Genomic DNA, 71,665 nt, shown 5'->3' with positions numbered 1-71,665 from the left:
AATCAGGAGATATGATCCCAGACCTGGTAGTTTTTGATTGGTTGAAAATAATAAGGCAACACCAAAATAAAAGAACAGAGAAAGGAGTAAAAAGAAAATAAATCATTATAAAGAAATAAGGTCTTTGGTGTTCTCTAATGGATTAAAAAAAAAAAAAACGCAGTTTCTCAGATGCCTCGTATGACACTTTCCTTTTGGTGAGCTCTAAAATCACGTGCACACTACAAATGAGCCAACATTTAAAAAAAAAATAATAATTACATGATGTTACTTCATCCACAGGTTTGAAGAAATCCTGCACAGTGCAAATAATAAATGCCCCAAATATTGATTACAAGTAAAGAGGAAAGATTTTTTTGTGCAATAGTATCATGCATTAGATCACTTAACATGAGACAATACAGGGAGGCAGCGGGGTCTTATCAACCTGGTTAAAGTCCAAAGAATTGGTCCTAGAATATGCATATTGTCAAATGATTCCTGAAGAAGTCTGTTCAACACTTTAATGTTTATTTTATAGGTCTTTTTTTCTTTTTCTTTTTTTTTTTAGAACATCTATGCAATATTAACCATTTTACACTCTGCTCTCAAGGGTCACAAAACATCCATCGACTGAAGGGGTGGGGGTGGGGTGGAGTCAGTGGGAAAACAGCGCATTTGTTTCCAGTTAGATGGTCTTCCAGGTTAAATGATGTTTACCTGCATCGCTGTGATATAGTGTGATAATAGCACCACTCCAACAGATAACACTGCCTTGCTACGAATACGAGGAATCACAGAGGGGAGGGAAGGAGGACAGCAAAGAGGGTTGGTACTAGTGTCGATGATTCCTCATACAGTAGGTGAATGACAAAGTTCTGATGGGGCCAATTATCCTATGACTGGATACTGATGGACAAGAAGGCGGGGCTTACGAATAAGGGAGTTTCCTTGTGACTGGATTTAAAGATGCAGGGCTGGAACCACGAACAGGAATTTCCACAGTGAGACGTGACGCTGCGAAAAGACATTAGCCCCCTTTGTTGGGACGCTGCTTCCTCGTTCCTAAATCTGGAAGTTTTGCTGATGCTTTATGTCAGTTGGTCTTTCTGCAGGGCTGAGATGTCTAGAGGAGGAGGGGCGCGCCCGCTCCATTCCTTCAGCTGCCCGTCCTTGAAGAGGAGGTTGAGGGCGGGCAGGGGGACACCGGACTCTGGCGGGGGCTGGCTGAGAGGGTTGGACACGCCGCTGTCCAGGTCAGAGGGCTGGCTGCCATCCTGCCAACACGGGGTCAAAGGTGACAGATCAGAACACCAGGCAGCGATATGAAGGGCAGGGATATATTTTTATAGGAGGAAAAGCCAGCAGAAGGGTTCCTGTGTGATTCATGAAACAGCCCACCATTTCAACCAGTAAATACTGCTGCCACGTCCTTTCGCTTAATCATGTTACCTTCGTGCTGCAACACCCTGATTCAGCTCTGATTACTTCACTTATTTTTTCCTTTGTCTCCAATTTCTGTCTTTTCTTTCTTTCTTGCACTAAATGTTCACCCAGCTCCACTTCCTGTTTTGCATTGTAATGTTCATGTCTTTAATTGATCACTAAAATTAAATAAACACCAACTTAAAGTGGACCCATTATGCAGTTCCTTATTTTCTGTCACATATGTACTATTACGATGTTGGATGCTCCTATTACACTTGGCAAAAGCTTCAACTAATGAGGACAGCGCATGTGTAAGTAATCGCAGAAGGCTGAAAGCCGAGCTTAGAGACTGCTTAAAACACTCTGATTGAGACCATTTTTTTCTACTTTTGTCTCTTTATGATTACAAAGAGAACAGATGCCATTAATATAGTCATCCAAGGGCAACCAATCAGAAGAAAGATGCCTTAATGAGACTAAGGGGCCATATCAAGGCCAAATAGAAATAAATAGAGATTGCTATTAAAATGTGAATGAAAATCAGCACAACAGGTCTGTTTGAAGGTTTTTCCCTAAACTAGCTGTGGGTCACAACAGTGTTCATGAAGAGTGTGAACGTGTGTTTAAAGTGGTGAATAAGAATCACTTTAAAGCACTGAGGTTAAAAGTAATAACAGTTGTTAATTATGCATAAAACTGAACCCTTCCTTAGTTGCACTGCAATCAGTCTGCATTCAGTTTCTTCTTCACTCCCTGTGCATTTGGATGCCATTTTTATATGTCATTAACTTTTATCTCCTCTTTTATCGTGTTTGTTTTGTCCTCCTCTCTAAGCTCTGTTCTTTCTCTTTTCTTTCCCCTCTGACCCTCCAACCAATCACAGAAGATGATTGCCACTCCCGGAGCTTGGTTATGCTGGAGGTCTCTTCCTGTTAAAGAGAGTACTTCCTTTCTACTGCTGCCAAGTGCTGCCCATCACCTGATTGTTTGGGGTTTAATGTTGTAGGGTCTTACCACACAATTTAAAGCAACTTGAGGAGGCTGTTCTGAATTGACGATATATAAATAAATTGAAAATGAACAATGCTTAAATAGTAACATTAATTATGCTAAAACAACATATTTATATTTTTACCACATTGTACTTTCCTGTTATTACTATGATATTTCTTTCTGTCTCATAAGGCCCACGTGGCTCGTGTCTTGACTGGACATTTGAATGGATTATCAGTCTGGGACGCTTTTTAGATACAAATTGTGGCGATCTGAATTAGTTTAAACAGTTTATCAAAATAAATGGATAAATTATTGTCAACCTGACATTTGCTCTTTTCACTGGCCAAGACTTTTACTTTTGAGCAGGATTTCTTAAGCGGACAGCTGAAGAAACTGCAAAGTGATTTTACCTGGAATGACTGAACGAAGCTCAACACCTTGAGTGACAGTTTTCGGCTCGAGTGGAGTAGCTCTTGAAGGCTGAAACAACAACAAATCTTTAGTCAAGCATCAACACACGTCAAAGCTCCTGTCACAGTTTTTATGTAAAAGTTAAGCTTTAGAGGATGCTGCCTGATTTTGGTTTTTACCTCTCGTTGCTGCAGAGCTTGTGTGAAGCAATCTTTCGACACACTTTGCGGTTGAGCTCAGAGCTGAAGAGGGGCATGCCAAAGCACAGTTCAAGAGGGACCCACTCGTTTTCAGATGAAAGGGCTGAGGGGGGGGAAAGAGATTGGCAAGGGAAAGATGGACACAAATTACAACATAAGACACTGACAAGAGCATTTTGGTGTTGAATTTAGCATGGAGCCTCTGTCACACTTTAGCTTTAGCTCTTAGATTCTTCCCAAACACTTTCAACTAACAAACATCTGATTAAATACTACTGGAGATATCCTAATTAAATTAAAACACACTTACTGTCTGTCTTTCCTTTGCCTTCACCGTTGTTCTCCTCTGTCACAAGCTCAAAGGACTCAGTGCTGCCATTAGTGTCCAAGCCTCCACCTAGATGGGTGTCTCCTGGAAGAGAAGTGACAAAATCTAAGTCACAGTTAAGGCTTTTGAGTGTTGTTTGTGGGTAAATGGTGAGAGCTAGAATAAAGCCTATAAGACCTTCAACTGAGAAGCTTTTTTAAAATAATTTCTTGCCATTTGCGGGATTTACATTGGAAATTCATCTGTTAAAAATCAGACCTGCAGTGTTGTATCTTTCACTTGGCGCGTTAAATGAGATTTGTGATCATTTACATCAAGATTCAATCAGCTGATCTGAAGGTAAAGGCTAAAAGTGTTCGATCCGTATGCATTAGCAAAGGCAATCACAATAAAAGAAACTATTCTGCAGACAAACGGCATAATTAACCTGGACTGTGAGCGATATTTATCCAATCTGCACCATTAGTGCTATTATGGCCATCGCAGGTAAATGCACCACTGCTAGTTCAACCCGGCATGCTTTCCATCCAGCACCCTCACATGCACAGCCGTAAAAAAAAAAGTGCACGTGCGAGCTCTTGTTACCTCTGCACTCAGTGCTGTCGCTGGGCCTGCGGCGGTGCCTGTTGTTGGAGTTGAGCATGGTGATGTAGCCACACTGGTGCTCCAGATCCACATGCTCCTTCAGCTTCTGCAGTGCCTTGTGCACGCACATGTTGGAGTAGGAGAACTCTGCACAGGAGGCACACAACACACACAGTGGGATCATGTTAAACACCAAACGGGGCAAAGCTAACACTCAAAATGACACGATGCAAAGATATGGCCACAATTTATCTGCTGCATGAGGCTGTTATGGACTGTGTTTATTCATTTGGCCTGTTACATTTGTTCAGTAAGCACATTAGGAAGATGAGACTTAAATGGTACTTTTAAGCAAATGCACAAAGAGAGGGATTTTACAGGATTCAAAATCTAACAGTGTTTGATGAGTTAAAACCCTCAAAGCTGAAAACAGTGAATGTTTGAGTCAGCAGAGAAAAGATCACAGTTTGAAGGTATGCTTGTAATTTATGCACACCCTGCCAGTGAAAGTATACCAATGCTGATATATCATTAGTGTATAATACAGTATAACAGTATTATCAGTTAGCAATTTAAGGCTGTAAACCAAGGACACATTGCTACACTTTACCTAATCTCTCTGTAATGTTAGGAAGTACGAACATGCAAATAGAAAGACGTGAATCCGTTTTATTTTTATATAATAATTTAATGTTCATTGACAGCCCTTTTAAGCTACATTCAGAGTCACCTTTAAAGAGGACATCAGTAGTAGAGAGACCATCCTTTACATTTAAGAGTAGCCTTTCAGGGTTGTTCTGATATCTGATTCAGATTCCCTCTATGCATCTTACACCACAGGTTTTCTGGCTATGAGTCACCGAGTCCACCAAAAGCAAACTGAAGACTTTGTACATTTCCTCTTCCTTTGGAACACATGAACCCAAGGTCAGATTAGGAGCACGAAAAATGAGCAGATGGAAAAAGCCATATTTCACAACATCAATAAAAACTTAAAATGGCCTGATATCTGAGGTTTTTATTGTGTTAAAATCTATTTTTGAAATGTTTATATCTTATTGAAATATGCTGAATTGTAGGACGGGGTTCTATTCTGCACCATGAATAGCCATAGGAAATCAAATAAAGAGTCTGCGAGGCCTCCTAATCTCCAATCTGTGGGTTTGAGTTTTCCGTTTCTGGAGAGAACAGTAGCGTGTCAAGAATACTATTGTGAAGCAAATTCATGGTTTCATATTTTCTTATGAGAAAAACCCCTTTCTCCTGTTATTTCACTATCACCTCTCATTCTTTGACAGCCACAGCTTTCTCTGCATAGGTACACTTATGGTTCGCCGATGTTTAGCAGTGTTTTTAAAACAGTTTGATTTATTCAAAAACTTTAAATCTTTAAATCAAAAATAGAAAAGAAAATGCTTTGATTTCTGTAAAATAAGACAACACAGATTCAGCATGTGAGACAGTCGCGCCTCTGTGCAAAGTCAGTCTCCAAAGGTCCATTTTGAGCCAAGAAAATGTCATTTTTTAACATTTTGTCTGACTCAGTAAAACAGGACTCTTCATTATGGTTAAATGCAGGTTGGCTATTTGAAAGCTGCTATATCAAAACAATAGTTTATGCACAGACAGGTTCTTACCTCCCTTCAGATCCTCCTCATCAAAAGGGAATGGGATGTGCACCGTTTCTCCATGCCCATGCATACCATGACCCTGTGGATTACATGCACATGTAGTTTAAATTACAATCAGTGCACATTTATACACAAACACAGCAAGAGTTGGTAGAAAACGTACAAAAATGTCATCAGACAGCATTAAATTAATATTACGTTAAATAATCTGGTATTAAAGGCAATATTTTATCCTCTCAACTTAAATGAGGTTTAAGACAATGACATAGAAAAATCAGCCTCATCTGAGTGAGTTTACCTGGATGAGAACAGCAGAGTGTGTAAGGGCATCGTTAAGCATTGTCAGCACGTTGGATGTAGGGACCACTCCAGGGTCGTGACCCCAGGAAGTTATCAATAACCTGTCATAGACCTGAAGAGAGAGAATAGGTTCAAGGGATTCAGAAATGAATAACTTCACTCATCATCAGATCTTTCCAAAGCAGCTTTCAACAAACTGGACAAAAAATAATAATATGAAGAAAAACACATTTTATTTAACATAAAGCTTTATAAATCATAATAAATTCTAATAAATGATAGTAGATGTGTAAAAGTGGAGATAGGTTTGCAATTTTACACTTCTTTTTGCCCCAAAATAGCTTTATTGTTTATGTAAATGTAAATACAGGTTTCTACATGTAGGACAGCATCTCAGTTGAACCATCTACCAGTTTTTGTTTAATTTAGAAGATCGAAAAACAAAAAAGAATAAGAGGAAACACGATTTTCTTCTAGTTCAACTGTCATGCCATCTTGTCAACCTCCCACTAGGTCAATATTAGCCGGTTAAATTAATCAAGGTTCCACCCTGCTGCTGATTTCACATGCCAAGGATTTTGTTTGGCTCTCTCAAACTGAGAGAGAGCTTTTAGATGAAATTAAGGTGTTATTCTCATGTCTCTGGTTAATTATTTTCAGTCCATAAGTGACTTATGGACAGGAAGTTACACATTTAAAATTGTTTAAATGTGTAACTTCCTGCACTGCCATGAGAAGGCAGAGCAAACAAACAACCAACTCAGTTCCTCCACCCTTCACTCTTCAGTGACAATCTCAAGCTGGCCCAGTCTCTCCTTTGATCAACAGACTCACACACAGGGCTCAACACCAAACGGCACTTCAGACTTTGCAGTCTGTGTCACTTCATCAGCTTCTCTTTTCATTACGGAGGAATTTTGCCCGACTCTTCTTTACAACGTTGTTTCAGTTCATTGAGATTTATGGATATTTATTTATGCACAGCTCTTTTAAGGTCCTAAATTTCAATCAGCTTGAGGTCTGGACTTTGACTGGGTCATTGCAGCACATTGGTTATTTTCTTTTTCAGTCATTTTGTTGTAGATTTCCTGCTGCACTTTGGAACATTGTCCTGTTACATGACCCAATTTCAGCCAAGCTTTAGCTGTCAGACAGATAGTCTCGCATCTGACTCTGGAATAGTTTGCTACAGAGGAGTTTAAATACTGTACTCTCCCCGAAGGGCTGTGGCACTGGAGGATTCAGGTTAACGCACTCCAGAATGCTTCAGACCAGCAAGCTGCCAAAACTTCAGCTTTTATGAATACACTCACACTTGCTGATGATCAGTTAATCAAGTGCATTTGATTAGAAGCACCTGGCTACAACTTACACTCTTATCACCTGTGAAAGCAGTAAGAGTGTACTCAGTTTTTCACAGGACTGTGAGATCGTTTTAAGGCAAAAATCCCTTAAAAAGTTTTCTTATTTACCCCCGCAAGCCTCTACTCCATATGTTATCCCAGCGTGAGATAACCTGGTTCTCCTATGGAAACTCTCTGTCCTTCCACAGTCAATTTGAAATTCCCAAAAAATCAAAAATTGCTTTCACATGATTCTTACTACATGTTAAGTGTTAGCCCTGCAACAGACTGTCAACCTGCTGGCTGGCTGGCTGGCTGGATGGATGAAGCTGCAGCATTTCTACTTTCTTACCTTTCCTAGTTAGCATTTGCCTTAAAACTAGGTCATTAGTGTTACAATGACCCATTAAAAATATTTTGCATGTTTTCTGAACCTATTGAAACACCAACAAAGTAAGAGACATGTAGATAAAAGGTGCAAAAATACATGCATGCAAGCTATGGTCTAATAGGTCCATTTGCATGACATTACACATCTTCCCCTGAGAATTTACTGTATCAAGTCATCATTAGGTCCTTGTCTCACAATCCCAGAGCTATTAAAACAAATCCCACAACCAGTAGGAAGCCTTTGAAGAGAAAAATGCAGGTTTACAGTGAGATATGACCAAGGTCCACGAGAGCCTTTGTTTAGAAAAGAGCTAGCCAGCGCTCTGATTACCTGTCCTTCCGACTCACTGAAGGTCAAAGATTTGAGAGGGTAGGTTTTAAAAGATGAGTGAAAATGTGACTCAGCCAACTGCTGGTCCAACACAGTACTGCTGTTTTTTAATCTGACTAGACCGTGTCTCTACGCCTCTGACTCACACAGCTGATTAATCATTAGTTTGGACAAACCTGGAAAATGTCCGGCAGCTTGCGGAGCCTGGAGCCTTTGGAGAGCAGCAAAGACGGCGGGCCTTGGCCAGTCACATGATACAGGTACAGCTTGAACCAGATGGAGCTCACCTCAGGGATGGCTGGGCCAATGTGCTACAAGGAGAAACAAAAACACACACGCACTCATACATAAGTTTACAGAAGCAGAACTAACGCATGCACACTGGGCAGTTTTCCCATCTCATTCCTTGTATAAACTCACACTTCACATCAACCTAAAAAAATAACACAGGCGCATGACAATAATTGCGTCCGTGTTGTTCTTCTGTCTGAGGGGAAACTGAAGCTGCTATTAGAGACGTGAGAAGAAAACAAAGACAAGAATTTGGTAAATTCCACTTCACTGAGTCGCAGCAGTGTTAGAATAAGCAGCAGCGTGAACGGCACAACAAGAGTTTAACTTCTTTCCCTCTGTCTCTCTGAGCTCAGCTAGAAAGCTGGAGTGTGGCCAGGCAGAGGAATTACTGGTGAGCCTCGCCTCCTTTCCTTCCCTTTTCTCTATGTGTAGCCTTGTTGTTGGGGCAACTGCAGGCTGAGCACTCGGAGCACACACACAATCACAAATCAATCCCGAGCGCATGAGTGTGTACACTACAAGAGAAGGCAAACACAACCAAACGGACAAACTCATTAACTGTCAGCTAGAACACAAACACACACACACATAAACGCACTCGACATGTACCCAAACATCCCAGCATGCCAAATAGCAGCCCTTCTGCTCTCCTTCCTTCCAGGCATCATACCTGAGGGGTGCAGCTGCTGATGGGTCTGATCTCGTTGCTGAGCGGTGCCATCGAGACCAGCAGCTTGTAGTTCTTGTTGAGGACGCGGCTGCAGGTGGCCTGGTCTAGACCCAGCAGGCTCTCACAGCGCAACATGTCCAAGGGGAAACCTAGTGAGAGGAAAAACATGAGAAAATCCTGACTTACTTCCTAAACAGGCTAATGCAAATGTTTATGCGCATTAAATTTGTAGTGTTGTCTCAGGATAGAGAGACTTAACGCCACAGCAAAAAATTTGCACTCCACCGGACTGTTATGATGAACTGGGAGCTTTGTTCCAACCATGCTCTGTCATCATGCACTGTGGGTAGTGACTAAAATAATGGGATTACAGATATAAATGAGCAAAATAAGAGTTGGCCTTGTAGGGTAGCTGGGCTCAGCTGTATAGATAGGGTGATGAGCTTGGAAAGCATGGAGCAGAGGCCATCTGATTAGGATGCCTCCTGACTGTTCTTCTTTGGAGATTTTCCAGGTGCATCCAGCTGGGCTGAGATCTGGAGTTTTTCAGAACTTCCTCGAGGGATTATATCTCTCATCTGGCCCAGGAATACCTTAGAAACCATAGGCTGAAGGATCTTTTTAGCTAATCTTCAGTGAAAAAACTGGTAATCATGTGTCCTAAAATGTTAACTATTCCTTTGAAGAAAAAAAAAAAAAAGGGGCTTGAATAGTTATTTCTAAGTGTGGATGCTTTAGGCAATAATGTGATGATTGAGCAGAGCAAAGTTTTTTTTCTTGCTTAAGTTTTCAAAGGATATTTTTGGCATCCTTGGATTTAAAATCCTTGTATCTTGCAGTGGAACCTATTGAATCTAAGAGATGTCTATGATATTAAAGGGTGAAAGACAGGAGGGCTGGTTTAGCTGACTAGGTGAGCAGACGATCCATGTGCCATAAGACCAATGCACAAGCCCAGGTTTGCATCCGTTCAAACACCATTTACTGCCGTGCCTTCCCCCTGGTCTTTATCCAAGCTTTACTGCATTCTCTCTACTGTCTGATCAAAAAAAAAGGCTAGAAATCCCCCAAAATAGATTTTAAAAAGGGGTGAAAGATAAATAATTTCAAAGATACATAAAGTGACTTATATTTAATTGACAAAACGGGGATTAATAATCTACAAGATTTGCAAATGTTCGTTCTGACAGTATCAATTGTTTCTGAGTGTTTTGTTGTAAAAAGTGATTTACCGCCATAATAACTCATCATTAACTACACCTGTAACATGGAAAATGGCACGCACACTTCAACTTTCTATTCTCTTCATTCTAATACAGTTATGAATGGCTGGTCCAATAATTAAAAAAAAAAAAAAATCTCCTCTGACTTTACCAAATGTGTTTTTTTTCTTTGCTTGACAAATTTCCTTCACTTCCCAAATTAACAATGATCATTAGACTCTTTGGGGGATTAGTTTAGCTTCAGCCAGCAGGCTCTTACTGCTCTCACTCCTCAGCTGAGCAGCAGCAGCATGAGGAGCACACAAAGATAAGACAATCAGAAAGGAGGCACACGGCCAAACCAAACAAACAGCATCTGGTGGCGCAATGGAAGCTACGCAGAAACTCAGAGGCTTGCTTTGTCGATGCTGGAGGACATACTCTCTTCTGCTCCCTCTAGAGACACAAGCTGAACAATAAAGGTTTACTCTGTGTACATAGTATGCCGTTGTCTTCAGTATTTTCTGTGAGCATATTTAAGAGACAGCAGTGAGGGCCAAAAGAGACAATAGTGAGAGATGCCAGCCAAAAGCAGCACAACCAGCACAACCAGCAAAAAAGTAATCATGTATTGATTTCCTGAGATCACAGAACAAGTTGCTGAATGGAAGACATTTACCATTTTCTATAACTGCAGTCAGAGCAGCTCAGAGTACTTTCTTAGGTAACAGAGTCAGGATAAAAACATGAACTCCTGATCAGCTGAAAACAGACCACCAGAACCACTGATGCACTTCAAAGTTACACTGTGTCACATTAAAAGGGAGCTTATTACTTCAAGCTCAGTGCTTTTGTTTTTAGACCCTATTATGACAGCGTAACTTTAATATTTGATATTAAAAATAATCATTGTTTATTTTATAACCGACTTCGGTGCAGCTCAGCTCATTTTATCTGAAAAAAGCTGCTTAGCTCTTCTTCCTGTAAACCATCTTTGTGGCTGACACTTGTAAACAGAAGGTTTGAGAGGATTAGCCAATTACAGCTGTGAGACCTGATCCCTGAGATGACCACATTAGGGCCATCTCGCCCTTCTATCCCATTATTATGATTTAAGAGTAAAGAAAAAAAACAAAAGCTGTGTGAAACCAAATATTTAAAGCAGGCTGAATCCTGAGATTCTGGCTCAAAATGATAATGAGCATCCACCACTATAATTATAACAGTAATTATATGGATGTAACTGTAGCTGTAGATAAGGTCATCTAATAATCAGAGTTTTGGTGTTTCAGTTCATGCATGCCAAAAGCAAAGATACTGAACAGGTTTCTCTCCATGATACTGAAACAACAAAATCAATATATTACAGTAGGGCTGGGCCATATCATACCGCTCACGGTAATACCGGTGTAATGTTGGGCAATGAGGAGAGCGAAAGTGGATCGTTGAATGAAACGGATGGACCAGAACTGGTTTGTAAAAATGCTGCAACTTCAGTGGTGTGGAACTGGTTTGGCTTTCGTCCGTCAGATACACAACAAAGCACTATTTTTGGTAGAGCATGCTAGCGGGCCGTCGTTACTACCGTGTTTTTTGGAAAATACGGCACACTTAAAATCAATCCTTTGATTTTTCTGAAAATCGGCAGTGCCCCTTATAATCCCGTGTGCCTTATGTATGAATTGTGGTTGTGTTTACTGACCTCGAAACGACTTTATGTGGTACACGGCGCTCGAAAATCTGTCAAATGTTTCAGTACGACTTTGCTAAGCTACGAAGCCGCACCGCTTGATGGATTGTCGGAGCTTTACAGCTATCGTAGGCAGGAGTCTCGCGGAGTGATACGTACTGTGCTTCAACATAATATTACCGTATTGTGTGTGTATAACCTCTTTTTAAGTTTTGTGGATATTATACATGGTTATGCTGAGGATATGTCGGCCAATTTCCACTGGAAATGCCTTTTGGTTAAACTGTCAGCGAGGAGTCAGTTAATTTTTTATATAACTTTAATGCACTTAAAAAACAGCGGCTTGTTTAAGTGAAAATACATTGATGGGGTTTTTTGCACTAATAAAGTTGAGGAGTTGTAAAGTAAAGCGTCAATTATATCGTCAGTTATATCGTTATCGCAAATTTTCAAATGTATATCGTGATAAATATTTTTGGTCATATCGCCCTGCTCTATATTATAGATAGTAACTCATTTAGCTCACAATCGACCACAGTTCATAGGTAATTGTCCTTAAAATAACAAAAGTGACCTTGCCTTTGAGCACACTTCTGGATGAAGACCCATTGGATGATCACTGTATACAATTTTTACTAAAATCTGACCAACACTGTAAGAAGGGTAGCCAGTCTTGTAAACTGGGGATGGACGGGTGACTGGTAACAGACCCCGTGTCCTCGTCAAAGTGCTCATTTGAAAATAAAGGCGGTGTAACTGCATAATTACCTATGTTTGGAATATCAGGTCCCTGGTCCTGAGTGAGTTCTTTGTTGTAGCGCAAGAAGAGAATGGTGTTTTTCAGGGTCAGAGCGTGGTCAAAGTAACGCTGAGCCTCGCCCTCTGCTGTGCTCTCCACCTGAGAGAAACAGAAACGAGTGGAGAAGTTCCAACTCAGAGTTTGTGTGACTGTATTCAGATGTCTGCATGTAGTGTTTGATGTCTGTACATACATGTGTATTTGTTGCACCTAGTTAGCATCCTCTCAATTTAAGCTAAGCTTTTGATGAGAGATTTTCTGCAAACAAGAAAGAAATTCTGATTTCTGGTCTCACCTTCTCCAGCTCAGCCAGGAAGCTGTCGAGAGTCTCATCCGACAGTTTGCCCACTTCAAACATGGTCACAGCATGACTCTTCAGGTTCTGATAGCATGACAACAGAAAACAATTAGATCAACAGTAAACATCCAATTTTTTACAAGATAAGTTTTGTTTTTTGTGTTTTTATATGATTAACAGCAGTGATAATGATACAAACATAGTTTGAGGTATCTAGTTGCTTCAGATTTTGCTACTCAGAAATTTAGACACAGAGATTTTACTTTTCCAAAATAAAAAAAAAAGTACACTCATATTATAGTTCAGACTGAGGCAAACATCCCTCTGCACCATTCAGCGAGCAGCAGAACTCACATGCATGAGCAACACTGCATTGATGAATATTTTCCCTCTGAGAGATCACAGCACAGCCACTATCTTTATCTTATGCTTGTTACCCCACCCTACCCCACTTTCACTGACGCGAAGCCTTCACGTCCACACTCTTTCACTTACCGGCGATAAGTTGCCCATCATCAGGAAGGCTGTAAGGGTCGAGTCAAAAAGGAAGGCGATCCTCTTGGTGGGTGCAGCTGGGATGCTCAGGCTGCTAACGCTACCTGTGTCTGCTACAGAGACATAAAAATATGCTGTACCACTCATGCATACTGCAGCAAGTCTAACAGCACAGCTACATGCGAGTTATTCTTTTAAAACTAGTGTTTTTATGATTAACTGCATTTAGAAGACGAAAACTAAAGCCTCTCTCTATCAAACAGGCCTGATTTACATGGAGATGTGATTGATCAACAGTCACTTATATGACAATATCCACTAACGCAAATTTAACAGTGCCACCTTAACATGTAAAACAAAGTTAAACTCAGTTTAAATATGAGAATGTTTTAGAGAAACACCTATTAATGTGAGAATGAGTTTCAGAAACATGACTGAGCTTTCTTAGGGATTAATTAACACTGCTGCTTCAAACTCAAATCATAAAGTGCTCCATGTGCGCACATCAGCATTTGCATACATTGCAGAATATGCCTGTGTGTGTGTGCATGTGTGTGTGTATACAGACCTTGGTCTTCCAGGCTAGTGGTGTCTGTATCTGTGGCTGAGGAGCCTCCTTCCATTACAGGACTGCCCTGCTCCCAGGACAGCAGCATCTTCTGGGGGTCCATAGTGCTCCTACAACAGTACATAACAGTACACAGTACATAAAGGACACTGTCACCACATCACACACTGTCACCACATCACACACTGTCACCACACCCTAGTAGTTCATCATGTCCTAAAGCTGGGGAAATTAAAACTCATTAAACATTGATGGCATGGAATTTTTATAAGAATAACGTTGGTGTGTGGCGGTTTCTGGAGTCTCAAACGCTCGAAGCTTCCATTAAAATGTTGGTTTTTTGTGTGCTCAACTGTGTAAATGTAAAAATGTATTTCAACAAATTGCTCTACACTGAGGTTTCAGATGGTGTTTCGCTGACTGACCGATGACAACACATACTTGAGCCTGTTAACAGATGGGGCGTTCTTCCAGGTGGTGTGGAGCTGGTCTGTGCTGAACACCTGACCTTTCTTCACGGCGAAGCCGAGGCGACAGTACATGGACACTGCGTTCTGATAAAACACAGGAGAAGCACACGCAAATGATGCTTGATCCCACAAATAACATATCTGAAACCATATGTACACTTATCAGCCACTTTATTAGGTACACCTGTTTAACTGCTCCCAGTCACATGGCAGACACGTAACGCATGTATGGAAAAACGTTTCCTGGTTTAATGAGCCTCGATTTCTGCTGTGACATTCAGATGGTAGGGTGAGAATTTGGTGTAAACAACATGAAAGCATGGATCCATCCTGCTTTGTAAGGGTTCAGGCTGGTGGCGATGATGTAATTGTGTAGGGGAGACTTTGTGGCTTACTTTGGATGCTTTAGACCCACTAAGCCTTATTTAAACACCACACATCTGATTATTGCTGCTAACCATGCAAAACCCTTTACTGCCATTAAGGCTGTTCTGAAAGCAAAAGAAGTCCAACCAAGTGCTGGGAAAGTGTATCTAAAGAAGTGGTTGTTGAGTGTGATAGTGATACAACAGAGAGATGCAATAATAAGGTAAGGAAAGAAGAAAAGTGGGTTACAGATTTTGCTCTAAAATGTCTTGAGACCGTCACCAGAAAATTTGGTATTTTTATCTCTCTCTTCTGGGAAACATTTCTTCCCGCATTGTGCGATGGTGCAATCTCTGATGACAACATCGCCCTTAGCTTTACCGCTGACATTTTTCTGACTAAATTTTCTTTTCTAGTACAGAAATCCACCCTGCAGTAGTAAGAGTAACTCAAAACTACGCTGTCTAGGTTCAGGCAGTTATATCCATACAAATTACAAACTTTTAAAGAGTTTATTAGCAAAATATTTTAATTCAGACCTCATTTAACATTTTAATCTAAATATCAACAGTAAATTAAAAATCCTGAAAAAAACAAATGTATTGTCAAAAAAAGTCAACCGTTTCAGTGCAAAGATGGACAAATGTCATACAAACGTGTAGCCCAAGAAAACCAACCCCCTCAGTTTGAATGGCTTTAAGAGGATTTGAAATTACATTGTCAAATTATACTGTAAACAGAGATACCTTGTGAGAGTCTCAAAGTGACTAAAAGCAATCTGAATAGTCTTTTGGATGATGCTCTTAGGGAGAAAAGAAAGCAATTACTGGCTGCTGACTCAACTGGTCTCAAAAACTGGAGAAAAAAGAAAGGTAGTACAGCTGTACTGTACAGCTGTCTGGCCTTTTCATTATTTCCTCCACTTCTACAGTCATCAACTCGCCATGCTGTTAAGTCTTTTACTCAGACATGAGCACAGTGAGCTTGACTGCTTTTCACACCTTTACACCCGAGAGGTGCAGGCTGAGGTCAACTAGTCATCCTCTTATCATATCAAAAGAGGCCCTGGGAGGAAGTTTCTTTCAAATGACTTAGGCCATGAAGTGGTTATTGCACAGGAGGAAAGTTCAAACTCAAGTCAGGATGGGAAAAGTTTCTGCACAATGGAGACCTCTCAGACATCTCAATCATCTCAGAAGCTACAGGCCTTCTGCTGGAGACTCGCTTTAAATCGCTGCCTTCAACCACTTCTCCTAAGTGCTGCTTTTCAGTTGCACCAATGAGATGGGACCAAGTGATGATGGAGTGCATCTGGAGCAGCAATTCAACAGGAATGATGCCGCTCAGCCCCTCTGGTGGAGTCATGGGTCATGATGGATCTAATCGTGGTACTCAAATACACGTCTGCGTGAGGGTGTATCCAAACCGAAACGGCCAAATTGTGCTGAAATGTCTCCTCACTTGGCTACATATTATCAAAAGCTTTTCCCCCCCCTCAGAGTTAGTCTCTGAAATTCCAAGACAACAAAGATCCGATGTGATAGCTGCTTATCAGACAAAATGCCACAACGTCACATCCTTGAAAAGCAAATTCCTATTCCTATGCAGCAAAACATATTTTTCAAAACAAGCTGCTCCCTTTCTTTCATTTAATCTAAACGCTGCTCTGCCATGTGTCTTTGCAGACAAAGAGAAGCAAGAAGTACGTTTAACAAATCTCTTCTAAAGCAACAGTGGAAGCGCAGAAAATCACTTCTGTATTTTTCTGTGAAAATTTTGAAAGACATATTTCTCAGATCTACCATTTCCCTTCTGAAAAACTGCACTTCAGTTACAGTAGGATGAACAGATGCCTACCTTCACTAAGTCCAAGTCGATCTCCAACACATTTGCCAGCTGGGAAGCACAGAGGGAGGCAGGATCAGGAGACACAAAAAAAGTGTTTGGTTGAAATGTTGATCGATAAACAAACACACACACACTCTCTTACTATGATTGCAGCAGCCAGAGGATAATGAAACACATTTCTAAAGCCTACCTCTGCTACGTTTGTTTGCTCATCGATGGACACAAAGATTTTGTACAGAAGTGTTTCAAAGTAATCACCCTGGACCCGGTTCATGACAAACCCTTCCAGTGGGGGCACTGAAAGACACAAACAGTAACCAACAACTGTTCAGCAACTCTTCAAACACAGAACTGTTTCCGTTCCCTTCTTTTTAAATACACTACAGTACTGTGCAAACGTGTGGACTGACCTCTTCATTTCCCACATTGATCCCACACTGCTTCGACAATGTTGAGATCCGAGCTCTGGGGAGGCCAATCCATGCCTGATTGTGTTTCCCAATGTGTGTTTTTCTATGCAGCTATGAATTTACTTGACTGACAGTGTGTTTGGGGTCACTGTCATACTGAAAAATGAAGCTTTTGTCAATCAGATGTTTTCTAGATGGAATTGCGTGGTGGATCAAAATCTGATTTATAATTCCATCAATTTACCACGACAGAGCCTCCACCGTGTTTTAAGCCCTCGCTGATTTGAGCATCACAGACCTGTTGCCACTGATTTTCAGTCCAGTTCTTGTGTAATTTGGCAAACCTCAGCCTTTCCTCCTATTTGACATCTATCCTTCCACTGAGACCATTTCTGATGAGGCTTCAGTGAGCAGTAGATTTATCAACTGAAATGCCAACTATCAGGTCCTGTGTCAGGTCTTTGCTGGATTTTTGCTATTTCTTAAAGACATGGCTTGAAGATATTGTTCGTCTCATGCTGGGATATGCCAGGTTTTCAGCTAATAGTTGTTTGGGAATCATCTTGTTGGTGCAAAAACACTATTATGTCTGTCAAACTGTGTCATGTTTGACATTTTTCATTTTTCGACTATAGAAATGGGAACAAAAGAAGTGTTTTTGAGACAGGCTGACAGTAGCAAAATAACAAAAGATACAATTTAAAATTAGCTCTTCGCTCAGCAGCCTGGTACGTGTAGACACATATTTCAGTAAGATGCTTTTTTTGTGCTTGAATGATTCACAGATCAGGTGTTAAGTGGCTTAACAAACAAATGCATTCTGCTGAAAATGGTCAGTTACAAGGACTGGAGTAAAAATAAGTGAAAAAGCTGCCAATGTCCAAAAGAAAAACTTTTGCCAGAGAGCCTCGAGAATTGTTTCTTAAAAATCACTTGAAAAATTATAAGAAAATCTGGTTTCTTTAAGAAAAACATAAAGAAACTCAGGTTAGCTTGAAACGTTTGCACACTACTGTGTCTGTAATACTCTTATAACACGTGATTTCAGATCAGTGCAAATTCATTCCCATAATACTTTTTTAGCTTTTAGCATTTCATTTATGTTCAATATTTCAACAGCAAACTTTCTTAGCCAAAAAAAATAGAATAGGGATGTTTAAACACACACACACACATACACACGCACACACACGTACCTGAGATGCAGCTGTCATCAGATATGGGAACATCTAAGTAGATGAATCCCCGGTTGTACAAGCCTACAGCAGAGAAAAAAACAGTATAAAATACTCTCTTTGTATATTTGCTGTTGCTATTTCCATGTGGAAACTAATATTATGACAGAACCTGTGCAGTTACTGCTTCATCAGAGTAGAATAATAGTATGCTGGAAAAACCTCAACCCAATAAAAATCTCATCAGAATATCTACACATATTCAGATTGCAAAGCGTCTCAGTGCATTTTATTCTATTTGTTGCCACTCAGTTACCAGCACTCCTGTGTAGAGGTTCATCACACTCAAACTGATCTCTAATTAACATCTAAGTTGCAAGAACACAACCTTCATCCCTGTGTTTCACCTCCGAAAATCAGTCCAACACACTGAGGTAAGACTGAATCTGTTCTTACTATAAACAACTAACAAGATTTAAATATTTGCCACCTAATTTATGGTTGAGCACGAGCAAATAGAACTGAGTATTTTGCTCACTTAAGACCACGTTGTACTCCATGGATCCTGCCAGCTGAGGACCAGAATCTATCATCTTATCAATGGCTTTCTTCTCAGCGGGAGAACAGATCTGCAAGTTGATCCAGTAAACAGATGACATTAGCACACACCTGTACCACAGAAATATGCTTCAAAAAAGGGTTTTAAAAAAAAGGACCCGTGATAATCCAACTTTATATTATGTGTTGATTTCTGTTTCTTTATTTTTCTTGTGGAAAAAAAGAATTGTTAGAAGAATTTGCTCATTTATGTTTTAGGTTGAAAACAAAAACATTACACCAGTAATTCTTCACCGTCTTCACTACACTCATTTCATGTTGTTCCTTCTTCTCTTCATGTGTATGTTATCCTTCCTATGGCACATAAACATCTAAACAGACAGAATTACGCTAAACTTCCAACATGAGGATCCAAGCTTTCTCATCCTCCCTACCTATGTTCACCCAGGTTTCTTTGGCCTGTCTGTACCTTAAACCACATCGCTGTATGTATTCTGTACGGCTGTAAAGAGCTTGAGACAAATATGTGATTTTTGACACTGAGCTTTCTATAAAAAAAATGACAGGGTCTTATTGTACATTATTTAACTGAAACAAATCAAGAAGAAAAGAGTCAAATTTCTGTCGCACCCTTATGTCGTCCTCGGTGATGTAGCCTGTCTGTGCCACCCACCACGGCTCAACGGAGATCTCGACTGGTTTGGCCGGCAGTAGGTCCCGTGCTGTTTTCCTGCGGAAAAATTTCTAAAGGTGGAGACAAAGATTATTAAAGAGGGCTCAGCAATTAGCAGGTGAAGTGAGAAAAGTTAAAGATATTAATATTCTAACTACAAAGATGGACAAACTAATGGACAAGCAATCAAAGTAAATAAAGGAGAATTTACTTTAATTCAAGTTGCTAGTCCGTACTGACTTTACTAACCATCTATGGTACACTGTTGGGCCCCAGATTGCAAAGTATACCTGGCTTCGTTCAGCTTAAACAGACTAAAAAGAGCACGGGTGTAATAAAACAGATTAAAATACATATTAATGACATCTTACTTTGGAGGACCTGCACTGGTTCATCAGGTCGATGTACTGGTTTCTCCCAATGCCAAGTAGCCTTAGACCTGTGGGATGGTTGGAAACATGAGCCAGTCAACTTATCACAGGTGTATAAAATCAAGTCTGCCTTTACCAAAAATTATGAAGGAATGAGTTTCCCAAAAGAGTTCACTAAATTTAAATGTGGTACTTTTATTATTGGATTTGCAACAAGTCACTTTCTGAAATTTATTCCCCCCTAAATGTTCAACAGTCAGTTATAAGTGGTATTATTGCAACGTGGACGTTTTTAGGAACAAGAGTGCAGAGGCACATGGTGCATAAAAGTCACCAACGCTCTCCTGAATCAGTAACTGCAGTTTTAAACCTCCTCTGACATTAAAATCAGCACAATAACCGTGCACCAGGAGCTTCCTGGCATGGATCTCCATGGCTGAGCAGCTCCTGTCAGTGTAATGTGTAGGAGGCTCAGTACTTTTGTCCAGTCTAACCTGGCTGCAATGATCCTGCAATATTCAGTCTGGCTTCTTGTAATTACAGACGTAAGACCTAAGACGTTCGTCAAGAAGGAAAGTTTGAGAATCAGTTCCTTTTTAATGTTTTTCCAACTTCTTTCAATAAAAGTTATTTCAGTAAAAAACCCTCATGAGGTTTGTTCAAAGTTTGTGCAAGTCCAAACAAATCCCAAACAAGTCCCACACACCTTCTCCAATACAATTGCCTGACACACACACACACAAACACACACACAGGCACACACACACACACACACAATCCATCCCCCAACCGGCAGACAGAGATAACAAGAGTAAGCGTGTGCATGCATATTTATTTTTAATCAAACAAACACATTTTTTCTGAATCTGAGGAAATTCTGGGCCATGTAGCAAAAAGTTTCATGTTACACTAAAATATTCAAATTTGTCTAAAACTCCCCCCTCGTCCCCTCCCCTGTGCTGCGCTGGGTTGCAGGGGGGCAGAGTAAAACGTGCTGGGACAGGTGCCAACGCAAACAGGAACGAGTAAGATCGCAGAATCCTACACTTGCACCCTGCTGCTACACTGAGACACAGACACAACACACAAACATCCACCCACGTAAAACTCTCTCTCACACACTCTCACTGCCTCTCCATCCTCCCACTTCTGCATGACACACTTCCAGACTTCCTCCAGAGAGATTAGTGGAGTGAGGCCCCTCCGAGTACGGCTACGATCGCCTGCTGGCGGCCTTCTGCTTCCACGGCATGAAGGTCCTGCACTGCCAGGACTCAGCTACTCACTAGTCAACACCAAAGCCCATTTCAGCTGACAACTAAAAATCAAAGATCACAACCAGTGCCCGTGACTTTTAACTAATTTTAATCAGGCTCCACAGTCATTTCCCAGAAACGCGGGTCCTCAGAAATGAGGCCATTTTTTAGGGGGAAAAGCAATTTTCATTATAATTAAATGGCATTTACACCAGCCAATTAAAACCCATGGCAATGGTTTGGTTATGGAAACACAAAGCAATTATTTAGGTTTGTTATTGAATTTAATAAGCGGGTTACAAAAGCATTCCTGTAATAAAATAACAAAACCACAGCAGGGTTTGGGCTTTGAGAGAACTAACAGCAGTTTTACTAAGAAGCCTTAAACCTCCAATATTCAAGAACCAAAAAACACTAAAACCACTTAGAAAAATGACTCGAGAAAACTGTACAGAGACAAACAACATGTGCTACTCATGCCTAAAAGCCAGGGTGCCAATCTTCATCTTTATCATCAGCTTTTCAAAAGCCAGATTTTCTGAGAAACATTTTTGACACGTTGCTTTAATTTATCTTTCAAATCTGATGTGTTACACAAGCTGTCTCCCCTAAATAGAAAAAAAGAAGTAGAAATTAAGTAAAATAAACTGCCAATTATTTCTCTTGATTAACTGCTTGGTGTGAAAAATGACAGAAAATAAAAATGTATTCAGTTTTTAATTAATAAAAATGGGGGGGGGGATCAGGACATGCTGAAATGCCGAAACAAATGAATGTTTGCCAGAAGAAATTACTTACACGACTAACTTAATATCAAAATAGCTAATGAATAACTTTCTGTCAATCATCTTAGAAATTAATGAGAGATCAGTTTTGGTACAGGTAACACAAGTACAAAGGAAGTGATAGGCACCAAGAATAACACAGAAAAGCCACGCAACCGAAAAAGATCTGTAAAGAGGTTTGAGGGGCCTCTCCAGTGAGCTCCTGACTCTTGTTCTCACACCTAATCTTCCTAAACTCTGGATCCTTTAATAACCATTCAATAACAAAAATAAACAATCAACAAGAAAAAAAATTAAACAAGAACTGGGAAAGTTGGGGAGCCAGAGACAGTCAAGCCATTTTATAAGCGTAGAAGAGAAGAAAAATAACTCACAGTCAGCTGCAGTGAAGTTGGGCAAAGAGTCGTAACTCTTCTCACTGTTCATAATATCCTGGAGGTGGAAAGAAAAAAAGAGGAGAAAGGAGAAAAAAGAAGAATTAAACTAATTTTGTTCTCCCCTTTCTATGTCCCCTGTCTCTGATTAATAACAGGATTAGCAGATCTGAGCAGCCGTGCTAATTTCGACTCCAAGTTTTCATTAAGTGCTTAAGACGGATTATCAGAATATGACATAGCCTTTGGCAATTTAGTGGTCACAATTAAAGCTCAGTCAAGTTTGGTTTAGCGTGCAGCAGAAAGTGGGTGAAACCCCTCTCAGTGAGCTGAAAAATAAATGCTGTTCCTTTATGTGTATTTATAGGTTAGGTAAAAGAACATTAGCCACATCTGTCCTATGAAATGGGAAGTACACTAAATGTGGAACAATCGAATGTGACAGTTGGTATCTGCACACAGAGTTGTGGTAATGGAAATACATCTGAGAGCAGGCTGTATAAAGGAATTACACCAACTATGTAGTCAGCCACAAAATTGAAGTAATTCAATTACAAATGCATTATTTTCCATCTCCAGTCCCGTGAACACAAGAGCTCAGTCTTTGCAATCTAAATGAAAATGCCAAAAGTCAAGGAGAACCCTTCTCCCTGACAGACCGGTTCTCTCTGCTTTATCAGTGAGTTTGAGCTGTCGTGCAGGCAAAGCTCAGACTGACTGCAGAGCAAACAGCAAAGATTTTTCCCGGGTGTGTTTGCCCTGAGCTGGTAGATGAGGCTTTACTAGACGCTGACTGACACCTAGTGCCTGACTGATGACAGATCTGGGGAACATAGGAAACATAGCATATTCCTCCCTAAAGCTACACAATGTCTTATGACGTCCTTAATCTTACCTTTTAGGTTAAAAATGAACCAACACACAATCATTCTAACCAATGACAATACACCCATTTATCCTTTATGCAGGGTGACCATAATAATCCAGCACATCTACTCAGGTGTACCAAACAATGCCGTATACTCGTACTATTCATGCAACAAAAGCACACTGAACTAAACAGCTGGGAGCTGTGAAAAGCTCAGATCCCTCTACTTGTATTGGTCTTTTGGAGTCCTTGTTTTGTCCCTGCAGTTCCTGCATTCATTCCCAGGGATGCCAAAAACTGAAGACATTGTTCATTTTAAATGAACAGACTGCATGTTTCCAGTCAATTAGAAAACCTTTGCCGTTGAACAATAAGTATGTCTGCTCTGTTCCTCTGGGTTTACCTGCCCCATCGTTCTAAAACCAACGGGAACTGACAGAACGACAGATGTTCAGGTATACGAGAGGCTGTTCACAGAGATTATGATAATGGGAGCAAAGTTAATGCTCTGGTATTGCACTCTTCAACGCAGCATGAGTTGCTTACCTCCATGATTCCTATGTAATACGAGAACGGGGTGACTCGTAGCCCTTTGACCATGATGTCAGACAGGTGGTAGGGGTACAGCATCAGGTGGTCCCGGCTGTACTTCAGAAGCTCCTCATAATATTTGCGCTCATCCTTCCTCACGTGGCGCACTGCTCAGAAAACAAACAGCAGTCAGAGTGTACATACAGAAACGATCTCTCTACATCAACATCACATCTAAAGTGATTCGATGTAATACATAATGCACTTTATTATACAGGTACATACACATGTTTAGCCACTGTATGATTATTAACAGTACAAGTATTTTCAGTTGTATATTACCTTTTCGGGTCAAATATGAAGGATAATCCTATGATCAACACCAAAAGCAGAACAAAACATGGACAGAGCTAATAAGACATCACCCACAGGTGAGTGGAGTCCCATTTTTAACCCGTGTGCTTCCTGTTTTTGCTGTAACTTTTTTGAAACCTGACATAATGAGTGAAAGTTAGTTCTAAATGGGAACCAGAGGACACTGCATTCTCACTCGCTAACTGACAAGCAGGATCCAATAGCCGTGTCCTGGTTTATCCTCCTAATTATCACCATAATTTACAAAATAAACTTTGTGTTTTGCTGAATTTGCTTTGAAAGCAGAGAGTGGGATTACAGTTCCATCAGAGAAGTGTTTACTGAGGTCACAGAGCCATGAACCTTAGTGCTGTTTTCCCATAGACTTTTATAAAATCAGAAGTCTTACTGCAATGATAAAATAGCACTGGGGTATGTTTCTCTGCAAGGTGATATGGTGAGAAAGTTTTTGCCCATCATCAAGCACTCTCTGGTGGGGTTATATTTATCCTGCTACAAACCACTGTCTGTCTATTAATCTAACACTCAAACATCATGTAGCTCACCCTGTATGTTTACCCCTGCTGTGTGTGTGTGTGTGTGTGTGTGTGTGTGTGTGTGTGTGGGTGGGGGGGGGGGGGGGGGGGGGGGATAATATTGCTCACCTAGGTTATTGCGGAATCGCAGCTGGTTGCGGATGCTGTACAGGAGCACTTGCTTCTCATACTCGCGCTGAGAGTTCCCCAAACTCTGCAGAGAAAGGAAAATGCCCAGGTCAACCACATTAATGTGTCAGGGGATGAAACCAAACAGGGCCTCTTTTAAACCTCCTGTTCTCCAGCTGTCTGTGAAATATTTTTCCATACTGGAATATTTCCTGCTATTAGATGTGATGTCATATGTGTTGAGAAACGTGTGAAACCATATTAACTGCAAAGATGCAATGAGGGATTTGAATTTGACACAGGCTAAGAGGTAGGTAATAAAGCAAGAAGCATCGTCTTGTGCTTGATTTTGGTAGCACATACCTACAGCATACTTCTAGTTACTTACAAGGCCAATACACCGGTTGGTATTGGACCAATAATGACCTTAAGCAGATCAGATATCAGCAATGACCTGTCTGATCCTCAATGGACAGTTTATGTGTCATGATGTAATCCACAGGTTTTAGAGCCACAGTAGCCCCTGGATTCATGATAACTCACACAAAAAATGAGAAGAGATATTTTAAATTAAAGGAAAATTAACAATGGAATTGGGGCATAAGCTTAATATTGTATCTAAAGCTGTTTTGAGCGAGAGAAAACTTGTTATATTGTGCACATCAGGCCAGATGTGTACACCAGGGGCCTCTGGAGTCTCACTGTTTCTGATGAGTAATCCAACTTTTCAGAGGGTGTATGAGGATGCAGCAGCTCAAACTGCTCATCCACCCACCTCCTCTTCACCGAGACATGTTGGCGTAGTGGCACAAGAAGAGAAGGGGGGATCGTGCATTTGACTGACTAACTGTAACAGCACATTTCAATAGCATTAAATGCACCAGGCACAAATACGTAAAAGCCGTATCTGCAGGTGACATACACGCTCTAAAATCATGTGGTGCCCCCACCCCCACCCAATCAAACAAACTGTCATGTGATGCCAGTGTGGCTTCAGTAGCTGGAGTGTAATGATGGTCAGTTATGGCTCCGGCTGGATGGTGAAGCCCTGCAGAGGACGGGGAGCGAGCAGTGCGACACTGACAGCTGCCAGTATGACAGAGAGCAGCCCCGGTGACATTGACAGGTTCCCCTTGCGGTGTCCCCCCTCTCTCCGTGCCCACAGGAAACGTTAAAAGTCGGTACCTGTTTGACGTTAGCTGGGAGCTTGTTCCACGGGTAATTCTGCCTGATGTGAAATTCCACGTCCGTGTTCATCGCTAGCTAGCTAGCTGGCTACAAGTAGAATTCCTCGAGATGATCGGAAACGGGCTCTCGGGAAAGTCCACGGTGACCTCGCCCCCCCCGGACACCCAGCAACCGAGCGAAGGGACCCCCGGTTTGAGGAGAATTTTTTTCTCCAGCGGTTATTTTCCTTCACAATAAACCGTAACTTCCTTGTTGTATTTTCGAAAGAGCCGTTCGTCACGCTCGTGGCTACTTTCGTCACTTCCTGTTGAGGAGTGACCGTGGACCTGAATGGAGCAGGAGAGAGCGGAGTTTCAAATGAGAGATGGTGTTAGCGCCGTCCAAATCAATGGTTTATCTTAAAGTGCGATTATTACTGCATTATTTTTAGTATTTTTAGCACATGTGGAGCATTTTCCACCCCCACGGCAGCCTGTTTTAATCCTAATGAAGACGTGAAGCCAGAAAGTCAGGGCCGGTCTGACTGACTGGATGGGCCACTTTGACTGGGGGGGGCATCCCAATGACATTTTGGGATGGGCCTCCATCTCCCAAAGCCTGTCCATATCACTGATGATGCAGAAAAGATATTCTTTTGTTTGAGGGAAAAGTCTAAGGAATAGTCTAAACCTGCAGGGCTCTGCATGTTTTTGGAATCCTGCTCAAACTGGAGTAAATATTATATATGTCTGTAGGCTATGAGCATATTTTTCACACTCATACTGTGAGTATTTGCATTTAGTGTGGGTCAAAATATTGATACAGCAGTATCTTATTATTGCTTCCACTTTATTAGCTGGGGGGGGGGGGGGGTCAAAGGAGGTTATTATTTAACTGAGACATTACTGAAATATAAAATTTATGATAATACACACAAACTTAGATATTTTGATGTAGCATATAATGATACTATTGGTGTTGATAAGTGGTCCAGTACATGTATGTTTATATTATTTCTAACCAATTTCAGTACTCATAACACTTTTTTCTACAAGTCTGTGTATCTAACATTCAGATCCACAAACCGTCGGCAAAATGTTGTCATAGTATCATTGTCCCACTTATGAGCAACTCTAGCTTCACAGAAAGACAATACAATAAAACACAGTGCAATACTTGCAGATAAATTTGGTTAAAAACATAAATTATCGCCTCTAATCTCTTGTTCTACATGATTGTCAGGTTTGCATCTGCACAACTCTGGATTGATGTGGATTTAACTACACAGTCATCTTTAACACAGGGCATTATAATTAGCTTAAGTAGCTGGAAATGCTGCCATCGTTTTCCTGTCAGACATAAAAGTGCAAAGCCAAAGTGATCTGTTAAAAACACTTCTATCACCTGAGATAATTTTTGGAAAAGAAATTCCTTCATTATTTAGGTCCCCCAATCTGTCTTTCTCTCATTTTCACACCATAAAAAAATCCTTTAGTGTGATAATATATCTTCTGTCCCAGTAGGTCTGTTATCATGTCTTTATTCTGGTCAGAAAATATATACAGTATATTTTAATATTTCAGTGAGTGGTTAATGTGATCATTGTTCAGCAGTGGAAACAAAAGCAAAATTCAAGTTTGAAGCCGGTATGATTAACTAAAAATAGAAAATCATAAATCTGTCCCTGCACCCTGACCTGGAGCTTTTATGAGTTGTTTTTTGTTTGATTTGCAGTTTTGTTCTTACAGGAATCCGACGTGTAAGCATGAAACTATCACTTAGTGACTGGTGACTCAGTGTAAGATTTCACTGCAACACCAAAGTGGCTTCTGCTCTTGGGTCATGATATCTGGCTTGCTGACAGCTCACTTTCTTGCAGCTATGTCATTCAATCTGCCTGCATGTAACTTCAGTTCCCTGTCATATGCCGCTAAGCAAACATGACAGTAATTCATCTGCCTGGCAGACAACCGGCATAACTCCATGGAGTGCAGAAAGGGGCTGCAGATTGAGAATCCTCATGACATTATAGCTCACAGATAATATAAGGAAAAGAAGGTTTAAATGTCTCTGTAAAGTCACACAAGACTGATTTGAAAAAATATCACAAGAGGCTCAATCTGATCTCTGAAGGAAAGGAAATCTTTGCACCCTATTTCTGTAACAGTGTTCCCCAGCCTTCTCTGGCGTGTGATCTCTTAAAATAAAGCGTTGTCTACTTGTGAAACACCTCATCTAAGGCTACAGTATGATATAAAAGCTGTGAAAACACACATTGTTTCTAAACTAGAAGCATAGAGGTGGAAGAATAGTGTTTCTTTTTTTGAATTAAATATAAATTTTTTAAAATATACTGTTAAAGTTCTTCATAGTCTCAAGGCTTTAATGTGCAGGGGCTAAAGTGGGATTTAACAGCAAGGGGAAGCCTAAGTATGATCTGCTGTAGCCATGCAACAGCAAACAATGACTCACCTTAAAATAAATACCAAACCTGATTACTACTGTGAGCTGCAGAGGACATTTTTGCTTTGTGAACAGCGATCAGACCTTCTGTAACCCTGAGCTTTTCTCCTCTGCTTGTGTTTAATGTAAATAATAAAAAGGAAAGGAAACAAACTGTCAACTTTATTTACATTTCAAACCATCTCACATGATGTCTTCTCACAGCAGCAGCAGCTTGTTTTATTAAGTAATGTCTAATAATCAATTTTTTAAAATTTCTTACAACAGCTATTCTTTATGTACTGATCATGTAATTCCTCTAGAGACAGTACTTATTATTGTAAGACTCATTCACACTCTGAGTACACACAGGGGAGTCACAAAAAGTGATTAACTAATAAACTGCTTGTAATTTTATGAGCCTCACAGTTAACTCTCCACCTGCTAATGCACTGAGGTCCAGGCCTCAACTTTCAGAGTCACCGATCGCTATCAACAAAACATTTCTCTGTAATGTATTCTGTGCTTTTAAATTTGCATGTATTTTTGAAACTAGTACATGCTCATGCTAGTAGGTTTTGGTCCGTTTGTGTTGTTTTTAAAGTGATGTACTTAATCACAAAGAGAGAAGTTTTTTTTAAAAATAGACTGGCAGATGTTTATGTACTAAAAATGAGTGACTGTAGCCCGTTGCTAGGTGATTGCCAGGCATGTAGTTTAGCTTTTGTGGATGTAAGTGATGTACTGTCGTGAAATAAAAAAGAAAAAAGAATGGTTTCATAAGGTGCTACAGGTGCACAAATGCTACAAAACAGGTAGCCTGCATTTTGTATGCATCATTTTATACATAATTAAACTTTGGGAATAGAAATTAGATGTTACTGATGCAAAATAAAAAATTATATGACACTTTTATAAGCTCTTAGAGATGCATAACTGCTAATAATAGGTCATTTTGGCCAGTTGCTATGTGGTTGTCAGGCAACATAATGACATCATTACACATAATTCAGCCTTTTTGGATAGAAATTAGATGTTACTGATGCAAAATAAAAATTATATGACACTTTTATAAGGTGTTATAGGTGCATAAATGCCAGTAATGGGTCATTTTAGCCATCATGTTGCCAAGCTAAGTGGTTGCTTGGCAACATGATGACCTCATGATATCTGATATAAATGTGGACCTCCACGTTTGGTTGCTCAACTCTTAAAGGTATGGCAAATACTTCTTGATGATTTGACACACACAGTGCAACGAGTTAACTGTCAAACGGGTGATTAATAGCAACAGTGGTCACGTCCAGTTGTGCACGTTCATGGACACTAACAGAAACACCACCACACCTTGAAAACTGAGCCCAGTTCTTACAGCTGTTTCTCCTGATCAAAGTGGCCCATCAGCACCGTTCTATATTTGACTACATCCTGGGTTACACACATGAGGAAGGGGGAAGAGGAGGAGGAGGGATGAACTTGGACGGCACTAGAAGACAGACAAGGGTTAGCAGCTCGGGGACACTTTGATGAAAGACCAGCCTGGGTGGGAACAATGCCTGAGTCAGGACCCTGTGATGGTTCCCCTTCCTGCGGCTATTGTAAACACTCCCTCCACTGGACCCTGGCTGAGTTGTTAAGCTGGCAGCTGGGTACCAAACAGCGCTGTGTCACATGAGAGGCCCGGCTGGAGTCACAGTGGCCCAGGATACTATTCTTAGCTGTAGGAATGTACACAGTGGCCTCATGGCAATCTCCACAGCGCCTAACTGGAAACCCTTCCCTGAGTCACTACCCATTTTCTCTCTGAGTAATGCTTAAACTGTCTTTCATTTGGAATTAATCCTTTTTTTCTGTCAAGACTGACGACTTTGGATAATATTGGTCCTCCGAGGACAGGAGGTAAGGGCTGAGCTAACCACAGATACTGCTGATGAACTGGAATCATCTTGTTCACACAGATGTTTGTCTCAAACTCCTCAGTTTAACTCCAGTTTTATTATTAAATCTTCAAATGTGAAATTTCTTTTGTATTAGCATAACTCTTAGTTAAGAATCTATATTTTCTGGTTAAAACGTTTCCTCTTGTTTATTGGGCATTTAAAGGAGTGAGTCATTGCATTTTATGACATTTCTTTATTTAGACTGGAAATGTTTCTCAAAAATATGATGCCATGCTATAAACTGTCTGTTAAAAGTGTAATAATTTAAGCTGCGTACATGATCAATTCATCACCATCACCACTGTTGACTAAGTGATTAAGGTGCAGATGGATTATTTTTAAATTCAGATGCAGTTTATCATGAGAGGTTCTGCAGCTCCACCAGCAGCTCTTGTTTGAAGTCTGAGTTAAAACTCCCAGTCGTGAAATGCCACTCACAGCTATTGGCATTTAATAATATACAATAATGATTAGTGGTCTAAATATATCAGACAGGCTGGACCATGTAAGTGGGAGTAAATCGGTAGCTGGCACGGAGATGATTTGAAGACTTAATGTTGCTAATAGCCCAATGAAATTCATGCTCTTTAAACAATAGGATCACCACAAACCCTCCAGCCAGAGAGAGACACACTGGGACTAAGAGAGAAAACATGACATATAGAAAAAAATAACAAGAGAGACTGTGAGGCCAGTCCAGAGAGAGATGGGTTGCAGAGACAAACACAGATGGTCCGCTGATACAGTTCTGTTTATGTTAGTGATGATGGGCAGCTTGATTACTGAAATAAGCCCTAATGGCACACGAATCCTGTGAGATCATTTAGACAGGATTTGGAACAGAAATCTGTGTCAGTCATTCACATTAAAGACAGCTGCTACGTGGGAGGTTTAAGAGTTTGAGAGGAGACGAATAAGTGAAAGGCTTTGTTATGAACCAGATCACACGGTTTTCGAAGCATGCATGATTAAGTTGTTGCAAATACAAATTTATTAAAATCACACTTGTGAATCTAATTGGTGCACTTTGTGGAGCTCATGAATAAAGAATATTAGAGAGGAGGATGGATGGAGAACGGTTAGTAAATCAGGAAGGAGAGGATTAGAAAGGAGGAAATGAGGGCAGCTATCACGGTCCTGGAGAGTGAGAGGATGACTGAGCAATGGAGAAGAAGTGTACTGGTACTGATTTTCAAGAACAAGGGTTACAGAGGGATGAAGCTGATGAGACGGACTATGAAGATCGAGGAAAGACTTGTTGGAGCTAGGATAAGAAGAGATGTGAGGATCAGTGAGCAGCAGTATGGCTTCATGCTGAGAAAGAGCTCTACAGATGTGAAGCAGAGGTGTAGAGGTCGGAAGGAGTTGCACCGCGTCTTTGTGGAGCTAAAGAAAGCATATGAAAGGAGCAGCAGACATGTATGAGGTCACCGGTGACATGTATGGTAGGAGTGAATGATGGTTTCAAGGTGGGGGTGGGATGAGGGATTGGTTTTGTGTCCCTTCTCGCTTGCAGTGGTGTTGGACAGGTTGACAGATGAGGTCAGTTCATGAGCTATGATGTTTCCAGATGACATTGTGATGTGTAGTGAGAGGAGGGAGCAGGTGGAGGTATGCACTGGAGAGAAGAGGAATGAAAGTCAGGAGGAGCAAAACAGAATAATGTGTGTGGCCTCATGACCTTTTACACAGTGAAGCTGTGTAAAAGGTCATGAATGTGGATGAGTTTAAAAACCCGGGGTCAGCCATCCAAAGCAACAGACAGTGCTCAAGAGAGGTGAAGAAGAGTGTGAAGGCGGGGTGGAGTGGGTGGAGACGAGTGTCAGGTGTGATTTGTGACAGAAGAGTGAAGTGAAGGTTTACAAGATGGTAGTGAGACCTGCTGGAATGTTTAGTGTGGAAATGGTGGCACAAACAAAGAGACAGGAGGCTGGGCTGAAGGTGGCAGGGTAAAGATGTCAATATTTTCACTGGGACTGACCAGAAATCAGAGGGACAGCTCAGGTAGAGCAGTTTAGAGACAAAGCTAGAGGTGCAAGGCTGAGATGGTTTGGACACGTGCAGAGGAGGGACATTGGATATATTAGGAATACATGAGGAAAAGAGGAAAAACAAAAATGTTTGATGGATGTAGTGAAGGACATGGTTAGTGTGACAGAGGAGGATGGTACACAGAGAGTAAGATGCAAGCAAATTTTAAAAACTGTGGTCGTCACTAATATTTATGTAGATCATCACATCACACATCATCAGCATAGCCGGTCATCCACTTTCTCCCATTGGAAAACAAAAATACAACATCAGTCACAAAATGATTCCTGCTTTGTCATCCCTTGTGCAGAATGGCCACCAGACCACAAGATGTTTTCTCTTTCAAAGATGCTGAACTTCCCTCTCACCTACTCGCAAAGCTCAACGTCCTCCGGCAGGAGCGCATCCTGACGGACGTCCTGCTCTGCACTGAACACCAGGAGATCCCCTGCCACAGGAACGTCCTGGTGTCCAGCAGCCCGTACTTCCGCGCCATGTTCTGCAGTAACTTTCTGGAGAGCAGCCAGGCCCGCGTGAATCTGAAGGGAATCTCTTCAAATGTGCTCATTGGCATTGTGGACTATGTTTATACGGGCTGCATCACCATCACCATGGACATTGTGCTCCCACTCATGCAGGCAGCTTCCATGCTTCATTACGGAAGCCTCTTTGAAGCCTGCTCTGTGTTCCTCCAGGAGCAGCTGAGCCCGGAAAACTGCCTGAGCATGATCCGACTGTCTGAGATACTTCACTGTGAGAGCTTGAAGGAGAGGGCCAAGGAGATGGCTGTGAGGTCCTTCTCTGACGTGGCCGCTACAGAAGATTTCTGTGAGTTATCTCTCCCGGAGCTCATGTGTTACCTAGAAGACGACCGACTTTGTGCTGAGGAGGAACAAGTGTTTGAGACCCTGCTGGCGTGGATCCACCATGACCCGTTCTCACGAAGGGGCGCAATCCACGATCTCTTCAAGAAAGTCCGTCTGCGCTACATCCACCCAACTTACCTCTTCCAGTTCATTGCCAATGATCCACTGGTGCAGAGCTCCAGCCTTTGCACTGAGATAATCGAGTCAGTCCGTCGCCTTATGCTTACAGTCAGCGCCAAGTGCAGCCGTGAGCTGAAGCCTCTGTGGACCACACCGAGACGTTATACCTGCAGAGAAACGCTGGTGGTAGTTGGAGGACGCAAAAACAACGAACAGACTTCAAGGGAAGCGTTACTCTATGACGAAAGGACTCAGCGTTGGCAGTGGTTGGCCAAGCTCCCCTTGCGCCTCTACAAAGCTGCTTATGTGTGCATTCACAGTATCCTCTACGTCCTCGGCGGGCTCAGCCTCTGCATGGCATCAGGCGACAGCTCGGTCAGCGCTACAGTTTACACACTCTCCCTCAAAACCAACCAGTGGAGGACTGCCGAGCCCATGCTGGAGCCACGATATGCCCACCAAAGCGTCTCATACCTGCACTTTATTTTTGTGTTAGGAGGCATCGGTGTAGATAAGCGCATCTCTCAGTCAGTAGAGAGGTATAACAGTATGTTTAACCAGTGGGAGGCCATGGCACCCATGCCCACAGCCGTGCTTCATCCAGCTGTTGCAGCCAGTGATCAGAAGATCTATGTTTTTGGAGGGGAGGACGCCATGCAGAACCCAGTCAGGCTGATTCAGGTAAGGAAGGCTTCAGTCAAAGTTAGCATTCAGTGAAGAACAGCCTGCGATGCTCAGGAAATCCAAAAAGGCTGATTGATGGTGTTTGTGCTGTTACACAGGTGTATCACATCGCTCGCAATCTGTGGTCCAAATTAGAGACAAGGACTGTGAAAAATGTTTGTGCTCCCGCCGCCGTCATAGACGACAAGATCTATATCATAGGAGGTAAGGACGCATTTTTACTTTTAAGAAACTGAGAAAAAAATGTTGTTCTCAGCAGCTGTTTTACGCTAAAATATGGACTATATATAATATATTGCCTATAATATAGTTTGACTCATATTTCGACCTGCTTGGTCGACTTTGGGATTTGTTTACTATATGTAATTTACTATGACTTACCAACCATCTAATCTCCAGGGTACACCACGCGAATGATTGCCTACGACACCAAAGCCAACAAATTCTTCAAGTGTGAGAACCTGAAGGAGCGACGAATGCATCACAGTGCTACAGTGATCAACGGCAAGATCTACGTCACAGGTGGACGCATCCTGAATGGCCACGACGTCATCGAGGACTCGGACTGCTTCGAGTGCTACGACCCAAAAACAGACGTTTGGACCTCTAAAGGTTCTCTGCCATACAAGCTGTTCGACCACGGCTCTCTCCCACTAGTCTGCGTTTCCAACAGACCAAACCCACCATGACCCACCATCTAATCACGGCTTGCTCCTTTTTATTGTAATCTCCACCTGCCCTTTGCCATTATTTATTGGCTTCTAACAGAAATGGGAAACCATGTCAGAGTGACACCATTCTTTCACGCAGCTCAGTAAAGCGGCATTTAAGGTCGGGCTGACTTTCATCTGCATCAGAGAAGAAGAGCTCAGCTGGCATGCAGAGGTGTCATTTCTAAGCATCTGGGGCGGAAGTGAACCGAGAACCCCAGAAATGATGAGAGGCAGCTACTCGGACACGTATGTAATCCAAACAGCTCTTTAAAAGCTGTTTCCGCAGATGGATACACTTGTATAAAGCAAACTAAATTGTGTTAATACTGTATTTTCCAAGATATTTGAACACAGCCTGTCACTCTGCAGGGCAGCTGCACTTAACTCTTGACAAAACTGAAACTGGTTAAATAATTTGCACTTTATAGGTCAAAAAATAATACATTCCTTCTTGACCCTGATGTGTATCAGAGGGAACTGATTAATGAGAATAAGGGCTACTGCAAAGTTGTACTTGCTCTGATGTTTGGTGAAGTTTTGCAAAGAAGAACTTTTTTTTCTTTATTCCAGTCTTGGGGGGTTGATTTTCAGTTAAAACCCAACAAAGCTTGTTCTGTTTTTAAGATGTCTGCTTAAAACATGGCAGAACCAGTATGCAAAGATGTGACGTTTTGGATCAGTCCAAGATCTGTGAGCAAATATTTCAATGGTGGTTTACATTCATATTTCACTGTGCATGCAAATGTCGTTAGATAAAGACAACCTGTGGCCTGCTGTGAGCGGCCATGAGTACAAAATGTTGTTAGAGATACTTTTTGTGTGTTTACAGGCTACATCAGACTGCAGGGGCAACCTAAAGGTGATCTGGCACAATCACACCAACTGATCTGGAATTCATTTTTTTATTCATTTGGGAAATCATAGTCATACAAAGAAATCCTTACCTGTCAAGACTTTGATTGCCATTACATCCCTCTGTGTCCTGCAGCCCTCTTGTCCCTCATGGAGCATGCATTCAGTGTTTTGCTCCAGCCCTTGGTAGCTCCATTATTGGACAATTTGTGGTATACATCTTAATGTTTGAGACTTTCTCACGAATCAACTGAACAATGCATTGCTGCTACTTGCACATTAAGAGACTTCCTCTTTATTTTTGTATGCGGTATTACTTGTACGATGTGCATAAATGTTGTGTTTATGTACTAAAGAGAGAGTCAAACTTCTTATTTGTTGCATTGATTCTTTCTGCGCATAAAAACAGATCAGCTGTGGCAAAATCGCATCTTAGTTCAGCTTCTCGGTCTTCATTTTGAGCAGGCTCGTAATTTGCCTGCAGACTAGCTGAGTCACGACCCCCTCGTGCATGAGGGAACACCATCAATGCAGAAACATGTTCCGGTTGTCAGGTGACACATTTTCTCTCCGTACATCATTAAACACCAGTGCAAAACCCATTAAAATATTGGGATGTTCCTGGAATGTAGTGAATGCATTTCTTTATGTGAGTGTCAACCTCTTGACCCTTCAGGGCACATTCTCCTCATGCAGAGCGTCTGGTATGAAGGCTTCATATCCGGTTACCACTGCCCCCCTGAGAGGCTCACTGTTTGCAAGGTATATGGCCTACTTAAAACTAGCCCTCCAGCAAAGCTGACCTTAGGGGAAGAGATTTGGGATCAGATTTCACTCTTACGCTTTAATGCTTGTCCATTAGTGTTAGTGGAAATGCTGAAACTTGCCTACAAGCACTAACCAAATGGAAATTTCATCACTGTCTCTGAGTTAAATGGCTCCTTGTTAGCCTGGTCCCTCTAAATGCCTCTCTGTAACCCTGTGTGAATGCATTCAACAACTCGTGCTTGCAAAATGAGCTTAATGTCTAAACTCAAAATGCTGAATCCACCAACGCAGTGACTTTTCTGATTATGTCACGTGCTCGGCTCAGTCAAACAGAGCAGAATGTAAGAAAGCCCAGTGAAACCTTCCACTGAGCTGCTGCTCACACAGCCTTCTCAGATTGTTTACAGACTCTGTGTTTGCTCAATACCTTTCCATAGATACCAGTGTGTGAGGGTCACCCTTAAGGGAGGCTGTGGCCTGGGCAGGTTATTTTCAGTATCTGTTACTAACCCATTAAGGGGTAGCATATCATTGCCTATTCTGTGTGTCTCCATAAACACACACAGTGACTGCAGCAAGAAGAATTATATACATTTATATATATGACTGACATGCTTCATAAAATCCATCATTGAAGTCACTGAAGTGCAGACTTTCAGCTTTAGTTTATTGGGTTTAACAAATGTATTGTATTAACATTTTCAGAGTCTCAGAATTAATAGATTAAACTAACATAATTTTAATTATAAGGATTGTTTTAAATATTTAGTATCCGTAAACTCCACCAGATGTGCTGCATTTCTTGCCTTGACATCCTCTGCCTCTTTACTTTAGCATTCAGTCACTAAAAAGCTGCTTTCCTGAGAGGAGCTCCGGTGAGTGATTTGGCCATTGAAGAACATGTTGTGGTTTGCCATTTACTTTGGGTTGCTATTAATTTGTGAAGCTTTGTCCAGTTAGTTTTGCGGCATTTGTCTAAATCTGTACACTTCATAATTCGTCCAGCTGCTTCAATCAGCAGTCATATTATGTATACACAGTGGCGGTCGCAGCGGTAGCCCATGCCATAAAATTACCTCGACCAGGTGTAGTATGCATGAGCGGTTTCTCTCCTTCTCCATACTTTTCTCTTCCCATTATCCAGCTTCATCTTGGTGTCACCGGAACAAAGAATGTTTCTTGGACTGTGCAGGATGTTTTCTAGCAAATCTGGACTTCCTTTTCTTGAGTGTAATCAGTGGTTTGCTCCTCAAGAGTGTTCTTGACTCGGTCAGAGGTTATTTGCGTTTCTTAACCATGAAAATAATTCTGTCATCATCTACTTCAGTGTTCTTACATGGTCTTTTAATATTGAATGCATTCCTTTTTTATTTGGCCAATTCAGAAATTTTGCCATCACTTTGATGCGTCCCAGCATCTCATTAGACTTCATTTTTCAGTTAAATATTCAAAGTGAGTTCAACATTTGTTATCGGTCAATTGTTCAATTAATTTTAAGCTTCTGAAAATGGATGATGATACAAATGGTACAGAAAAACTTGTGGATCTGTCTGCAATACAGATCCTTTACCACCTGATGTCCTGGTGTCTGCAGGCTGATGGAGAAGAAACCAGTTTCATTTTTATTTCGTCTCTATCGCCCTCTGCTGCCTAACACAGGTTTGCACAGTGCTCTGTAAGCCTGCAGGCATATAAGGCTGAATTCTGTAACAGGGCAACAGAGTCAGACTTAAGAATCATGATGATTTTATTAGAATTTCCTTGATAAACAAAAAAAAAAAAACAACAAAAAAAAAAAAAAAAAAAACACAGTACAGCATGCACACGTTCCTTTACAGATCTCTAAAATAAAACTTATCAGATGGACTATTTCATTGGAACATGGCATCATCGTCGAACAGCCTGGTTAAGATTTGTGTTCATTTTGTAACAACTTTTTTTACCCCCAAAACACACACTTTGAACACGTGTGAGACTGTGTGATTTGAAAAGGCTAAAATATTGGTAAAGGATGACAGTCCTATACTTAAAGTGCCTACATTCAATTCAGTGGTGTGTTTCTAGTGGATTCAGTAATTAGTCCTTCCTGTGAAGCAGCCAGAAGTCGCTCAAACACATTTTCATTCATGAACTGTGGGGAAAATGGCACTATGAACCCCCAAGAGGTGAAACAAAACATTATAAATCATAATCATTTAAGACAAATGAACAAAAATAAACAATAAATTGATCCAGTAAAAGTGCTATTTGTGATTTAGAAGGGTATAACACTGAGAAGTTTATAAACTATACAAGAACAGAAATAAAACTTTATTATATTGACAGAAACATAATAACATTAATAATAATAGTAATAATAATAATAAACAACTTTTTCCAATAAAGAAACTCTTGAGGCAGAAATCCTAAAACGTGGTAAAATTATACTTTGTTACAGATTTATATTAAATCAAATTTTGGAACAGTTAAGATATACAACATGTACACACTCACGAACCCAACACGTCTGTGCTTCTATTGCCAGCCTGAATGGTGAGAAACCAAACCTTATGCACAGTAGGTCCGTAACTACAAAAGGCATTCAGAGAAAGAAATTACATTTTGGCACCAGGCACAGAATTGATTATACATTTAATTAAATACTAAAACCCACCCAGAAAAATAACCAGGCTATTTTTAACCCCTCAACGTGCTGTATCAGCCACATGAGATCATAGCAAATATACATTTAAACTGGCTTTTAAAAAAAAAAAAAAAAAAAAAAAGAAGAGATGTAACTTTTGGCATAAGTGTTGCTGGAAGAATCAGAGGGGCAGGGGACTGGCAGACATCCACCCCAGCAGACCTGACGGGAAGATCTACAGTGCATTTCTGTCAAAAGACAATCGTTTGTTCTTCCTGAGTGCTAGACGTAAACAGGAACTGGGAAACCTACTATGATTGGGCCTTTGAACTATTTACACGATACCATTGCACCTTTTGGCTTTCTGTGTCATTCGCTCCCACTCATCCTTACCCCGGTTCATGATGGTGACATCAGCAGCTCGATAACGTCACCCACATGCAGAAGCTCGGCTGCTCTCTGTGACCCACATTGCATCCCTCCTCTCAGCCAATCTGAGAGGAGGATGAAGTATCAGAAACTTTACTAGCTTTAGCTTGGAATGGACCGGCCACATGGTCACTTCTTACTTCTTTGCGAAACTCCACTTTATGTACACACATCACTGTGGGAGGGGTTTTTTTTGTTTGTTTTGGAGTTTTTTTGTTGGTTTTTTTGTTGTTGTTTTATTTGTTTGTTTTTTTTAATTGAATGACAAAGCTTAACTTAAAGTGCACCGACCAGTCCGATGTTCTACAACTCATTGATGGTTCGCTCCGAAGGCCTGAAGTTGACAGAGCTGGACGACGACATGTAGAACGACTGGGTTCTGCGATTGAGGCGGGCCCGCTTGGTGGCCACGCACAGGCTGCGCCTGCTGGAGGTGATGATCTCTGTGATGAACTTCTTGCAGTCCACACAGACCTCCATGGTGACCCAGTCCTCAGTGAGCTCCTTGGGCAGCTCTAGCTCATCCTGCGACCGCCCGTCTTTGCTGATGCTGTGCTTGGACAACCTAAACAGAGACAACTGAGTGAATATCTGTGCACACACAGGAAAGCAGTCGCAGCCACAACACGATGATGCTGCCAATTATTAAGTCACCTTCTGCGCAGACTGTGCCGGGTGTGCACAGACCCAAACGGCTGCTTGTCTGGCTCAGCTGGGGCAGATGTGCCTGTGTCTTCTTTAACCACAGCACTGGGACCCAGAGAGTAGATAGGCAGTGTGGAATAGGGCTTAGACGGCAGCCGCATCTGAGGCAAAGAGATACAAAACAACTGAACTAAAAAGGCTCATGTAGGTCTTAAAGAATGAGTGTCAAATACTAAACTGATGTTTCAAGTAGCAGTTGACAGTCTCGTACCTTTTTCGAGCACTGGGAACACACAGGTCTGAAAAAAATTAAAAAAACTGATAAGCTGGAAATTCGTGAAAACCACTTCACTGATTTTGTACTGCACTCCTGTCAAACTGTCACTTAAAGCTTAAAACAGAAACTAATGCAGCAGAGCCAGAGAGACGAGCTCCTACAGTAGATAGTTTGGTTTCTTTAGTCTCGACTCAGACTTCTGCAGTGCAGAAAGCACTTTAAATAACGTACGCGTTTGAAGAAAAACAATGAAAAATGTAGAACTACTCATATGCATCCAGTAGATTTATCGACTAATGAAATACCAGCCAGGATGTGCTGGGCATGTGGCTGTTTGATATGAGGCCAATTGGGTATGTTTGGTACGTAAACAGGAAAACTATAAATTTGGGAATCAGTGTCAAATACAGACTTTGTTTAAATGTTGGAGTCTCCCTCTTTAAGTCGAGCTGTCCTTTTAAAAGCGATTCAAATTACCTTTTGCAGAACTGGCAGGTGTAGGACCAGGTGAAGATGGAGAACCTTTTAATCCTGCAAGAAAAGCAAAGCTGGACAGGGGAGGACAAAAATTGAGGTGAGGAAGGTGCACTAGCGTTTCAAAATCAATGTGACAAATTATCAGTTTAAGAGAAAACCATAAGTTTACAGGTGGTTTTGTACCTTTCCTTTCTTGAGAGCGTTGTAGACTTCTTTGTATTGCTGAAACTTCTCCAGCTCGGCCTTGACGAGGACCTGCCTGATGTGCATCACCTCTTCCACCGTCAGAGCCAAACACTCCGCCGGATAACAGAACTCCTCCTGCGGGGGAAACATGCATCACATCATCAAACCATGCTCACAAACACACAGACAGTGATGTGTTTGACAAACCCAAACAAAAATGCCCCACTGCACACCACATCACCTAAACATGCAACGAGATGTGAGAATGGCAGTTTCACACCGCCGCTGTGAAAATAAATGCAGAACCTCCATGTGATGCAACACAACACCTCCCATGCTGGAACCACAACTCTAGGATTTCTTTACTTTAATCCAGATTTGCTTTATTCTCTGTCAAAAACATGTTTTGAGCTCCTGTTATTCACCAGATGTTTCCAAGGAAACAATCTGTAAGAGAATCCCCCATCATGGTGCCAGCTGAGCTCTCATCTGGAGTTTTACAAAAGAAGTCCACAGGGGGGAAAATGTCTCAGGGAGCACATCTACTGATCATCATCATTTACTGGGATTGAGTGCTTGTATAAGATCTGGCCTCATATATAATCTTCCCTGAGTTATTTTCAGTACGCCACAGATGTTGCATTCACTCAAGCAGTTACAACACAAGGTCCCATTCATCTAAAAAAACAAGCCGATTGAATTAGACGCCATTCAGGATGGTTCCCCCACACAGTGCTTGGAGGTGATACAATTTGATATTTTGCAGTAGTGGCGACATACCGAGCCCTGAGCACCACTGCCGGCATCCACCTGACCAGCAGACAGAGGGAACAGGATATTTAAACAGAAGCAAGACCTTATATTCCAACGAGCTAATCACACACAGTACGCTCAGTAAAATTTAATACAAGAACTGCATGAACCCATTAGGTGGTCTGTCATCAGCTTACAGCCAACGTTGTAACCAAGCATAAAATCTAATAAAAAGATATACAAAAAAAACTTCTGGATTACATCATCACATTCAAACATGCATGAGCACATAGGATTACTTAATTTTTAACAAATATATCTGGCTTGACATTTCATTTTTGATCTCAATGTACCCCTCAAAAGGAAGGCTGTTCACTGACATTGCAGCTTTCCTTTCAGTCCATTAAAATCCTTTCACACATCCGCTCCCCACCTGAACTTCACCCAATCAGGTGTCCTCACATAGACCTCGGTCTCTGCCAAATCCTAGTACAAAGCTTGTGTGCTGCCTCTTGCGCACACTATACGGCCAGCTCCCTCAACTAAACCACACAGAGTACAGCTAGCAATAAAAAACAGCTTTGAAGAAGCCGGATACAGTGATAGGCTTTAGGCTGCATCTTCCAACCTTGATAAGATAAGATAACCTTTATTAGTCCCACACGTGGGAAATTTGTTTTGTCACAGCAGGAAGTGGACAGTGCAAAAGTTATGAGGCAAAAATTAGAATACAATAAGAATAAATACAGTACACAACTGTACAGAATAGAATAAAATAACATAAATATACAATAAGATAAAAATAGAATACAAATACTATATACAACTGAGTAAAAATACAACGATGACAGAAAGGATTATTGCACTTAGTATTATGGCATTCCTGCCATAATACTTGGCATGGCATTCCTTTAAATCACTTTCTCCCTTGCGTGCATGCATGCATTCCTTAGTACTAATTGTTAGGATTAGTGGACTTTGCAAATAAATAAATAAATCGATAAACAGGAAATTGACCTAGTTACCTTGCCACTGGGATCCGTCATTAGCTGTAGCATTTGAAAATAAGAAATAATTTAAAGTGAGTCTTTGGAAGAAGATGGCTAATCAGAGTAAACATGTAAATGAGATATAACAGGAGTACGAGAAAGGGAGGGGATGCAACAAAGACCTGACTGTTCTACATTAACTAAAGAGCTTCAGCTTCTTATATGAATGAAGTTTGAGAGGGTGTTTTAAACCAGGGAAAAGCTGCACAGGCAGAAATCCCTCCCACCAACTTCTGATGCACACTCAATCATTTTGTTCTGGAAACAGGTCTGAAATAAGACAAACTGCTTAACTCAGAAAGAGAAACGGGGGTTACCCGTAGCAGGAATCTGAGGGAGAAAGAGTTAACATCCTAGTATTAATGAACAGTAACTTTTTATTCCAACTTTTAAAAGTGACTCATCAAAGATGTCTTAGATTAATCTCGTCACTGTTTGTTGTTTCTACTGTCAACTGGACAGATTTTAATGGAAACAACAGAATCAGCAACATTTGTCACTAATTATGAAAGATTCTGGAAAGGATTAGGGATCAAAGATTTAAAATATGAAGTTCTCTCTGTGAAAGCCTTCTAATTCTTGACATGCATCACTGCAGACTTTTAAAAGTTGAGTCTGGCTTAATTAGAAGATCTGGGTTTGGCAGTGTTGGGGGGGGGGGGGGGGGAAGGAAAAGAAATACATAAATAGTGAGAATAAACCAACTTGACCTAAATCCTTTTCGTACAGCGCTGTCCTGTGCTTTCAATTAGATCCATCAACTTCACTAGAATCATAGGACCACACTCAGAGTCAGAGAAAACCAGTGACCTCACTGCAAACCAATGGCCGGTCACAGGACAGGAGTAAATTCAACAGACGTATTGTACGTCTGGTGCTGTTAATCGATGTAACTGGTGGGTCATGAACTGCATTCAGAAATGCTTCCGAGTATCTGCTTTTATATTTACTTTTTTTTTTTTTTTTTAAATCATTTAGATGATAAAGATCTGTCATAAACAGAGTCCAATAGAAATAGCCTCCACAAGGTAACGTACCAAAGACTTTGAGCTCTGTCTGGATGGTGGTAAGAAAGGCCTGACGCTGGTAGGGGACTCCTTGTCGATAGAGTGCCGCCTCTGTGAAGATTGTCGCTTGTCTGGCTGTGGAGTGGCGGAGACAGGCAGGAACTTTGGAGCTGGAGACATGGGACACAAATATGCATGAAAAAGTCTGCCAGAGAGGGAACATTTAATTTGTGTAATACACTATGTTCAAAAGTTAATACCCTTCGTGGCTGCGACGGAGTCAGGAGACGTGTCTTCTATCAAAGACGTGGACATGCTGGAGCTGCTCCGTGTGGTTTCCTCCTGTCATCCAGAAAACGACATATTAGCAATTCATCGAAAATTCATAACTACCACAATCAAGTTTGTGTGCCTATTATTAACGTGTCATTAATAATTGTGAGAGCTTAGCTACTAAATCAGAACGTCACTTTAACCATATTATAGCAATGTTGTGGAATAAGATTCTTTTAGACATAATGATGCTCTGAGCTCAAGAAGCCATCACATACATATCTATTTTTTTTTAAATATTTGTTTTATACTGCTTATTAGAAATTCTCCTTTTTAATTTTGTGCATGAAAAAGTTAAGATGGTTTGTTTTCTTTCTTTGCACCAAATAGGACTGTGTATAATTTTGTTGCTCTTTTGGCATAATAACCAAGATTCTGATGAAGTCACATGACACGCATGATCATTTGCAATCAATCATACGAGTCAGACATCTTACATCGGAATCTGAGCCGTCCAGTTCCGCCAGCGTGGGCGCTTTGAGCACCCTCTTTCTCTGGCTAAGCGCCTGCCCGCCGCCCTGATTTGGTCCTGCTGTGCTGCTGGACAGTGAATGGGTGCTGCAGGTCAACTTCCTCCGAGCATCAGGAGTGTCTGTGGGTCAAACACAGTCAATTAAAGCGGGAAGATACAGCGTCCAACATAATAAACAGAGACACTGTTACAGATGTCACATGTACACATGAACCACACATCACGAGTCAACTCCTTCAGTAGCTGGTATTAAAGACTTCTTTACAGTGTTATGACAGGACACCACAGAGGCAGAATTGAGGAAGATAAACCTCAGCCACATGCCAACGGTTCAGATTTTCTCATCAATTTCCCCTCACTCATTTTCACGACACTCCTGCTTTGTCACACAGACTCCAAAGTTGCCACGACACGCCGGTCCGTGTGTGCTTTACCTGAGCTGCGGAACAAGTCCTGAGGAGTGCTGATGCTTTTCCCTGCACCTGCAGATGAATTAAGGGAATATAACCTTCAGTCGAAGCTCACACAGACGTTAACAAACACCAGACTAGAACCACGGGGAGGACTCGACAGCGACAAGCATCTGTCAGAGCAGAGGGCCTGTACAATGAAGCAGCATTTGCGGGCTTAGCGAGGTAACTCTGGGGGGGGGGGGGGGGGGGGGGGGGGTCCGAGAAGATCTGGAAGGCTGCCCTGTAGTTTTGAGCCTTTAACACCACCTGGGTTGCAGTTGGAAAAATAAACTTAAGACAGCCTTACCCAAGAGTAAATCTCAGGGACACATTAATCCAGTGGGTCTCAGAGTGTGGGCCATAAAGAATAAGGAGGTTGAGATTCACAATTTATATATATCCACATGTATGTGTCCATCTATCTATCCATCCTTGCGAGAAGTATGCAGCTCTATGTAAATTAAACCACCTCTAGCTGGAATCAGAAAACCTGGGTTGACTTGGAGATGTGAAAACCTGCGACTGACAGCGCTTTGCGCAATCACAATTGTAGCCCGCTTCATAGTACAGACCCCGGGTGTGAATTAACAGGACGCTGTGCGATAGTGGTCTATATTAAAGCTTAAACACATTGTGCGTAAACTAGAAAGCACAGAGGGAGAGGCGTACGAAGGGAAGTGCGGGGGAGGAAGCAGGGAAAGACAATGAGTGCAGCCACAGTGCTAAAAGTTATTCTCGTACATAATTTGGATTGTGGTCACCTCGTGAACTGTAACGCTACATTCGAACAGTCATCTCCCATTCCCAACCATTTATCTAAGGGGTTAGTCTGCTGACAGCAGCGTTACATAATTCTTTCACTTTTCACATTGAGAGGGAGGATTAGGATGACCAGCAAGCTGTAGAGAGAGTGATGATTTGTAATCTCACTTTACTGGCTCTGGCCCAATTGCCATCTCATAACAGCTATACCACAGACAGCCTCTGTGACTAGCATCTCCCCTAAAATATATCCCCTCCCTCTCTGGAGTTTGTACGTTTATTGTGTCCACAGGCTGCCCCAAAAATCACCCCAGCAACAGAACATTACCAACACAGTTTCACGCATCCTAAGATTAAGGTGCACTGTGCTGACCCATCTTTCCTCTCACCTTCAGAAAGTGTCTTTATAATAAACAGCCAGTAAGTGACAGTAGTGTGTCATAAATGCACTTGTACAACACAAGCGTGAAGTATGTGGGGTGTGTTTAAATCAGGGAGAAGCAAGAATCTAAATCCTAAAAAATAGCCTAGAATAAAACACGGGCACAACAATAGGATAGAACATAACAGGTGACATGAACTTTACCTGATGAGTCAAAGCTGTGAGACATGCTAAGGGGTCGCATGACTGACAGATATGCCCATATTTGGGAGGAAAAAAAGGAAAGAAAGGAAGCAAAATAGAAAACAAAGAAAATGTTATGTTATAATGGACGATGATGTCAGAATCATCCCAGTTTAACACGTCCATGCGTTCACAACGGCTCCATAATCTCAGATTTTCATAAACAGTTTAACAGAATTGCCCCATATGTAGGCTCACAGCTGCAGTCAGCATGATCCTTGTTTAAACACTGACACCTTTAATAAAGCGAGGAGATCGATGCAGGAAGCAGGCTGTTCGAGTACTCGTGATGGCTGCAGTTAAGAATGATTAATTCATGGATAATGTTTTATGTCCTGAGTGGATGGGTTAGGTTCACTGAAAGCTGTCATGCAGAAAGTTAAGAACAACGCTCCCCCAGAGAGATTTCTTCTAAAGATCAATACATTTGCATGTGAGCCAGAGCAGTGAGAGTTCGTGCTTATATGTCAGGCCATAAGTAGAATCATTTCTGAGCGTGGGTTTGTGTAATCGTCATCTCACCCAGGCGGTTTCTGCGGATCATGTCGGGTGAAACCGGCCTCAGCTTCCTTTCTGCTTTTATGTCCTCCAGCAGTCGCTCGTGAAGGCTCCGGGGACGCGGAGGGTGTGGTTTGAGTTTGCGAGCAGAGACCTGTCGTGACAATCAGGAGTGCGTACTTGATTACCAAGATTTTCCTCTCACACCTCTGCTCTGAAAGAGTGCGTGATGACGTCGTTCAGCTATTTTCTCAGTCAAAATTAATCATTTAGCTAAAAGCAATGATAGACTTGCATGTGTCAACATTCACACTCAGCCATCTGGCATCTGCAGCATCGTGTATGGCAGGGTACTGGTATCATAAGTGACAACTAAATATTGATGTCACGGACTTCAGTGTTTTCACAGCTGTGCTGAATATAGACGACAATTGTCACGTCACTGTCCAAGTTCAATTTTACTGTACTGAAAGTGGAGTACATGAGGTATACTTAAATACTATACCAATTACATACATGACACATGCTACAAAGGACCAAGCTTTTTTTTTTAAAGTAAATTTAGGATTCAATAATTAAACTGATGTCATTAAAATGTCAAATCTAGTGTATAACAGAAGATTTGTTTGCTTTTTTTTTTTTTTTTTTTTATAAATGCAATATTATATGTCTGCTTTATTTTGCTTCTATATCTGTCATTTTATTTATTTACTTGTTTATTTTGCTCACAAAAGTTTTTTTTTCCCTAAACAAAGCTATATATCCATTAAAAAAAAAAAAAAAAATTTACTTTATCACGGATGCAGCTTAAACGAGCTATAATTTAAAGTGTGTTTTGAGCATACTACAATTGGTACTATTGTACTATTGGTTGACTGGCTAATGGCTAAAGCCCATTAAGGGTTCACTAGAGAACTAAGATCAAATCCAACTTAAGAGACAGGCAGTGGGCGCCCTGGCAACCAGGACCACTAAAATGGGAAAACTGCAGAAAAATGAGCTTTATGGCTTTGCAACCAATTTTCCCTAGCGACCGTGAACAACCACTCACCAACTGCTTTCCTGTTGACCAGTGGTTGCCTGGTTACTGACTGGTTTCAAGTTTTGTGTGACCGAGAGCTAATCAAGCAACAAATAAACAGGACATATTTTTAGATTAATGCCAAAATTTGTTTGAGATAATACATTTAAAAGTGTGTATATATATATATATTTATCAAATACAATATTATTGTGTGTAATTGCAAATTAATAAATTCATGTATTTTTATTGATTTTGAGCCTCCATACTAATTACTGAACCCGTGTTCTGCACGACTCACAGGGTTGAGAGGAGGTCGTGACCTGATGAACTCCAGAATGACCTCATGTGCGCTCTTCTTTAACCGTGGAGGAATGTCCCCATTCACCTGGGAGAAGACATTAAAAGTAACATGAAGACGTGATAAAAAAAAAAAATGGAAGGTCACGCTACAGAACAAAACCATCGCTTGTCTTTGAACTACACAGAGGACGAAAACAAAAAAACTCCAAACACCCTCACCATGACTTTCCGCAGCTTGTAACGTTTTGAACGGATGTCGTCCATCAACATCTCGTAGGGTGTGAGCTGGTACTCTATGGGTAGTGGGTTGTACTGGCGCTCCTGGACCTTCTTCAACTTTACACCGTGTCTTAGATCTCTCATCACCTGTACCCAGAACCGTGCCTGATTGGAATACAAGCGGCACGGTTAGTGATGCACTTATGCATTTGCAATGCCTTTCACTGGTCTGGCCCACTCAAGATCAAAGTAGACTGCATGTGGCTCATGATGTACAATGAGTTTGACATTCCTGCCTTAAAGTGATAATTGATGTACCAAGTAGATCTTCTTACCCAGTCTGCATTTTGCAGCTCATTGAGGTCTTTAACAGGTTCTTCCTGAGTCTCCCCTTCCATCTTCCGAAGGTTCTAGGCAAGATAGCAAAATGGGATAACATGGAATGTTAGCAAGGAAAAAATGAGACAGAAAATGAGCAAAGTGATGGTAGTGAACTTGTGCCCAACTCTCTCCCAGACAAATATTAGGTTAAGGTCCTAGGCATATTGCCCATAATGTCATGGCAGCCTGTTTAAACAAATGTGGATTCACATGACCAGGTGGATCCTTCTCATCTTGAAATCGAATTTATGCCAGAGGGGAAAACAAAAAAAACAATGACACAAAAAAAAAAAAAAAAAAAAAAAAAAAAAAAAAAAAAAGGTCAATGAACAACTAATGACTGCCATTAATATGTGACTGCTGAATCTGTTATGCAGAACTGTTCTGGGTGACCTACTTCAGTTGTGATACTGCTCAAGATAAACCTCATTCCTGACATGTCCAATACTTTCAATCTTTTTTCTGTGCTGGTTAATCTCAATTTTAAAATGACAAATTACCATAACACCAGGGTTTTAGATCAAAGAAAGAAGTCCCTAAGGGGGAAAAATAAATAAATTTAAAAAAAAATAAAAATTGTTATGTAATATTTTAACTTCCGACTCCCACTGTTCCGACCTCTGTCTTTCAGTGAAAGTGATATGAAAGTTGCATATGCATCTCCCACCTTCACTTCCCTGGGGTCATTCCTGTTTTGAACGATGATAACAGAGTCAGTGACGCCATTTTCAATACATTTACATTGGTTTCTAGTCTGGCTGGCTCCCAAGAGAAGAATGCTGTTCACAATCTTGTTAGAGAAAAGTCCGAAACGGTGAGAGAAACTAAGAAAAACTGATCATTTCCTAATTTGGAAGCATGTGTGAGGTACAGTGTATGGTTGCTTATTAGCAATCATCCAGAGGCCTTTAAGGCTACAGCCAGTCCCCTATACAGCAGTGGTCTGATGCAATCCTGTGAGCTCTTTAAATTGCTGTAATAAAGTTAAACTTGATTCTATAACCACACCGTCTTACATAAGACTGTTTGCATGAATCATGCCTGCTACAGAAGCTAGTGTTTACAGTACATATTGTACAGCAAACCTACCATTTCTGGCTTTGCTACATGGTCTCCTTAAACTTATTTCTCTCTTAAGATCCCACCACGGCCTTTCAATCTGGTCTGTGCCACTGCAGCATCTTGACTCTTTTTCAGCCATTTTTTTTTTTTTTTTTAGATTTGCTGATTTTCTTGGGATCACTGTCCAGTTTCAGCAAAGCTTTAGCTGCCAGGCAGATGGCCTCACATTTGACTCCAGAATACTTTGGTACACAGAGGAGTTCATGGTCAACTCAATCTCTGCAAAGTGCCCAGGTGGCTACAAAACAAGCCCAAACTGTCACCCTTCCACTTCAGTGCTTTATCGTTGGTATTAGTCGTTTGCGCTCATATGCTGTTTTATATTTATAAAGCTGCATCTAAACAAAACACAAGACTTTTTGAACAACATACTTTCGGACAGATGAGACAAAGTGGGTAAGTTTGTCTACATTTGGAGAAAAGCTGTGCAGACATGATCTTTTTAGAGCGCAGAGGCTTTCTGTGACAACCCTTCCAAACAGGCCATACTTGTTCAGTCTTTTTCTAATTGCACTGCACTAAGGTTTAAGGTTGAACATACCACCTGAGGCCTGTAAACTGAGACATAGCTCTTGGGTCTTTTGCATTTTTTCTGAGCAATGCACTCTGAACTTGGAGTGAATTTGTTGAGACATCCACTCCTGGGAAGATCATGCCATTGTATTAACACTCATACCAGAAACTGGCAAAACCTCTTCCCCCCCCCCCCCCCTTTTCTTTTTTTTTTAATATATAGGGCTGCTAAGACTTGCTGATGATCAGTTAATCAAAAGCATTTGATTAGCAGCACCTGCCTCCTGCTACTTAACCTCTTAATATAGAAGCAGTAAGGGCATATTTAGTTATTCAACTGAGAATCGTTTTTCCCCTCATGACTGTAAAAAATAATTTATATTGCTCTAAATAAAATAAATAAAATTTAAAAAAAAAGGAAAAACAGCACAAGTGGGTATTCCACCCTAATAACTCTCAGCTACTCCAGTAAAAACATCCCGCTTACACAACCGTTCCTGTTAGGTTGAGCACAGCTACTTGAGAGAGGATGCCAGAACATGCCCATTCAGAATTAAGTTATGCCAAGCACTTGAGCTCATGGCTGGCCTAACAAGAGGGTCATCCAGGGACACCCACCGTCTCAGTCAATCTGTACTATAATCACTTCGTGGACTGTTGTTTCTGCTTCTGGGCACCACTCTGGGATTTTCTTTCCCCAGCAATAAGTCCGTTGGCCGAATAGATCCCTATTCCAGCAGTTTAAGCAAACATATGTACCAAACCAGAGTGGTAAAACCGTTAGAAAAGAGTTTGGTCCTTTCTCACAGTCTGTTCTGTCCATCAGTTTTTCTTAGCACTCATGTTTATAATATGAGAAATTTGTGACGTGCCCTCTTAGTTCTTGAGTGACTTACAGAAAAGTTCACCCAACTTTGGAAATGTAGTGATAACATTTAAAATAGGTAAGTGCAGAAGACTGTCTCACTCATCTGCACTTCCATTAGCAATAACGTCATAATGTCACACATCAAAAGTTCATACCTCCTTGGCACTCCTGATCTTCTCCAAGAAAGTGCGCAGTTCTCTGCTCTCGGCGTACAGAGCCCGGCACACAGCCTGGTAATGGTTGGGGGCATCTGATGGACTGGGTAGGTGGGAAGAACATAGCTGTAGAGGCAAAGAATGCAATGTATTACATATACTGGTGCTTATGGAATAAACAATCAATAAAGCTGCTTTATATCTGTGTGTGGATTGAAGCACACATTTGTCAGTACTCCAAATTACACACAAACCTTTATGTACATTTGTAAATCGTCTTTATGCTTGTGGATCATACACTTTGTACACTTTTGTAACCCTATTGAGACTAATTTAACTCCAATCTGGACCAAAGTGGGCATTTTAATTCTCAGTCATGCCTCATGCGTGGCTAAAGGCTCGTGTGATGTTGGGGAACTTGACAAAAATAACACTAAACCTGCTTGTGCAGCTGGAACAACACTGCTTGACAATCACTGGTTGCGCACCATTTAAAGCTCCGACCTGCGTGGTATCCGAGTCCAATTGTTGTGACAATAAGAGTTACCTGAAGGAGTTATGCATGCGCTGTCAAATAATCTCCAAAAAAACAATACCGAACCAGATGGATGGCATATTTTCATTTTCAGGTAAAGGGCTTGGCAAGCTGAAAAAATGTCTGACTCTGCAAACAGACGCCTTCTTGTCACGATGGGAAAATAACAGGTGATATGACACCTGAGAAGTGAGAGTTAAAACATTCTTAAAATATCACAGCAGCTGTCGTTTCCATTGTTTCTACTGATAACAATTCTCTGTGGAAACATGCAAAAAAAGTGTTTATATGGAAAAACCAAGTGAAACTGCAAAATAACAGCACGACTTCTGGAAATCAAGTGTGCAAACATAAGAATATGGAGTTAAATTTGATGTTAAACTCAGGGCTTCATTTGATGAGCCATAATTGGCATAAATGTGGCTGGATCCAAACCCCTAACTCACTTTCAGTAGAACAATACCAGCTCATGTAGCCTCCGTTCACTCCATTGTACAAGAGCAATGAGCAAACCCATTCGGCACTTTAACATTTAAATATTCCTGTCTAAGTAGGATGCCAGCTAGCAGGTCCTGTCATACTGTACCAGCTTCACGTTTCGCTGGAACTTCAAAGTGACATACCTCTGTTTGTCAGAAGAGAATAAGACTGGATGTAGATGTGCCAGATCTGTCCGCAGCCATGCCATAATGACTTTACACTGAACAGAGTGATTGTTGGAGGAGTAAGAGCTTAGGGAAGATGCACACAGGCAGCAAACAGACCTGAAATTTGTGTTCCACATCAGTTTTATAAGGCTTTATAACACAGGCTGTGAAACCTAACCCCATTCCCTTAATACCAGTGTGTTTACAGGGCTATAATTACCCGTCTTATTCAGAAGCTACTTGGGGAATTTACAGTGTGACAGCTTCTATCAGGGGAAAACGTTTGTGCTGGGGTGATTACATGCGGCTGCACTGCTTTCTTAATAAGCCAGCTGTAAAAATGTGGCAAGCACACAAACTATACGGCAGTTTATTCCACACAAAACAGAAAGCCACACATTTCATATGCCTGCGATAGCTTTGCTTTACTTCAATTTGCTCTGCCATTTCAATCCATTATGGACCAAGTGATCAGACTGATGAAGCTCTACAGCAGGAACACTGTAGTTAATTATTAGAGTTAATAGAAGCAGCATGTGTTGAGAACAGATTTATATACTCAAGGAATCTGGCAGACAAACTAAGCTCTCATTGCAAACCGATTACATGTGTATCTTAATAAAATTAAACCCTACCATGATGATGTCTCGATAGCTCCGGATGCTACTGATTGTACTGCTGGAGCCATCAGACACGAGGTCCCCTTCCTCCTCTTCTTCGCATTCATCCTCTTCTTCTGTGGCCTCGTAGCCCTCGTCGGGACAGGGGTCACTCTCCGTTTCCTCCGTGTTGGTCATCATGTCGATGAGGCGCTCCAGCGGCGGGCTGAGCTCGCGCTCTTCGTTTTCTTTGAGGCCATAGTCTAGAGCTTTGTAGATCATGACACCCAGTGAGTCAATAACCTAAAAAGAAGAGGTTGTAGGTTATTATTTTGTACAGGCCACCAAGTTGATTTTACATTTTGTAGCTTTAGGCACTCAGGGGCTTGAACAACAGATAAATTCTGAAACAAACAGTTGTATTTGCAAGTGTTGACTTTAATTATTGTGAGGATCACTTCTAAAGGTGCACACACTGACAACTTTCATCATCTCCTAAACTGGAACACCAAAAAGAATATCAGTCTTTAGCACATGGGTTTGCTTACTTTTTCTAGCACGCAATGTGAGTGATTACTCATTGTGTTAAAGGCATGAACAGTACAACGTTTATGCATTCGATAAGTCGAATTGTGTTTTGAATAGTTATGATGAAAAGGATTTCCACACATGAATGCTTCATAATGTCACGCGAGTCTCAGTCGGACATGTTTCCTGACAATAGAAAATGTTCTGCAGAGCATCAAGGAGGCAACAACCATGACTTCTGCTCACTGTGCGAATTCTCTGGATAAACACCTCCTTTATTCTTACATGGCTCAATCGGATGTTACGCCGCCGTGAGTGAATAGCAGCTCATGCGTCTCACAATCATCACAATTCACATGTAATGTGTGAACTACAGAAAGAAAAGGATACGTTTTCTTGTCACTAGTTAGCGGGATTGTGCACACTAATAATTAAAATCCACTGAGACCAACAACAATGACCTTGACTGTGACTATGATCACAATTTGGGTGATCATTGCAAGTTTGGTTAAATTCTGACCAATACTGCAGAAGCAGGAGCGAACTATGGCCAGACAACTTCAGCTTGATGAAATCAGACCACGTTTAATGAGTAATCATGTCGGTCACTCCACAAACTTCTTTTATACTGTATTCAATGTCATATGTCCTCAGTATCGTATTTGCAGAAAGCAAATGCAGTAATACTCTGCTGTAAGTCTTCACTGTATTGGTTCAAATCGGTGGCTCTTCTTAGCTCGAGGGGTAAAAACATTTCTTTCCCATCTGCTGAAATCTGTTTACTCCAAGTTAACTATGCCAACATTATGTTCTTTCCAGCTGACAGACGACATTCAGCTTTTTGTCTCCTCCTGCTCCGCTATAATTAAAAGCACACCAGCACATCCTCATGGAACAAGCCTCATTTCATAGTACCCTTGCCTTACTCAGATAAACAACCGTATCTACAACAAACCTCAGTTCACCTGAACGGAGGACAGTTCACGTCTTCAAAGTGAATGAGTAAAAAGGCCAGTGTATCCGACTGAAACTTAATAATTACCATAATCCAGGAGATGATTTCATTTCATCACTGCCTTCTCTCATTAATTAGTAGGACATGACCTTCATTTTTTTTTTCTTTCCTGATGTTTCAAACAACTATCAGATCACACAAAACTGCTAGTTTTACATCAGCGCACTTAGTTCACTGATCTAACCCTCGGTCTGAGGTCAACAAGTGTCGGAAGTATTGGCCAGTCGACCTGAAACAACCTTGGAAACGTCAGATATGCCAAATGATTTCAGAGCGCGGTGGGAGTGAAGACATTTAGCAAAGTACCCACAAAAATTAAAATACTATTCCGCACGTGGACATCCTTTGATACTCAAAGGCTAAGGATACAGAGCACTTCACCTGAAGTTTCAGCAGCAAACACAAAAATTGACTTCAGTAAATTTTGCCATAACTTCTGTGTTTATTTTGTTTGCCACTTGTCACCAGAGCCATTAAATAAATGCTCTGTCATTACTGCACTGCATATTCTATTTCCAGATGTGTATTGTTGAAAGAGGGAGGCGTCCCAAACAAACCAGACCGTTGCTGTGAGTGAAGCTAGTTCTGATGGGCATGGCTGGATATGCGCTGGTTTGGTGCCAAAAACAGCACTGCACTCGTCTTTGGAGTCTGGGAGTGTACTACATGGAAGAGAAGGGTGTGGAGTGCACACGTTTAGGTATGTTAAGGTCAACAAGGCGAAAAGAAACTCATTTAATCAGACTGACTACTAAAATAACTGACACAAACCACGCAGTTCTAGAGTGTGGGATTTTACTTGGATACTGTACGATCCATTTTCACAGTTGTGACAATGTACTTGATGTCCTGGTACATCAAGGTGCAGCACATTGTAGCTTAAATGGGTTGTTGTTTTTTTTTGTTTGTTTTTTTTTTTTTTTTTTTGTGTTGTTTGTTTTGTTTGTATAGTCCAAAAGCCAAAACGGGTCTGGTAACATATCTGAGGAATCACAGGGTCAGACAAAAAATTCTGAACTCATGATCATGGTGAAAGATAGAGTTCTGAATGGGCATCAGTTTCAGTTAATTCAACGCATTGGGAGTTTAAAAACTGTATATAATTAATTTCCAATTTTATTAAACAAAAACTAACCTCTGCCCAACAATGCCCGGCCCAGCCATCTTATCTTCACAGCCAGCTATGCGTGCCGTTGCAGCACCCAGAGGAGCAGCAGCATGGCTCTGACCTGCTTTTATTAGCGACAGCCAGGTAACGACCGTGTTTGCACTAGCTTCGTCCACGTTTGTCAGCATTATGAAGTTGAGATACGATTACAGCCGGACGAACATAAGCAGTAACAGCCCACTTATAAAAAGCAAGCTATTCTGCTTTAAAATCACCTGAGCTCTGTTGGACCCCATGTGTGACAACAGAAAGAACCATGTGATCATAATGTCATGAGCATTAGTCCTCAACATATCTTTGTGGAGTCACAACACATCACTGTAAATTTTATCGATTTTTCATCATTTTCATTACTTAAGTGTATGATATTTTGGAACATTATGAAATTGAATAAGATCACCGACTCTTTATGAAAATATTTTCATAGATATAAATAAATCGGTAAGTACGCAAGCAAGGAAAGCGTCTGCTACTGTGTGCAACTCAATATTTTCTTATTATTTTATAATGGCTTTTTCTGACGTGAGCACCTGCTCTTCAAAGTCTGTGCACAGATATGCATATTGGATTATAACCAATAATACAATTTGTTTGCCTATTAAACATCAAAAGATTTAAAAATGCCCCCCAGAAAGAAAAAAAAAAAAAAAAAAAAAAAAAGCAGGAATAGATTCTCTCAATTTCCAAAAATCAACCCACCTATTCTCACTGGGAAAAGATTGCTTTCATAGTGTTACATCGTTATCATTCCTCAATCATCTCTGTGTGCAGTTGATAATCCTGTTCCCAGGCTAAAACAAATATCCTATTCCTTAGTGTCTTATTATGCAACCTTTTAATCCATCTGTAGTACAACATGCACTGTAGTGGGCAGGGAAACTAGGAAATTCAGGAGTGACCGTCTGCACATGGGGATCTCATTCACAGGCAAAAAGGATCATCAGCTTTATACTGCACCACGTATACATAAGAAACCTCGTGTTTTCATGTCCAGGCTAAGCAGTCTCACTATACTACATGTCCAGTTAAGGACATTTTCTGTAGTGGTGGGTCAAGAGTACGTTTAGCCAACAGTTACTGTTTGAATCAAATTTTCTAATCAAACACAAAATTAGTTTCAGTGATTGTCCAGTGGTTCAACAGCAACTAGCACAGTAAGGATCACTGTTTAATACAATAATTAAGCACCAAGTACAATATTCCCGATAATTTGGATGAATTTTGCCACATATGGTCCATAGGGTTAGGTGAACAGGATTTATCTCGCCTCTCACCCTATGACGGCTCACAGACTCCGACTGGAGTTAAGGTTACCAGACCCCAACTGGTAACCTTAACTCAAAGGGAGCTGAAGGATGGAAGAATCAGTGTTTAGTGGGAACGGGCCACAGGTCAACCAACACAGCAGCTAAATAATTCTGTTCAGCGACATATGGAGAAAGTTCCTTTGAGTTCAAGTCAGAAGGAATGGGGAAGAGGCATCTTAAGTATCAAAAGCCAGACTTATTGAAAAGAAAACAGGAGAGGAAATAAGGAAAATATAGATTGTGGTGAGTAACTGAAAACAGTCACATCTGAAGACTTGTGATTCAGAGGATTGAGGCAGTGAGGTGGAGGAAGAGGAAGCATGTGGGTAAACAGCTGTGAAAGGCAGCCAGGAAAACCACTGCTGGGGTTTAAGCTACGGGATAAGTGTGGTAGCAAACTATTAGGTGAATAAGGCTCCAAGTAAATTCCCCAGGCAGCCACAGCAGGTAACACGGGATATGACCAGTGTTTAAAAATGCCTAGTAGGAAATGCAGCAGGATGAGTCATCTGGGTGCCAAAGAAAAAGAAAATCGTAACACAGAATGAATTCAGCTTGAGCTCCGTGACAGGCTTTCTCAGAAAGTTTACAAGCATCCTCAAGATTGTGAATCACCAATCCACTCAAAATAGAGTGCACTTTCCCTCAACCTCCACAAAGAAAGATAATAACCAGCTGCATTACATCACTGCATGGGGAAAGTTTTTAACAATGAGGGATTTTACATAGAGAATCTACTTCCCTGTGCCAGAGGCATTATCTTAAGAATCTGTGACAAAATACAAAAAGAATTCCTCATTCATGAATAACCTTTGTCCACCTCACAGATTTCATGTTCACTCTTGAACCAAAAAGGCAGATCACAATTCACAATAATTGGAACATATATTTTTAGTGTATGAAACTATTAAAAAAAAAAGAAAAAAAAGTTAGATTTAGATGCAGCTTTCCTTTTCCCTTCCAAAGAAGCAGATCAGCAAATTTGGGAGTATTTCCACAGTTAATTAGTTAAAACAGGTCTGTACTAGGTGCACACTCAGACAGTAGTTGTCTGACAATAAAATAAAGAACTCATAAGTAAGCACATTTTTTTGTCTCAACAGCTAGGGAGGAGTGTGTGCGTGCATGTATTTGCTTGGAAAAGTCATTAATCTGTCATACAACTAACCTTGGTTGTCTGATGGTTAAATAAACCACAGAGCAAATATAAATATAAGCATTTTTAGTGAGGTTTTGTCATTTTTACTTACTCAAATTCACCAAAATTAGCCTGGAAAATACACAGCCTATTGTTAGGCAAGCAAATACAGACTTTTTGTTTAACTTTATGTGGACCAATAGAGTTTATGCATATAATGAGCCTCCAAAGGACTATTTTAAGCCAGGAAACACCATGACTATGTAACCAGCTTTGCCATATTTTCATTGAACCAGCTAAGCAGACTAGGTTTAGGATGTTAAAGAAGGAGTTTTAAACAAAGGGTGAGAAAATGTGCTCCAGCAGTCTACAGCGTGAGGAAAAACAGTGTTTTACCAACATTAAAGCACAGAAACCTATTCTGCAAAGTGCAGTTCAATGTGGGTTTTTGAGCGAAACAGAACTCTTCCTACTACAGTATGTTTTATGTGTAGCCAATTCAAATTTTCACTATTTTAAATAGATCGCAAAAAACTCAACTGTTTACATTCTCTTGTATAGTTGTAGTTCTTGTAGTTGTATAAGCTGAAAAGCAGTACAAGGAGCAACCAAGATGGAGGGAAAACCATCGGTGAGTCAGCGCTTACGCAGATGTGCAAAGAATGAGTCGTTTGTGCTGAAGAGCAGCACATCCTCACACGAGCAAAGCAGAAAGAAGTCAGGCTCCTGTGCTGCTGAGACCTCTACCCAATTTATGCAGAATTTACAACTAGTCTGATCATTAAACATAGTACTAGTCAAATAATCCTCAAGGTAAGGTTCAAGGTACAGGTGAGTAAACTCAAAGTTTCACTAGTGATTAAGAGGGTGCTGAGCTTGCTGAGCTTAAAAACATTTCAACTATAGCAAAAGCTCAAGTCTAATATTGTCGTCATCATTTCCACATCACACAAGAGGAAATGTCCAAGTCACAGAGGCCAATTTGAGGTTTTTGGTTCATCTTTAAACTGAAAATGTAGATTTTATCATGGCTAATTTCAGCACCAGGCTCTGATGCACGTGAACTACATGATCTTTTTGACACAGCCATAAGTTCGGATCTATGAAACGTGTTAGGTGATACTTGTAGAAGCATGTGCGAGAACAGCTTTCTGTGGACAGAACTGCCTGTACGAAGCCTCTATGTGACCTCCAACATTTCTTTTTATAAGAAAATTAAATTAAAGCATATCAATAAACTGCATATCTGGCCCTTGATGTGGCCATTAATGAAATGAAATTTGCTTATTGAGGTTTTTGCAGACACGTAACCACATGATGTTAACTTGTCCACCATCTCGGACAAATGACAATCACGATGACAATGTAAGATCGGGCAAATAAAGTCCCATCTGGCAGCCACTGGGCTTGAGGAGAGAAATTAGGATTTCCTGACCAGTTGAAAGCAGTTGCATGATTTTTAATGACCAGTCACACAGTCCTATGAAGGTCAGTTCATGACCATCTGTCAGCCACCTGTCGTGAGGGAAGAACGTGCATTACTGATTTGGAGAAAAGAAAAATCCCTCCTTGTGATTGCTTAGGTCACTACTATAGTCAGTAATGCAGTTGGAATTTGCATGAAAGTGATGGACGTGTCTACAAACACTGTCCAGCTACTCTCCAAGCTGTAGTGGAACCGGAAATGGAGACAGTTTCCCTTTTGCAGACTACACCAACTACCCGAACAGATTCCTGGAGCAGAGGTAACACAATCGCACAGCCCTGGGTATCACTGCGGCCTGTAGATTTCACAAAGACATCAGATAAGCCGCCTTCAGCATTTGCTGCAGCAGTAGAGTGAAGCCACCGCAACACAGACAGTTACATAACCAAAGTTAAACCGTGAGGTCTTCCACTGCAGGAGCGGATGCTCAGCCTCCTCCGGTCTGAAGCATCACCTTCCCACTTCAGAGTGGGACAGAAGACGGAGCTTCTTTACGTCTTCAGGTCAAACTCAGCTGAGTTTGCATTCATCAGTGAAGTCAACTGGAAAACGCTGAGCCCTGAGAACAGTCAGCTCTGATGTTACATATGATCATTTCCACTTCAATAGGAAACTGGCATAAAAGCAGACACTGAAAATGCAGGATAACATTTTTGAAAGAAAAAAGGCACATACAGATAAAAACTACACATGAGCTGAGACTGAATACATCACACAAAGAATCAGCTTTTAATCAAACAGCTTCAAGCCAATGGCAGTGTGTGGATTTAAAAAAAAAAAACAACACATGCTCTGAAAAGCACAAACCTACAGAGTTTAAAGGCTGCAGTGAAATACACTAATCACCAGCTGGAAAAGTCCTCCCACTGAGTTTGACCTAAATGCTGTCAGAATCCCTAAAGTAGCTCTAAACACCACAAATCTGACAGACAGCTTCTATGGCACAGCAGAAAAACAGCTCCTCTTGTTCCAAAAACCACAAAGAGCTAAAGATCTGATAACTTTATAGACTTGACAGAACAAGCAGGAGAAAAATATTAATCTCTCAAGCCTGGCTGGACCACATAAAAAAAGAAACAATAAAAATAAATACTGAGCAAGAGCTTCTTCAGTGTTAGATATAAATAGAAAACCTTGACCAGAATAGCACTAAATGCTAAACAGATCCCTGCGGTTTAGTTTCTGTGTGAATTTTCTTGTACAGGCAGAAATGTAACCTCAGGGACTGTAATGCCAGCCGCTTTAAAAGAAAAGCAGTCAGCATCCCCCCAAAAAAATCAATTGATCAATTTGAATAAAAGCAGGGTGCAACATAATGGGCGATTGTGGCTCAAGAGTTGGGAGTTCGCCTTGTAATCGGAAGGTTGCCGGTTCGAGCCCCGGCTCGGACAGTCTCGGTTGTGTCCTTGGGCAAGACACTTCACCCGTTGCCTACTGGTGGTGGTCAGAGGGCCCGGTGGCGCCAGTGTCCGGCAGCCTCGCCTCTGTCAGTGCGCCCCAGGGTGGCTGTGGCTACAATGTAGCTTGCCATCACCAGTGTGTGAATGGGTGGATGACTGGATATGTAAAGCGCTTTGGGGTCCTTAGGGACTAGTAAAGTGCTATATAAATACAGGCCATAATGAGGTCACTGGTACATGTTGGGCATACAGGGATCCAACTGAGACTCACCCCGGGGGACTGCGACTGAATTCAAAAGCTGCGTCTACAAACAAGCATGCAGAAAACAGATCAGAACAATCCTCGGCCGTGCCTGAGATCTACATAAAGAAAACCCTGTTTCTTCCACAAATGTGCACTCTTTCGTCAAAGCTGACACAACTGAAGGGCAGTCTCTGCAGGGACAAGGCTTATAACCTCCAGTGACATACATAAGGGTGAAGGGAGAAACATCCAGCCCCTGCGCTTACAGAACCCTCATAGCAGCACCTGCTACAGAGCGGAAGTCACAACTGCACGATGCTGAAATGCAAATATATGCAATTTCTACCCAATCTGAGAAGCTTAATCTACAAAACACAACATGATGGTCCCCACATGGACTTTAAACTGATCTTTAAGGGTATAATGTTTTAAGCAGTAGAAAAACAGACCTAAAGACAGGTTGCATTAACTCCAATTTTCTGAGAATCCCTAAAGCTAAACCTCAGCCCACTACAATCTATATTAATTCCAAGGGTTTACTTCAAACATTATACTGGAAAATAGGGCTGCCACGATTTGTCGACTAGTCACGATTACGTCGACTATCAAAATCGTCGACGACTGATTTAATAGTCGACGCGTCGTTTGAAGCTTTGTAAGATCGCAAAAGACGCAGGAACAATAGCAGGATTTAAGAGTGTAATAACGGACTGAAACAGAAGATGGCAGCACAGCATGTACAAGGATGCCAGCTGCCGTTAAACCCCGAAGAAGAAGAAGAAGCAGCTGTGTCCCAGAATTCATAGCGCGGCCCAGCTTAGTTTCCAACAATGGCGGTAGCTAGTTAGTTTTAATATTACTCTTATTATTCTTTCTGGGTCACAAAATAAACGTTTAACATATTTTCAGGCGAGAATGTAGCTGTGTAAACCTCAAATATCGGCTCAGTTTATCAGGACACCACATATTTTCAAAAGCGCTCCGACGTTTTCGGAGACGTCTGTTACCCACTAGCTCGATAGCTAGCCGGGGGCTAGGTCACTAGCGCCGTGAGAACACCGGACTCCCGGCAAATTGTTTTCAAACCCACCGCCGTCTTTCGCGACTCAGGTTAAATATATATGAGTCACTTAGATAAATTAAAAATGTTGTTGTTTGGCTTTTTTTTTTTTTTTTTTTTTGTATTTTATTTGTTCCTGAGTAAATCGGTTTGGCTGAGATTAAAGTTATAGTTTTTACACAGCTGAATAAACGTCAAACAGACAGCTGATTATCAGAAGTGTGAGATGCTGGAGAATATACTCCGGTGTCCTGTTATATTTTAGATAGCAAGGAGTTTATTAAACTTTACCGAAACAATCTGCAAATTTCATTAAAATTGAATAAACTATCATCTTGTCTTTATTTTTAGTTAGCACCTTAAAAGCTTAAAGCTGTAAGCTAATGATAGTTATATAAGAGCAGATGCTGCTGGTGCAATAAGCTGTAGTTTTACGTCCAGTGGATGATGATCTGATTAGTCGACTAATCGCATAAATAATCGGTGACTAGTCGACTATCAAAATAATCGTTTGTGGCAGCCCTACTGGAAAACTAATCATTTTGGCCCCAAAGTGCAGATCTGGCAACCTCTGGACCTTGTAATAGGATACTAGCAGTAATCTCACCTTAATCTTCAGATGAGGACAAACTAGGTTAAGCTTGTCCTGTAGGCTACAACAGAAGGTGCACAGTACAACTCAAACATTTTTTCCTAAAAGATGACCGAGCACTAGAAGAGAAAGCCAAATATGCCACCGTTTTTAATGTCAGGAAAAGATTTTTTTTTTTCTCTAGCATTACTGATTACCCATTACACCCATTTTTACTGGTTGTAAAGCAGGTGTTAACAAGCTAGTGATTTGCTCCAAAAACTAGAAGCAGAGGTAAGAGAGAGGGGTAGTGGCTGACTCACTTCCACAAGCGACTAAGACACAACAAAAACATGTAAAGTCAAGAATTAGGAGCACAGGAATTGGGCCATAAACACCTTTGCACCTTTTGTGTGCAAGGGATATAAATCAATTTTCCCAAATTATCCGAAGGCAGATTGGTCAGGAGAAAACAATGGGATGAATTTACAGTTCTAATTAATGTCAGAAGACTTTACATTATTAAATTAAGCTGAAACGCAGTTACCAGCTCTTAGAGGCAGGCAGTTACAGCAGTGATCGGATCACTAGTTGAGCATGCCAGCCCGTCCAGACAGACAATGCTAACATGCTTATGCTCAGCAGGTTTAATTTAAAGCATTTTACATGTATTGGCTATACTGAGGTATTGGCTATACTGAGGTATTGGCTATACTGAGGTATTGGCTATACTGAGGTATTGGCTATACTGAGGTATTGGCTATACTGAGGTATTGGCTATACTGAGGTATTGGCTATACTGAGGTATTGGCTATACTGAGGTATTGGCTATACTGAGGTATTGGCTATACTGAGGTATTGGCTATACTGAGGTATTGGCTATACTGAGGTATTGGCTATACTGAGGTATTGGCTATACTGAGGTATTGGCTATACTGAGGTATTGGCTATACTGAGGTATTGGCTATACTGAGGTATTGGCTATACTGAGGTATTGGCTATACTGAGGTATTGGCTATACTGAGGTATTGGCTATACTGAGGTATTGGCTATACTGAGGTATTGGCTATACTGAGGTATTGGCTATACTGAGGTATTGGCTATACTGAAATTAAATGTCTTTATAAAGTTTTCTGACAACACTATTATCATTCCCAGTTAAAATGAAATTCAATTCACTTTAACTCTATTTTACTTTTGTGTTTTCACCCTTTTAGTGTCTGGCATTGGCTATTTCTGCAAGAGCTAGGTTCTCATGCAAATCGCCAATTAAAAAGAAATTACAAAAATACAATTTCTAAACTTAGATTTGAAAATATTTAAACTTCAGAGTGCTTCTAAAGGAAAAGTCAGATGATTGGTCCATATAAAAGCAGTGATTTTAAAAAATAAATTCCAGCTCTAATAAAACACATCAACGCTGTCACCATCACGTGGGAAAACTGCTCTGCCCAGGTGACAGGTAATTCCTCCAAAGCACAAAACCCAGGGTGGAGACATGTTTTCAGTCTGTCAGCAGGATTACACAAAAACCAACAACTGGAGTTTCATGAAACCTGGTGGGGAAGTGGAGCATATCCACAGACACAACAAACGAAACTTGGGCGTCAATTTCCTTGATGGGTTGGATAGAAGAATTAATTTCCACTTGCAAGATGCAGACGGGAATTTTTTTAAAGAGCAAAACCAATTTGCGTGATACCAGAGCCGAAATCTTTCCCTCCTTTTTCCCCCCTAAAGAGATCGCTATCACTCTTTAAAAAATAAATAAATAAATAAATAAAATTTTTAAAAAAATTAAAAAAAATCAGACAAGAGCCTTTGGGATTTGCAGAAGATTCTCTCCGAGTGCTCTTTTGGTTACATTTGTGCATAAGCTGATAAATACAGTTTTTAAAGCCTTAAACCACACTTCCCTCAGTGGAACTTTCACGCTTTGAAAAACTTGATAACAATAACCATTATGAAAGATATTATCACCACCAAAAAAAAACAAAAGACAAAAAAAAAAAAAAACAAACACACCCTCTTCCCAGCTTATTTGTAGAAACCAATCATGCAATGGCAGATGCATGAACTTGCAAAGAAAACCAACCCAAGTTAAGCATTTTCACTTCTAACCAAGCTGCCACAGGTCGGCTTCAGCCCTGAGATAATCAGTGTTGACCATCAGCTGACGAAGAGAAATTCTATTTCAAACTTAGCCATGCAGGGACAGCTGCATACTGTGCATGCCTGAGATCACGTGAACAAAGACAAACATAAACTGCTCAGACCTGATGGACCAATTACACAAAGTATCCTCTCTGTACACATAATGAAGACTTCGCCTCCCAACATTATACAGCACATAGTGCTGGACAAACACACACTGGGCACATGTCCTTTTAACGTGGTTTTGGCGATGAGGTTTGACGCGATGAGAGCTAAAAATAAACCGATGAACAACAACATTCGGTGAACAACAACAGAGCTGCTCTTTTTAAGTGCAGCACAAACAATAACTGCAGAACAAACTGAAGAGCGCTACTTGTATTGCGCTCTTACCCACTTGCTCAGGTTTAAGCGCATCACAGGTCTGGCTGGGATGTGCTCCCCACCCCATATTTCTCCTAGTCTGTAAAGTGAAAATGGGCTAATGCTTAATATCTGCTTGCACTCACAAGACATGAGGGAATGTTTTTTGCAGGGCCAGAGTGAACAACGCTGCACCACAGCTGCCACGCCACCCCATTTGTAGCGTTCCTTCTAGGTAATGGGAGCAGTGACGGTCAGACTAATGGCAACAGATTGTGAAATTGTTTTGTCTGCGTTGAAGCAAATTAGTCTTCCTGTGAAATGAAAAGACTGTAAACATTTAATTCAAACGTTTAAGTAACGTCCACATGTTCTACTGGGATCACTGAAAGGAGAAAAAAAAAAAAAAAAAAAATGTGTTCAAAACTGATTACTGGCTTTCTCTACCACAGTGTGTCTTTTGTCCCATCTTCCCCTCCTCACCCCACCAACTGGTCAAAGCAGATGACTGACCCTCCCTGCCTCCCTGAGCCTGGCTCAGCTGGAGGTTTCGTCCTGCTAAAAGGGAGTTTTTCCTTCCCACTGTTGCCAAGTCCTTGCTTACTGGGGGTCGTGTGATTGTTGGGGTTTACCGTAGGGTCTTTACCTTTCAGTATAAAGTGCCTTAAAGTGATTGCTGTTATGAGTCGGTGCTGCTGCTTTACCCATAAATTGAATTAAATTGAATTGAATGTGAACTCACCTCTAATGACGTAGGGGCCGACTGGTATTTATCTGTAATGACAGCAGAAAGGAGAGTTATTCACTCATACAATGAGGATGTCACTTATTGTGCAAGTAGCTGCCTGTAACAATCACCAAGTCAAACACACCCTCTTAATCATTAATGGGAACGCACTGTACAAATCATCCAAAGGCGCCTCGAAGCGAGGAAAACTTCACACGGTGTTACAAACCAAAATGGAGGTTAGAAGACGCGAGCAAGATTACTCAACGGCACTGAAGATGATTGTAAAAAGAGCAAGTTAATAAATTATTATGTTTTCCTCTCAAGTCACGGCACACTGCTCGCACATCGTCTGAGGCAGACAGAGATGTCAAAACCAGCCACTGGGGGCTGCTTGTAGTAGTATTTTCATTCAAACATCGAAACGTTGCTCTCATTCTCTCGCTCTTGTTTCCATGGATACATTGCTTAAAATGGAAAGAAAAATAAAAGAAATCAATACCTAAAGTTTATGACCTTTCAATAAATACCTGCATAAAAGGTGAAATGTTACCAATTATTGTTTGGTTTTTTTTAATTAAATTAAAAAAAAAAAGACTACACATTATCTTTCATGTTTTGGGGAAAAAAAGAAAAAAAAGACTAAGCAAATCAGGGTCTCCACATCTCTTCAGGCAATTATTTTTCCACCCAGCACTGCCTCAAGATGTCCACAAAGCATCCTAAAAATCAATAGAAATAAGCAGTTCCTTTGTATCCAGAAGAAAAATATAACAATAAATCCGATTTTTAATGCCAACAGCATAAAAATTACTTTAAGTTTAGAAAAAGACTGCAGTTTGTGTTCAAACACGTCTGTTCATAATATCCATCTTACATGATGGAAAAATAATGCTCGAAATATATCTCCAAAACATCCTGACCCAACATCTAAATTTTTCCTTTTCAATACAATTTCATATATTTCATATTCCCATAGCTTTGCGATGTGGAAAATAACAGCCAATGTGGGAGAGTTCGGGATTAGGATGTGGTTTGGGTTACAGTTATGGGGTCAGGGTTCGGTGTGTGTCAGGATGGTGTTTCTACATCGCAAAACTATGACATCACGATAATGTGACATTAATTATGATGATCTGGGAACAACACCAACACAGGGATGTTGATACAGGGGTTATTTTCAGCCTGTGCAACAACTCTGTTGAGGGTACTACTGCTCCAAATGACTTCAAATCATTACAAAGTTTTTTCACCCATAAACAACATGAAAGAAAGAAAACGAGGAACTTTTAAAATTCCAGGTGCTGGGAGGACTAGGAATTTTTAACTATTGGTTAAAGTTAAAATTATGAACTTCAGCCCTAATTAAGTTACCTGAGGCAGCGAGTTGAGCTACCTATAACCACCGGTAAGAATGAGGCAACAGTTTAAAGTACAGAATGAAAGAGCAACAGTCCAGACTGTAAAATTAGGTCATCGCATATAAATGAGAAACTTTGGCCAGAGATGCAATCATTCTGCGTACTAACACTGGTGCCATTTAGGCTTCAACTCATAAACTATTCAAATAAAATTAGACTTCCTGCTCAAGGACACATCCATGAAAAACATTTGTTTCATAGTGTGCAACAACTCTGTTGCAGGCCACTAAATAACAGCCAACAATTACTCATGAATACTCATTCGGGAAACACTGGATCCTCTGTTTGTCCCAGCAGAGGAGCGGTGGCTCAGCCAGGACCCTTGCAGGCCAAGTAAATCTCAGCGGACATATTTAGAGGAGTGTAGTGTCAGCCTGACTATTCTGTCCATTCAAATAGCCTCTGTGCTGCTGAAAGGCATTCGCGGCTTTCACAGAGAGACACGATAATTAAGTCTTTAACCATCACTACCCGCAAGTCAAATAAATTTAGAAGGAAAAGAAGCTCCTGCTGGTATGGATCACTGAAATCAGGGTAAACGTCTCGTCTGATGCAGCATTCAGGAGAGGAGGCAAAGGTATTCTTTCCCATGCTCCATGTGAACCGATCTGACTGCAGCATGTTCATCACGCCTCGATTCACCGCAAAATAAGCCAAGACTTGGTGCTGCTTATTAGTCCGATTCTGTTTGCTGTGCGTCACGAAAATAAACACTTCTTCGCTTGCTGAGATTTCTTGATAACCACCCACAGCAGCAGTCAAAATCTTAATATAGGCCAATATCACTAGAGGGGTTGAGGAGCTTATTGTTGGTGGTCTGGGAGCTGGCCAAATCATGCCACCTTGTCACTGACTCATGCAGGCCATATGCAGGTTGCATAAGCCCTGATTTTATGCCGGTGTGGTACACTAGCCACTCAGCTGCTGGATGCTTAATAGGTCTCACATCTCTCTCATCACCAGGCCTAATAGGAATCAGGACAGGGCCAAGCTGTCCCAAAAATACTCCAGCCACCAGCGAGGAGGAGCAGCAGAGGACTCTCCCCATAATCTCGAACTGATGTGCACTCTGAAAATCAGTGCATCTAATCAACACATTTGTTCTATTTTTGGTGGTGCAAAGATGCTAAGCAGCACCAAGTGAATCTGTTTATTCTGAGAGCCGGAGTCACAGGAAGACAATATTACTGGTTAGTCTAGACAAGGCAGAGCTGGACAGAGGGGTCAACTCAAGACAGGGGGACGGAAAAAATAAGAAAGGTTCAAATAGGTTCCCCACATAATGTGGCTGCGCAGAAAGACACACCCAATCTCATCTCTGAAATATTAATGGAATGCAGTTAAAGGCATTACACACCTTTCTCCACACCTGAGCTGTTGTACAAGACTAAGCCTTTCTCCTGTGTATAGAGATACACTACAGTTTCATCTGTAGTTTCAGTACACAGAGACCTGCTGGCTTCTAATACGTTTTTCTGGTGTGGGTCTTATAGAAGTCGAGCGTTTTCATCTTAGACATCTACCCTCACTTTAGATCCAGCTTATCTTAAAGACATCATTGTACCGTATCAACCAAACAGATCGTGTCACTCCCAGACTGCTGGTTTACTTATTATTCCTAGGATATTTAAAAGTACAATTTTGACGATCCTCCCTTAGTTACACTGCAATAGGCCTAGATTGCTGGGGGCTTCCCATGATGCACTGAGTGTTTCTTTTTTACCATGTTTATACACCTCTCTGCATTACTTATTATTAACCTCTGACTCTCTTACAGTGTCTTCCTCCCCCCCCCCCCCACTTTTGCCAAGCACTTGCTCATAGTGGGGGGTCATCTGACTGGTGGGGTTTTCTCTGTATTATTTTAAGGTCTTCACCCTACAATGTGAAGCCTCTTGAGGCGATTACTGCTGTGATTTGGTGCCATATAAAAAATCTGAATTGAATTAAACATAACTTGCTTTCTATCTGTACAGCCAAGCACAGAACAAAAGTCTATTTACTACCCAAAAATATCTGTATAGAAAATGAGCCTGTATTAAAGAGTTCAAGGATCCTCTAAATCGCATGACGGAAACAAAAACAGAGTGGATATAGAGGATGTATACAGTCAACGTGCGTACACAAACTTCCATCCAGCTAGATTTAAATCACGTGGAACCTCTCAGCCTACACCTGGCACCTTGCTGTTCTCTGCCTCCTGGCCCCAAATTTGTCCCCAATTCACCCCAAAATGTCACAACAAAGAGCAGCTATGACTCATCTGTCTCCGGCCTCGTGCTTGTAGGGAGTGTTTTGTTTCACCGCAGTCTGGCACCCAAAAAGGTGCTCTGCAATTTGAACAGGTCACGTGATTTGTGTTTGCTGACTAACTGACCGCTGTACTCCAGGGGAGAGTGGCTGTGAGGCAGCCCTGTTCACAAACCAGTCTAAACAGAGCTTTAATATGAATCATGTTTGTGATGTAAATATCAGCCGCTGTTATGCGAACAAACCCGCAACGTAAATAATTCATCACACAAGCTTTCGTGGTCTCCCCCCCCCCAGCAGCTATGCGGTGATCTATGATGTATTATTAATAGGCGCCTGTAAACAAAATCGCCACATGGCTAAAAGCAGGCAGCTACAACAACATGGCCTCTTCGTAGGGATGCTCCATTCGTTTGGCCTGTCAGGGATGTGGAGGAAAATGCTTTTTGTTGTCGTTGTTGACGGCTGCCTGTTCAAAGCCAGTCTCCCTCGTTTAACCTGTGCAGTTACTCATAGCACACAAAGCTAAAGCGGACACCTGCCCGGTCTTGGTTGGTTGGTTGGTTTAGTTACCTGCGTTGTCTTCAAAGTGCAGTTTGACAGTCCCGTCTCTCCCGAGCCTCACATTCCCGGGTCCCTCAATCCTTCTCGGGTGCTCGGCTGATGAGACAACAGCAGACTTGGAGCTTCTCCTCCGGTGTTTCTGCGCTAAAGTCCGACAACACTGGTAACACACTGCCCATGCCTGCTCTTCGTTTATCGGCTGGCTGTACAAAGCCAGGATTTCTTCTAAAGAGAGCTCCTCGGCTCCGTCGCTGCAGTCCATGTTCACGTCTCCGATGCTCAAATCGGCGGCGAAATTCCGGAGAACGGTGGGCGAAGTCACCATCCCATCCTCAGTCCCCGGTCGTTTGGCCATCCTCAAATCATTTTTGTCCGCATAACGTAAAGGGGAAAACGAACAGGTTTGTCGGGTAACGTCCCAGAGCTGCCCAGCTACATGATAAGATGTAGCCTCGTCCGTCAGCCAGGTGTTATCTGTACCGTGGCCGTGGAGCACCAACGGTTCACACCGAGCCACAGCCAACCGAGAACGTGATCCGCGCGGTCCTAAAGCCTGAACGTTTAATTACCAATCAACATCAGCAACATGCCAAAACTCCTGTCTTTTATAACTCACAGAACTTCCGGTGTGTAATCAAGGGTCATATTTTTTTGATCAAAAATATAAATCAATAAATTATCATTTTAAATTATATAAAATAAAACTATCAAATATATTTTATTAAAAAAATACTAAGCATACAGTATGAGTCGACACACCTGATTTGGGCTTTTGTTTTAAAAAGGTGTGTCACAAAGGTCAACAAATCATGTGGTGGACTGTACCGTACTTACTCCTATAACTATTTTTCAAGGAAATGGGAATTGGGCGCAGATATTTCTTGAAACATTTGCAAACATACTTGGAAGTACAGGATTTCAGTCAAAAACAGAGTTTGTGCAATTCTAACCAGCTTCAAAGTCAATATTCAGTATGGCTGCCTTTAGTCTTCAACACAGCTTGAACTTGACTGATGGTGTGCTATTGTGTGTTTTTCTATCCATGTGTTTGGGGTCATTGTCATGCAGAAAAATGAAGCCACTGTCAATTAGA

At 41.2% G+C, this 71,665-nt stretch overlaps 3 protein-coding genes across 11 annotated transcripts; 1 reads left to right on the top strand and 2 right to left on the bottom strand.

Moving 5' to 3' along the window:
- Window positions 1–244: 244 nt before the first annotated feature.
- fam91a1 (family with sequence similarity 91 member A1) lies at window positions 245–26,131 on the bottom strand. Of its 2 annotated transcripts, none has more exons than XM_085446058.1 (24): window positions 25,828–26,131; window positions 24,643–24,727; window positions 23,639–23,790; window positions 22,225–22,282; window positions 19,810–19,877; window positions 19,396–19,509; window positions 18,746–18,836; window positions 18,229–18,291; window positions 16,813–16,919; window positions 16,632–16,670; window positions 14,380–14,492; window positions 13,939–14,048; window positions 13,371–13,483; window positions 12,873–12,959; window positions 12,547–12,676; window positions 8,887–9,035; window positions 8,099–8,233; window positions 5,857–5,970; window positions 5,565–5,637; window positions 3,928–4,074; window positions 3,325–3,426; window positions 2,994–3,117; window positions 2,814–2,883; window positions 245–1,256 (listed from the first exon to the last, which is right to left on the bottom strand). In XM_085446058.1, the coding sequence occupies exons 1-24, from the start codon at window positions 25,897–25,899 to the stop codon at window positions 1,071–1,073; spliced, it is 2,502 nt and encodes an 833-aa protein (XP_085302184.1). In that variant the 5' UTR covers window positions 25,900–26,131; the 3' UTR covers window positions 245–1,070. The 2 variants fall into 2 exon arrangements, with proteins under 2 accessions (XP_085302184.1, XP_085302185.1); XM_085446059.1 differs by having other exon boundaries at window positions 13,371–13,480.
- Window positions 26,132–29,732: 3,601 nt separating this feature from the next.
- Window positions 29,733–35,829, top strand: klhl38a (kelch-like family member 38a). Its single transcript, XM_085446634.1, has 4 exons — window positions 29,733–30,150; window positions 32,533–33,889; window positions 33,991–34,096; window positions 34,292–35,829. The coding sequence occupies exons 2-4, from the start codon at window positions 32,534–32,536 to the stop codon at window positions 34,579–34,581; spliced, it is 1,752 nt and encodes a 583-aa protein (XP_085302760.1). The 5' UTR covers window positions 29,733–30,150; window position 32,533; the 3' UTR covers window positions 34,582–35,829.
- A 2,691-nt stretch (window positions 35,830–38,520) lies between these two features.
- On the bottom strand, window positions 38,521–71,084 carry spire1a (spire-type actin nucleation factor 1a). 8 transcript variants are annotated; one of them, XM_085445509.1, is made up of 20 exons: window positions 70,582–71,084; window positions 66,353–66,384; window positions 53,213–53,479; window positions 51,396–51,521; window positions 48,692–48,766; window positions 48,357–48,521; window positions 48,136–48,222; window positions 46,838–46,967; window positions 46,277–46,318; window positions 44,911–44,958; window positions 44,442–44,596; window positions 43,932–44,013; window positions 43,702–43,841; window positions 42,641–42,664; window positions 41,643–41,672; window positions 40,860–40,997; window positions 40,677–40,747; window positions 40,194–40,221; window positions 39,932–40,083; window positions 38,521–39,842 (listed from the first exon to the last, which is right to left on the bottom strand). In XM_085445509.1, the coding sequence occupies exons 1-20, from the start codon at window positions 70,925–70,927 to the stop codon at window positions 39,581–39,583; spliced, it is 2,400 nt and encodes a 799-aa protein (XP_085301635.1). In that variant the 5' UTR covers window positions 70,928–71,084; the 3' UTR covers window positions 38,521–39,580. The 8 variants fall into 8 exon arrangements, with proteins under 8 accessions (XP_085301635.1, XP_085301636.1, XP_085301630.1 ...); XM_085445510.1 differs by lacking the exon at window positions 42,641–42,664; XM_085445504.1 differs by lacking the exon at window positions 41,643–41,672 and having other exon boundaries at window positions 70,582–70,991.
- Between the last annotated feature and the right edge of the window lie 581 nt (window positions 71,085–71,665).

The sequence above is a fragment of the Copadichromis virginalis genome, linkage group LG22 (assembly GCF_057382275.1).
Source record: "Copadichromis virginalis isolate Kocher_CV1m ecotype Utaka linkage group LG22, C_Virginalis_male_GT1.1, whole genome shotgun sequence".
Classification (NCBI taxonomy): domain Eukaryota; kingdom Metazoa; phylum Chordata; class Actinopteri; order Cichliformes; family Cichlidae; genus Copadichromis; species Copadichromis virginalis.
Note: the sequence above shows the minus strand (reverse complement) of the source record. Positions and strands in the feature narration are given on the sequence as shown.

Bases quoted from the DNA above. Each gene is read 5' to 3' on its own strand.
- fam91a1 (XM_085446058.1), bottom strand. From the start codon at position 25,899: ATGAACACGGACGTGGAATTTCACATCAGGCAGAATTACCCGTGGAAC. The intron at 18,837-19,395 runs GTGCGACAGAAA...ATCAACTTGCAG, and splicing joins TCACCGAGGACGACATAAGG to ATCTGTTCTCCCGCTGAGAA. The intron at 5,638-5,856 runs GTAAACTCACTC...TGTAATCCACAG, and splicing joins ACTCTGCTGTTCTCATCCAG to GGTCATGGTATGCATGGGCA.
- klhl38a (XM_085446634.1), top strand. From the start codon at position 32,534: ATGGCCACCAGACCACAAGATGTTTTCTCTTTCAAAGATGCTGAACTT. The intron at 33,890-33,990 runs GTAAGGAAGGCT...GCTGTTACACAG, and splicing joins ACCCAGTCAGGCTGATTCAG to GTGTATCACATCGCTCGCAA. The intron at 34,097-34,291 runs GTAAGGACGCAT...TCTAATCTCCAG, and splicing joins CAAGATCTATATCATAGGAG to GGTACACCACGCGAATGATT.
- spire1a (XM_085445509.1), bottom strand. From the start codon at position 70,927: ATGGCCAAACGACCGGGGACTGAGGATGGGATGGTGACTTCGCCCACC. The intron at 44,014-44,441 runs GTAAGATGTCTG...TCTGGATGACAG, and splicing joins TGGACGGCTCAGATTCCGAT to GAGGAAACCACACGGAGCAG. The intron at 40,998-41,642 runs GTATGTCGCCAC...TTTCCCCCGCAG, and splicing joins GCAGTGGTGCTCAGGGCTCG to GAGGAGTTCTGTTATCCGGC.